The 72,089-nt window shown below is 44.4% G+C and overlaps 1 long non-coding RNA gene across 1 annotated transcript; it reads left to right on the top strand.

Annotated features, from left to right (window-relative positions):
- The first annotated feature begins 27,825 nt into the window (after window positions 1–27,825).
- On the top strand, window positions 27,826–61,312 carry LOC150051343 (uncharacterized). The gene is made up of 4 exons (XR_016538423.1): window positions 27,826–27,996; window positions 30,635–30,792; window positions 58,723–58,877; window positions 60,248–61,312. It is a non-coding gene; the product is annotated as an uncharacterized LOC150051343 (long non-coding RNA).
- The last annotated feature ends 10,777 nt before the right edge of the window (window positions 61,313–72,089 follow it).

Here is a 72,089-nt window from a genome sequence, read left to right as displayed (position 1 = left end):
GAGCTGTGAATCAGAGATATGTGAGACTTTATCCAGTGGACAAAAAAATGAAGTAATCATCTCTGATTGTTAACTAAAATTAATCTATCTCTAGTAGAAAGAGGTGATACAGGAAGGGTGGGCCTATTGTGAATGGAATAGTCTAAGAAGATCAGGTAGCCAGTTCACCTAGAAGTTCTTCTCAGTTACTGGCTAGGTCCAAGCCACTGTCCTGGCTTCCAGACCTTCTACCTGGAGTCACCATGGCTTGAGGGACACGTGGTCTCCTGTCGTCACTCTTAGGAGGGGGCTATATGATAGGACACATACCAAGGAGCACCAGTCCAGCTCTGCCCCCTAGACACTTGGACCTATTTTACTTGGGCCCCATGACTTATTTCCCTGGAGGAAGGGATTAGAGAATAAGAGACGAAATCAGAAGAGTGTAGGTGCAGGTTCTGGCAGGAAACAGGGCTGGGAATGCAAGTGATAAGAACATGAGAGAATGTTCTGGAAGCTCTGGAAGCCCTTGGGAAGCTGCTGGTGCCCTCTCTTCCCTAGCCCATCCCTAGTGCATTCTTCACCACAGCTGTTTCAACTCCTCCTTTCCCTCCCAAGGCTTCCAGATCCACCCCCACCATTCACAGAAGATGACTTCACCTCCAGCTCTCCTGAGAGCACTAGGCCACTGCTCTTTGCTGACTCCAAGTGGCCTAGGAGCCTCTGCCATGGGAAGACGTGGATTTCTATCCTCCATCTACCATTCAGTAGTTGTTTATGGGACATCTGCTTGGCCTCTCTGCAGCCCTGTGGAATGGGATTGTTATGAGGAGTCGTTGAATGCCAAACCAATACCCCCTTGTCAACTTAACCATCTTCTCATGTCAAGAGTTCACTGGGTGACAGCTCATGTCCAGATGCTCTTACAGTCAACTTCTTCATGGTGCTCAATCATGTTCAGAGTCCTCCTCCCCTTTCTTCCCTCCTTTCTTCTCTCTCTTCTTTCCTTTATGCCCAGCTATTTGGTTGAGATTAGAATCTCACATTTTTGTCTGAGCTGGCCTCAATCTGTAATCTCGGAGTAGGTAAGATTACAGAGTTGAGCCCTTAGGGCCTGGCTCCCTTTCTTGACTATTTCTCAAAATCATAGTCTCCTTCTTCTTCACTGGGATTATCCAAAGTCATCTCTGTTTATTGATACCACTTCCTTGCCTCCCATTCACTTCTCAACCCACTGTACTTGCCATGTGTCCCCCACTTCCCTGGTGACATGGAATTTTCCAAGGTCTTTCTAATCTTCTCTTTTGACCTATTCAATCCTTTGGGAGTAAAGGATTCTGACGATCCAACCAGTCATCCTGCAATCTTGTTCTCTTCAGGCAGCCATGATCCTGTTCCCAAGGTGTTTCTGTCCTTTGACCTACAACCTAAGATCATCTGCTCACCGGCCCCAAGTGCCATCTTGTTTTACCTCCTATTGTAGTTTCCCTGTATTCCTCTCCAGCCATGATCCACCTCCAGCTCTCATCTCTGCTCTCTGTCAGTCTATGGTTCCCAGCTCTGTGGCCTTCTACATAAGAATATTCTCGTGTCCCATCAAACCCCACATATCCAGAACTAAAGGACCAGGCCTCTGTAGGCCTGTTTATTTCCTACTCCTTCCTTCACCCATCAATCGATACTTACTGAATCTACCTTCAAAGTGACTCTTTGATGTATGTTTTTTTTTCCCTTTCAATTTCCATTAGTTCTTTGCTTTTGAAGTCTCTTTGTTTCTACTTGGGTAGTTGGTACTGTTTTTGAACAAGTGTGTTTTTTTGTCTCCATTTCCCCTCCCCCCACAGTTTCTGTTTCTCATGGGACAGTAAGATGATCTAACATTAGAATGGTCTAACTTATCATTTAAATGGAAATACTTCTGTGAGTGAAAAGGGGTCTGTGGGTAATTATGATCTATCCTATGCATTCATCCCATTAACAAGATGTGATGGTGTCATTTCTGTCTGGGAATCTCTTGGTTCTCCTAGCAATAAGTAATCTCCAAGCGATATCCATGTCATGATGGTGATGTGACCTCTGTCTGTTTGTTTCATCTCCCTCTACACTCTGAGCTATCTGTGCATCTGACTACCTGGCCATCTTGAATGCATCTTCATCTACTGAAACTGTCCCTTCCTGTCTGCAGTATACTCTCTAGATGTTCTTCTGTACTTGGATGGGATTTGATTTGCTTCCCAAGGGTCTAAGTGTTGGAGGCCTGGTTGTTAGTGTCATGATGGGAGAGCTCAGGGAACCTTTAGGAGGTGGTGCTTAGTGGGAGATCTTCAGGTCACTGGGGGTGTGGCCTCAGAAGGGAATGATGGCCATTTGCAGTGAAAGCTCAGGAGAGTGAGTTGTTATAAAATCTCGACCCTGACCTCTGAGTCACTCTGCTTTCCTGCCTGGTTTTGTGATGTGATGCTTCCTCCCATGTAGTCCAAACCATGATGTGATGCCATTCCTTACCCTGATCAGGGGCTGAACCAATGTGACTGTCCCGTTTTGAACTTTGAATCTCCAGAATGTTTTCTCCACGAGTGCCTGCCTTGGGGATTTCACTATGGTGATTAAAAAAAAAAAGACTATACCTGGCCTAGAAGCTCTTTCTGTCCATTTCTACATCTGTCCTTCAAGGCTCTGCTGGAATGCCCCACAACCACAGTTCCCTGATGCTCATTGTTAGAATGATTTTTCTCCCTCTTCTGTGTTCTGATAGGCCATTGCAGGGCCCTCCTCGGCGCACCCAGCATTCTGAACTGTCTGGGTGTACATATGCTTTCCTGATGTCAGAGCACTTGCTAACATGTTGTTCCTCATCCTTCAGAGGTATCACCTGCTTCCTTGCTTGAAGAATAAGGAGAGGATATGTGTTTTTGAGACCTCACAGATAGGGCTATCACCCATGCCCACTAAACAACTCAGCTTGGTAGAGATCCATCTTCTGCTCCTTTTTTCCCTGCCCTGGAAGAAAGCCAAACCTGGAAGGATGAAGTTATTCATATAGTAGAGGAAGTAAGGAACTGCATTTCACATGGAGGTCAGTTTTCTCCAGAGACAGCACCTTTAAAAAGTGCATGGAATGGATGACTTCGGATCATATATTCTTTTCATGCAACACAATTGTCTTCCCCCATCTTGTCGATCAAGGTTTAATATGAGAGTACACCGGACAGCATACTTCTCAGAGGAGCCCCAGCTACCCTTCCACCAGTAAGGCAATAGCTAAACTTTTCTATCCAAGGGGAAATCAGAGTCAGACATGGATTAAGATCAGTCTTGAATAGCAAAAAAAAAAATCACAGATAGGCAGCTGGATGACGATTGTGGATGGAGGTGAGGGTTGGATAGAAACATTTTCTGTCTTGGTTAGGTGTGAGAGTGAGAGGGTTATTTTTGAGCAATGAAAACTATAGGAGCTTAGGAGCTTTTAAAGTTTTTTTTTCAACACAAAATCTTCTTTTCTACCTTTTTTCCCCCCTTATACTTGGGATTAAAGTCAAGGCTCATACTGCCACTTGGCTTTTTTTTCTTATTCAAGATTTGAGCTTTACCACTTGAACCACAGCTCTACTTCCAGCATGTTGGTGGTTAATTGGAGATAAGTCTCCTGCCCAAGCTGGCTTTAACCCTTGATCCTCCGACCACTTGAATAATTTGGGTTATAGGTGTGAGCCACTGGTACCCAGCCACATGATTTTTATAAAACAACTTTCTAATATAGGCCTTATATACTTTGACTTCTAGAGGCAATTTTTAGATATTCACAACTCAAAATATTACATGTTATACCTCACCATCTATTTGATAATCATTGACTCTTTGATTATTCCCCTGAGATAGATTCCCAGAATGATTGGGTTAAAGGGTGAGGACAATTTTCAGGTTCTTGATAACATATTGCCAAATTGCCTTCCAGAAAGATTGAACCAATTTCTGCCCCCACCAGCAATGTATGAAATTGCCACCTTGCCCAGCTCCCACCAGCCTCAGCCCTATCATTTAAAAAAAGTCACCAAATTGATAGGCAAAAATTGCATTTTGTTGTTTTGATTTGCAGTTCTTTGATTACTGGTGAGTTTAAACTTTTTTTTTCATATGTTAAACACTTCTTCATATGTTTATGGCCAGAGGGAATCTTAATAATGGTCTTCAAGTGTTGCAAAGGGGTTATTTAGTAGATTGAGACCAGCTGTTCTCCAAAAGAAAATGGAAATGTTTAAATTCACAAGAGAGTAATTGGCTGAAGGACCTTCCACACAGGATGACTCTAAGTTAGACCTGGTGCTGCCCAGGATCTTTTTACTGTGAGACAAGAATACTACAGAACAGCTGCAAATTGCTGGGTGCTTGGAAGTGCTAAAAACTCATGAGGTTTACAGATGTTTGCATTTAAATGCTCGCAAAGCCCTATGAGAAACATGGGATTCACACACATAAAGTCTTATTAATTTTCCCAAGTAAGCTTGAAATACTCACTGGAAAAAAAAACTGGGCCTCATAACCATTCTGCTATACTGCCTCTAAGATAAGGCATTCAGTGAACTGATCTGGCTTGAAAGCATTGCAGGGCTTTCTTACAGAGACCCAAGTAAGTGTGGACCTAATAATCTTCCTAAATCCCTCTTGGAGACATCTTTTCTCATCCCAAACCGCAGCACATTTGTGTGCTAGGACAAATTTCCAACAACTGCCCTTTTTCTAAGGAGAAGAGCAACATTTTCAAGTCGACCAACCCCAACCATCAAAGGCTTTGCTCATTCCCGATTGTTGCTTCCCAGTAGACTGTCCACTTCTAGCTCCTCAAATGTACTGGATTCCTCTGCCTTAGGAAAATTTCCATGAATTGTTGGAGGGAAAAAGGAAGGAAGGAAGGAAGGAAGGAAGGAAGGAAGGAAGGAAGGAAGGAAGGCAGGCAAAGAACAAATGAATGAACATGTGATGGTTTGATAAATGGCTTTGTCATGAGCTTCATGATGTAAGATATCTCACTATATTATCTTCATATCTTCATTGAGTAGGACAAGAAGTTAGGAGTAAGTATGTTCAGATTGTCTGAGTAAATGTACCCATGAGTGAATGAATGAATGAATGGAAGCTCCCTGTAGCTATGCCTGGGCCCTGAGTGCTAAGCAGTGCGTTTTACTCTATCCTAGACTTGCCCTTTTCAACTCCCTCTATGTCCCAGAACTAGCATTCCCAATCTCTTGAACAAGACCAACTAGATGGTCAATGGTAAGACCCCAGCCAGAACCCAGATCTTCTCTCTCTGGCTAGCCATCAAGCAAAGCCTCTGCTCCAATGAAAGGCGATGATTTTTTTTTTTTACAAATATCTGGGAGATAATACATTTATGGCTTCCTAGAGAAGATCTATGTTTTTCTACTGATGAAGCTGGGAAAATTTGCAAGACCAAAAGTTACTTTTAGCCTGGGCATATTTGCCTTCCATGAACCATTTTGCCTTTATAATGGCCAAAAGACAGGCCCCAGAACATCTTAGAACATTGAAGCATGGGCCTGTTGCAGCTCTCTTTGGCAAGTTGGAAGGGCAAAGGCCTAGAGTGGATAGAACTTAGATGAAAAAGGGTGGGGGGGAATGGGAGGCAGTTGGGGAGTGAGGAGTATCCGTGTTCCTGTCAACCGGGATTTGTTCAATGACAAGTGAGATAAAAGCCACATGTGAACTAGTCTTGAAAAGCAAAATCCATTGGCTCATGTAAGAATTTCCAGTATTCCTTCAGGCACCTCTTGATCCAGAGATGTAAATCACGGCACCTTATTGAAATGACTCTCTTTCCTTTCATGTGGGGTGAAGAACTTTAGTGTCCATGCACGGGTCTCCTCAACTTCCCAGCCTTGTAGAAGGACTACATTTCCTACCCACTTTGGGTTTAGTTGGCATCTTGCAACAACTTTTGGACAGTAAAGCCCAAGAGGAAGCTACACATATCATGTCTTTTTTTCCTCCTATTAGAAGCTATGAAAACTCCGAGCTTTGAAAAGGGCCTGGGACCCTCTGTGTTATGGATCATTGTCCTGAAGAGTCCACCCATCCACACCAGGTGTCATGGGGTGGAGAAACACATCTTTACTATATTTGAGCTGATGGGATGCCTCAGGTTAGCCTGGCTTGGGTAACTGACGTATCACCTCTCTGTGTATTTGGCTTTTCTCAGAGCTGGCTCACTTTTTGGGCAGGCCCTCCTTCCAGGATCTTGGACTCACAGCCCCAAGTCCAATGGGCTATGTCATCTCTCCCTTGGGTTGTCCAAGCCACCGTCATGTGCCCCTATGCAACCCACTCCTCACAGCCTAGGGAATCATTGATGGATCCTGGTGTGAAGTCCTCTGAGAAGGATGGGTGCCCTGGTATCTGAAGATGGTAGATACCAAACCAAGATGCCCTCCCAGGACTAGTCTCCATCTTGCTGACCGTCCCACTGAGCCACCAGGGGGAAGATGGGATGAACCAATACATGGATGCTCTGGAGTCCCGGGGTCACACCTGTTCCCCCCTACTGACTGTGAGTATCAGGTATCATCTAAGACTCACTGGTACATGGGAGTAAAAATGGCATCTATGTTGTCACATTGAAGAAGGACCCAATGGGCTGGATGGCTGGCTGCAGAGACTGGCCATGCCCCAGGCACCATTGTGTGAATGACCTCAGGAAATGTGGGCTGGCTCTTAGGGACGCTTGTGGTTGACTTGAATTCCAGGAAAGTTCTGCTGTGATTTCCTCCGAGCTCCAGGATGGGTGTCTCTCATTACTGCTGCTACTTTCCTCTTCAAGCAGGGAGATATTTTCAAATATATCTTTCTGGATGTGGTAGCTCAAGACTATACTCTCTGCATTTGGTAGGCTAAGGCGGGAGATTAGGAGTTCAAGGTTAGCCTGCTACCTAGGAAAGCCTTGTTTTCAAACAAATCAATTGTAACCAACATATAAGTAAAAGGAGCAATAGAAGGCGAGTGGTAGAGCATTTACCTATCATTCACAAGGCCTTGGGTGTGAGCCCCAGCAAAACAAAACAAGAACAAATAAACAAAACAAAACAAATAAATATAGGTCATTCCTTGGCAAACCTTCAAGTCCAGGGAGCACAGGAATTTGCAGGATTCTTGGCTCTTACTATTCTCTTCTCCCAGCCTGTCATTGGCTCATAAGGTAACTACAAATCAAGATAATGTAACTCAAGTGATTACTCTTTGCAGGGTATCATTTATGGGCAGGAAATGAGATGAGGATCATTTTCCTGTCTCAGGGGAGCTCAAGACCTCTATGTAAAAAATGTAGAGCTGGGGAAGGCTAGAGGGTGGGGAAAGGGGATGATGCTATGCAGGCAAGGCTAGGAAGTGCCAATATCAGTTGGCTACTCCCAGGCTCTCTGTCATTCAATATGGGAAAATGCGAACTTGTGTACATTTCAGGTGTCTCTCTGCCAACATCCTGCCTACATATTAATAACTGGGCTCCTTCCATCATTGCCTTCCCACTTTTGCACCCATGTTTCCCATAGCATTCCTTTTCTCCACATTGTCCCACTGGAATTATAGGATATTTCTTTCCAGAACAGCAATTAGAGAGATTGCATCACTGGACCAATGGTAAGGATGGCGCTTCTTCCCAGAATTCTGTGGGAAGGGGTGGTTATGATGAACCAGGCACTGTGCTAAGAACAGGTTTTATCTGATTTAATCCTTGTAAAGTTTTCATTACACACACACACACACACACACACACACACACACACACACCGAGAGAGAGAGAGAGAGAGAGAGAGAGAGAGAGAGAGAGAGAGAGAGAGAGAGAGAGAGAGAGAGGATTTAGGCAGAGGATCCTAAAGCTATCAACGAGACTGTTCTGCTAGGTGCCAGTGGAATAATTCTAACCACTGAGGAGGCTGAGATCTGAGGGTCGTGGTTCAAAGCCAGCCTGGGTAGGAAAGTCCATGGGACTCTTATCTCCAATTAACTAGCAAAAATAGATTCCTAAGTAAATCTGTGGCTCCAGTGGTAGAGTGCCAGCCTTTTGAGATAAAGCTAAGGGACAGTGGTCAGACTCTGAATTTCAGCCCTAGTATCAGTACAGAATTAATAGGGAAAGAGATCAATAGGCAGATTAAGAGAGAACACTGAAGTTCAGTACCTCGGTTTGCAATCTGTGGGTCCTGTCTCTCACATCTCCTCATAGTGGCTCAATACCACTCTTTTACAGAGAGAAGGATCGAATTCAGGAGATCCTGAAGGGAAGGTCTTCCCAAAGGTTGCTGGGAACCCAGGCACAGCATCCCCTCCTCCCTCTGATTCTATGCTGAGTGGCCAGGCCAGGGCTGAACTTACTCTGCTCATTCTTGTCCTCAGTCAGTGGCTCAAACTTCATGTCTCAGACCCCCTCTGAAAGTCTTATACAAGTGCAGAGTCTTGTCCTTGCTCCAGAAAGGAGCTTAGATCTACATGTCCAATATTTTTGGATGCCTTTGGTTCATTGGACATAGGCGGGGTGCCCTAGGTCAGTCTCTCCCATCCCGCCTGATGCATCATCTCAGGAAAGATTTTAGAGCAGCTCCGTAGCAATCCCAGTGTTCGGACACACTCTTGGTCCAACAGGCCATTCTCAAGGATATTCTAAATATGTTTACAGTGACATCAGAGGCAGGAATCCCCGAGTTCCAATCAGCCGATAATTCTGACAGCATTGTTCTAGATCACTAGAGCACAAAATCATCCAGTGATGATCCCAGAGCTACTGGGCCAGACAGACCACAGATGCACATAGCCATCTCTGCTTAGCGACACCCCTTGGCTCTACGGTCCCTTGAGTATGAGAAGTACTCCTTGGGCAATTCTTTAGTACAGTAGGTTTTGATTCTGGTGGTATGGGGTTTACCTTTAAACTGTAGATCAGGGATCCCGGCATCTCAAGAGGGTGGAATTTGGGTATTCAAGTTAAAAATACCGTGTTATGGTCCGCAGGTGTTTGTCCTATGCAACCTGGTGTTGGAGCCACCAGTTCCATTTCTCTGCTACTATTTGGGCCATGCCTAAATGTGTTAACTAAGGCTGCCGCCTGCAGCAAGCAGTGAGTTGCAGGGGCTAATGGGTGAGAAGCTGCTGCAGGGTTGATGGCCAGTGCGGAAGGGCTCTGGTGAAGAGGCACCACCTGGCTATGACAAGGACAATGACAGAGAAATGAAGGAGAGGAGCAGGATCTGGGTTCCAAAGGACCTCTCCCCCACGCCCCCAACTCTTCTGTCTTCAGTGTTGGCCTGAAGAAAGTGGATGTCATTACCTCCCTCCATGTCTAGGATTATAGGAGTGAACCACTGCGCCCAGCTACCTAGTTTAGGTTTTTAATCTATAAAGCTCCTTGGCTGTGGGGGAAAGAAAAAAAACAAACCTTGTGTCATGGTTATACGGCATCTCGGAATAAACAGCAAATGATTAGATCACCTTTCTGGCCCTGGACCACCTACCAAGAACTTATTTTCTCTGCTGTGTGATATTGTTGCTTTTTGTTTTGCTTTGGTTTGTTTTTGCGGAATGCATGAGCTTGCAGGGAGGTGGCCTTAGGATGATTCTCTTCTTTCGTGATCCGTGTGAAACACCTGCATCTGTGGTGAAGCACCACCGTCACCAGGTGTGTGCTTCATCCAGGCTCTCCTCATTAGCAGTGCGCAGGCCAGCTCTGGTTCGGCTTTCTTCTTTCTCTGTCCTTTCCCTTGCCATGGGGAGGATGATCCGAGTAATAAAACCCCTGTAGGACTCTCCCTCCTTCTCCCCAGATCTCTCTGCCACTCAATGAGAGCTTTGTCTGCGGGAAGCACACACCTGAAACCCATCCGGCCCCACCATTGTTGTCTGCTGGCTCCCATGCCATTTGGGTTCTGCCTCTGTTAGAGATCTTGTAATTTAAACTTTCAACCTGCTTATTAGAAATGCAAGAAAATCATCTAATAATATTTAAAATCTAAAGGAAAGCAGACAAAGCCTCTGCTCTTCTATTCTCCTGCCTTAGCTGGCCTCTTCTCTCTGAGAATTGAACTCCCAAAACTCTTTACTGTGAAGTGATTTGATTCTAAGCAGGCTAAGGGATTGTTCACTTGTTCCTATGACTGTTAGGTCTCTGTGGGGCTGCTTGGAGTTCTTTAATTTGGGGGAGGGAACTGAAGGTATCCGTTCTGGTCTTACTGCCCTCTCCCATCTGGCTGAGAATCTCTGTAGCCTCATCTTTGAAATGCTCAGAGTGTTTGTGCTATGTGATCAAAAGTGAATGATTTCCCTGACTCAGGTTGCTTAAAAACAATGAGCTTTCACCCCCCATCTCCCTGCCTGTTTGTTCTTCCTGTCTCCTTGGAGGTTCTGATGATCCCCTAGATACGTGTGTGTGTGTGTGTGTGTGTGTGTGTGTGTGTGTGTGTGTTTGTGTAAGCAACAGCTATTCGGTGCCATTTCCACCTGAGATGACATTTCAAACATGTATCATTTTGATCAAAAGCTTCATTTCCTCCTCCTCGCTTCTGAGCTGGCTGAGCAGGAGTGCTGCTAGCTGAACAAGGAAGGGTAGCCTTGCTATTGTGAGAATAGCTGGAAGGTCTAGGTCACTGTGATTCTACCCTACTTGCCTGTGTGGACTTAGGACAGTTGCTACCACCGTCTGGACATTGCTTTTTCGCCCCTTTGACAATGAAGGATGTTTGACCAAGGTTGTTCCTACCATCCCTAAAATCCTATATTTCTGCATGAGAGAGCCATATTCAGAATGGTGGATGCTGAGCTGTGAACAGCATGAAGGTGTCTGGACTCATGCGGATATCTAATCTTCTCGAGCCCTCCCATTCAGCTCTGAGCATCCTGACCTGACAACCACTAGGCTTGGTTGGATGAAGGAAAGGTTCTAGGTTCTTGGGGGTTCTCTAAGGAGGATCTAAGTCCAGCAATATCTGCATCTCTGTGAACCTTCTAGAAAGGCATAAGTCCCACCCTAGGTCACTGGATAAGACACTTTGAGAAGAACCCTTGGGAACTCGAGTTTTTAACAAACTATAAACATACACAGCTTGAGTCTCCCCTGGTCCACTACACGAGGGAGAAGAGGGCTTGAGTCCTATGTTCTTCTGTGGATAGAATGGAGCAAGATCTTAGAGGTCTGACATAGCCTTGGTGAACCTAGGATTTTAAGAACAGTTTGTTTTATTTGTTCATTAGGTTCGTTTCCTGGAAGAGTAGAGACAATGTGGTTTCTAGCTGGGTCACACATTCAGCCATCAGCAGTAGTCATCAGTCCTTTAGGGTGTCATCTCAGAAGTCAAGAAGGATGACCGGGCAGGGTGGGATGCAGTTGCAGGAGGTGATGTGACACAGGACCCCCCAGTCAGTGTTGATGTCACACATCTTCATGCTCCCTTCTTGGCAAGGAAATTACATGTGCTGGGGACTTTTCCTTCTTCCTCCTTCAGTGAAACCTGCTCTCTTAGAACTGAGCTTCTAGACAGCTGACTGTTAGGCCCTTAATCAATTAAAAAAAAAACACCCTATGTATCAAACATCTACCTGAAGATATTTCAGTGGTGACCATGGCTAAAAACAAGCACATAAATTAAAATGTCTTACAAAGTTAATCAGAAACTTCCTGAGAAATCCAGCAGTTGTTACCTTACGCTGCCTTTGTGAACTGGTGCTTCTAGAAAATCTCGCATCCAACTTTGTTCTAATCATCAAAACCCATCCTCCAAAAAAGATGAACAGATCAAGAAACTTTGATGTATGTATCTGGTGGAATATTATTCAGTCATGAAAAGAAATGAGCTACCAAGTCATTTAGCCATGGTTGAACTTTAAAATACATACTGCTCAGGAAAAGGACTAAATTTGAGAAGGCATGCAGTGTGTGATTTCATTCCTAGGATGTGCTCATAAAGACAAAAATGCCAATAGCCAAAAGTCAGCAGTGTTTGAATGGGTGGAACCGAGGAGGAGTTTTTAGGGCAATGAACTCATTCTACTTGATTCTGTAATGTGAAGTGCAGAATGTTGCATTGATCAAAACCCATCATAGCAAGCCGCAGTAGGGACACAAAATAACAACAACAACAACAAAAATGGAAAGAGGGAAAAAGGTATCTGAGAGGGAAAAGTGGTGGACACTGAGCTGAGTACTCTGGAAATAAGAGTTTATTCATCCAAGAGCCAGAAAATTAGGCTTCCCTGGCTAGGTAAAAAGATGGTGGCTCAGATGGACTCTAATATGGTGGGAGAGGGAGGGATGACTCAATTAAGACCCATATGCCTCTCTCAATGATGGTAAGATAACTCAGCAAAATGCATGTGGAGGAGAGGTACCAATCATAGGCCTTCTCACTGCACGTGTCCACCACTCAACCGACCAGAAAGGAACACATGCTGAGGGGGAGGAGATAAGATTCCCTGTATATTACAGGTCCTTAGGAGAGACTGTAGACATTTGGCTTCAGGAGCCTATCCTAGCATATAGAATCCATTTTTGTGGTTTCTTTTTCTGTCAAAGAAACATTCTCTGTCTGCTGTCAACACTTTCCTATCTTTCGATTCTTTAACCAGCTGGGGGAAGAATGAACCTGAACCCTAGATGACATCATAAGGATGTTGTATTGTGTGGGGGTAATGGTGATCACTGCAGAAACCAGCAAAGGGGAAAGACAACCGCGTTGGGATTAGAGATGTTAAATGAGTCCTGGAGTGGCTCTCACTTGGCCTGGAGGAAGAATGTAGCAGAAGAAAGACTGTGATGAAAGATGAGAGAAAAGCTGCTGCTGGGGAGGAAGAGGAGGTAATAGGGGATCTGAAAGTCAGATAAGGTGAACTTGGCTTGCCCAATATAAAAAAAATGGTGCTTGGGGAGTATTGCACTAACCAGAAAGGTAGCAGATGAAGAAGGAAGATGGTGGGAGAAGCTCTGTCTAGGAAATGCTGGATAGGAGATGAAAGGCATGCTACCTTGAAGCTTGGAAGTAAGAATGGAGAGGAAACAGCACGTAGGGGAATTCACGGATGGATTGATGGCAGGGAGATGGGTGATCTAGGGGGGAGAGGACAGAGAAGGGGACAGAGTCAAGGCCAAGGATTCTTATTAGACACTAGTAGAAAAAACAGTCAGATTTTGGCATCAACGAGGCTGTTTGGCAGTCTACGGGTCCTTTATTTCACTGACGACTTGAACTGGTGGTTGTTTTTGGGTAAAAGGGCCAGGAGGCTGGTAGATGGATGTGCAGCTAGAACCCCATCAGTCTCTGCTTTGAACCTTTCCCCATTCATTCTGTCATCAGTGGGTCTCAACTATAGCCAAGTGCTTGTATATGTTGGTAGGGGGTGCTCCTGGCATCTAGCAGGTAGAAGATAAAGGGTATCATTTGCATCATTTGTTACACAGGGACTTCCCGTGATCAAGCTCCATTGAAACCCTAGTGGTTGATGGTGCCAAAGTGGAGACCCTTCCCCACTCTCTTCACAGAGGCACCCTCAACACCTTAGTTTGTGGAAGGGTGAAGCTAAATGGTGTTCCCAGCTGAGTGGAACACCAACCTCAGGTAATAGGATGATGGGCCAGTGTGTAGGATGACCTTGAATTCACCTTGTGAGGGAGGCATTGGGAGGCTCTGCTTGTGGTGGTATGGGCACCAGGGCTGTGTGATTTCTGGTCATGTAAGGATGCTCTCAACGATGGTCCTCAGAGCCCTTCTCCTGGGGATTCACTTGTGTCTCCTCTTCGGCTAAGATGCTCCAGATAGTTCAGTGGTCCTGTGTGGAGACAGAGTAACGAATGCCTTATTCACTCCCCTATAAGTGGTGGGGTGGGGAACAACAGGGCTCATTATGGAGCAGTTGAAGTAGCTACTCAGGGCAGCGTCTGTTTGTTGCTTACCCCAAAGTGAACAGTGAAAACCTAGGAAGCTGTGAGCACAGCTCTGGTTAAGAACAGTCCAAAACCTTCCAGGGCCACGTGGATGTCTTTCTTGCATTCAGCTCTGTGGATAGCCTATCAGGATATCAGAGAGGGGGCAGAAAACACTATTTGCTTCAGGCCTACCTACGAATGTAACTAGTTATTGGTGGTTGTGTTTGATTCTAGGACACTGTGTTTAACAGGAACGTTAGTATTCAGTTGTGAGGTCTGAAGCCCCAAACCAGAGTGTCAGGAGGGCCACTTTTCCTTCCTTCCTTCCTTCCTTCCTTCCTTCCTTCCTTCCTTCCTTCCTTCCTTCCTTCCTTCCTTCCTTCTTTCCTCCCTTCCTCCCTGCCTTCCTCCCTCCCTCCTTCCATCCTTCCTTCCTTCCTTCCTTCCTTCCTTCCTTCCTTCCTTCCTTCCTTCCTTCCCTCTTTCTCTCTATTAATGATGAACTGAGGGCCTTGCAAGGCAAGTGCCTAAGCCATACCCTCAGTCCTTTTGTTTTTTTAGTTTGCTTTTCAAAGCAAGAGTCTTGAACATTTGCCTAGGTTGGCCTTGAACCATGATTCTCCTGATCTCTGCTTTCTGAATAACTAGGACTACAGATGTACACCACCATGCCTGGCTAGGCTGCTTCCTTCTGAGGCTATTGTCGGGGAGGGAACTTGTTCCTCGGTTGCTTCCTGGCTGAAGGTACACTCAGGTGACTTTGCTTGTGAATGACTTACTCCTGGCTCTGTGTAGGTTGGTGGGTGTTCATATTTCTCTAGTTTATGAAGATGCCATGTATGATGAATTGAGTCCCACCCAAGTGACTTCATTTTAGTTTGGTTATCTCTGCAAAGGCCTTATTTCTAAACACATTGTGAGGTATGAGGAACTTTATCTGTGCTGTGTGTGTGTGTGTGTGTGTGTGTGTGTGTGTGTGTGTATCCTGGTACTGGAGCTTGAATGCTGGGTCTGGGTGCTGTCCCATTTCTGGGTTTGGGGTGGTTCATTGGAGATAAAAGTCCCTAGATCTCAGTCTCCTGAGAAGCTAGGGTTATAGGTGTGAGCCATTGGCACATTGGGATGTTGCACCCTTGAACCTATACCATGAGAAAGTTTCAGCAAAGCTGAATTAACCATGCCTGACTGGGCTACCAGTGGAGCCCCAGGCCTTTTGGTAGGTGACTTTTACCTCTCTTAGGACTGTAATAACTCCATGCTTTCTTCTTCTTCTTCTTTTTTTTTTTTGAAGGAACAAAATAAAACACTCTCTTCTAGGCTAGAAAGTAGAAGGGAATCTTTATCTTTGTGCTACACACACACACACACACACACACACACACAGCACAGATAAAGCCCCTCATACCTCACAATGTGTTTAGAAATAAGGCCTTTTCAGAGATAACCAAACTAAAATGAAGTCACTTGGGTGGGGCTCAATTCATTATACATCTACCCATCTACCATCTGGGACCCTCCATAGTCCAACAGTGAGAGTCTTGCACAGTTCAATTCTTTCTTGGCCAATCACAAAGCAGCCCAACAAACCTCACCTGGGGTGACTCGCACTTGTTACCAGAGGCACTTTACCTTTGAAGAATTCTGGGCCTCTCTGTAGCACTGGAGGATGACACCTGTCACCACAACAGGCAAATAGTTTTGCATTGGGTGTTGCTCGGCAGGAATGTGGAAAATCACATTTGCTTAGGTGGAATCTGCACAGGGGATTAATCTTTGCTTCCTTTTTGCCCACACATCTTATCTCTAGCTGGAGTGCTTCTTGCTGTGTGATGCCCTGACTTTGACTGGGAGAGGTTTCTGTGCTGAGGCCTTGGGCAAACTGCTTACTTGCTTATCTCATGCAAATAAGCCAAGGGAGGGGAGAAGCAGATGCCCTGGAAAGGGGCTGCAGCTCCATGTACTTCCCGGTTCCCTGATCCCTTGGCTTAGCAGTGGATGGGAAGACTTAAGAATGAATAAGTAACAGGGGGCCAAAAAAGAATCCCTATGTGGTTTGGGTATGTTGTTTCTGCTGCATTCACTACCAAAGCCAGTTGCTCTTAGGGGATGCTCCTTCCAAAGCAATAATGCTGTTGACTTGCTCAGCCAGAGCCATTTCCCTCCAGAGTTACCCATGGAGGCCACTTTAGTCCATGGCACAATTCTATCACAAAACTCTCAAGGCAAGGTTAACAAAATGTGTCTTTGGCTGGGCACCAATGGCTCATGCCTGTAATCCTAGCTACTCAAGAGGCTGAGGTCTGAGGATCCTGGTTTGAAGCCAGCCTAGGCAGGAAAGTCCATGAGACTCATATCTCCAATTAACCACCATAAAAACAGAAGTGGAGCAATGGCTCAAAGTGGTAGAGCATTAGCCTTGAGCAAAAGAGCTCAGGGAAAGTGCCCAGGCCCTGGGTTCAATCCCATGACTGAGCCCCTTTCCTCCCTGCCCCTAAAAAGTTTCTTTAGTTCAAGGTTGTGCAGGTTAAGGGCCCTGTGGTCAGTTCAGCTTTGGCATTAGCTTCATGCTGAGTATGCAGCTGTGAGCAGGAGATGACAAGAACCAGAGAGTAAAGGTGTACCCCCCAATAGACCTGGGGACCTAGTATCAAGCTCCATCTCCCAAGGTCCAAAGTATCTCCCAACACAGCCCGTCTCAGGATGAAATCTCAACTCAGGAACCCTGGGGGACACAGTGCAACCACAGCAAGGCTCTGACCTTGCTTCCCTTCTCACCAGACAGAGCCTGAAAATTCTCCCATGATGGAGAGTTGCCTCTCCTTCTCCAGATTCACTGTCCATCCAATTCCTGCAATCTCTCTATCCTCTGCCTGGGTATGGGCTCAGCCTTTAACATTTACTGTCCCCATTTTCTGGAATGTTCTTCTCCTGGAAGACATCCTGGCGTTCATGGAGGGATCTGCTTGACTGTTCTTTCCCCAGAGAGGATTTCTCTAACCAAGGCTGCTCTTCACTGTCCGCGAGCCCCCGCCTTTCTCATGGCCTCCTAACACCGCCCATCTGCTTTTATCTGTCTGTCTGTTTCTTAGATTATTTATATTTATGGTGGGTATCTGCCAGGTCACTTCATTGACTCAAAACACAGAGCAAAATCAGGCTCAGAGCAGGCCTATCGGACGTATTTGAAGAACAGTGCCCATAAGAACCTGTTTACTAACTTATTAAGAGTTTCCACCCTGAATCTGTCATTTGTCCTTTATTGTGACCCTCATGAGCTGTGCCACACAAGGCAAGTGGATTCACCACAAAGGCAGGTAGACAGGCTCTGGTTTAAGGATGGGATGTCTTACATGCCAAAGTTCCACAACCTTAGAGCCAATGTGTAGTACTAGTTTGGCTTTGTTTTTATACATTGCAGTTTGGTGCATAGAGCCTGGCATGATGGCTCATGTGTATAGTCCCAGCATCTGGAAGGTGGAGGCATGAAAATCAGTTTGAGCTACATCATAGTGCTTTGTGGTAGTGTATGTAGTCTGTGAGAAGACCTGGATTCTACCTCCAAAGCCACACACACACACACAAAAGGAACAAAGGAAAAAGAGAAGTCAGATTAGTGGAGATCTTCAATGAGAAATGCACAGTGCCTTATCAACCTGTCATGTAGCATGTCAGCTACACCCCCCTGGCCACCATTCCTAAGATCTGGGCTTTCTTGGCCCAGGTGTCTCTGTTCCTTGCAGAACTGTGATGGATGAGGAGGGCTTCTCAGAGGGCTTCAGTCATGTGTGGGCAACTTTGATTTCAGAGCCAGCAGGGAGTTTCTAAGGCCAGCACAACACACAGGGACTCATGCGTGATCTGAGCTATGGCGTAGTTCTGTCACAGTATGCATAGTTCTGTCTTTTTCCATTTATCCCCCCCGCCCCGCAACTTCCCCGAGAATCTATACTTGCTATTTGCTCATTCATTCATCCATTCATTCATTTTTATTACTGGTACTAGGGCTTGTAAATACAAATACCCACTGAGTGCCCTCAGCTCCTTGCTTGCTCTAGACTGTGTGAATGGGGGGATTTGGAGGAAATCATTTTGCTACCTTCATAAGGAACAATAGCTCCCTGTGCCTGTCTAGTGGCTTTTGTTTTTGGGAGGTCCTTGGGTTTGAACTCAGGGCCTAGTATGGAGCCTCATATGGAGCCAGTCTGTCATCTTCTTTGTTTGTATTGATTATTATCATGATATGGTTTCCTTTTATGCCTGAGATGGCCTGGACTGTGATTTTTCTATTTGTGTTCCCCCCAAATGCTGGAATGACAGGCGCATGCCATGGCATGCAGCAATTGAGCCAGAGAGAGAGCCTGGTGTTTTGTTTTGTTTTGTTTTGCTAGTCTTGGGCCTTGAACTCAGGGCCTGAGCACTGTTCTTGGGCTTTCTCAAGGCTAGAGCTCTACCACTTGAGCCACAACACCACTTTCAGCTTTTTCTGTGTACGTGGTACCACGGACTCAAACCCAGGGCTTCATGTTCATGCTAGGTGAACACTCTACCACTAGGCTATATGCCCATTCCTGATTCATTTTTTAGACTGGCCTTGAACAAAGATCCTGTAGTCACTACTGCCCAAGTAGTTAGGATTATAGGAGTGAACTACAGTGTTCTATTTTCCAGCAGTTGTGTGTTTTCACATTGTGGCTTATAGCTGTGCAGAAGGTCTCACTGTGTATACACATGTATATTAAAATCACTACCCCAATACTCTCCTATGCCTTCTGTGTTTCCTAAAACAATTTCGACAGGTTTCATTGCTCTATTCCCCTGTACAGATATATAGTAACTCTAGCAAATTCACACTTGTGAATATTCTTAATTGGTCCTCCTTCATTACTTATTTTACTTTCCTTTCATTTTTTCTTATGTGTTGTATACAGAGGTTTCACACTGATATTTTACACATTCTGTACCTTATATTTTAGTCCTATTAACACCTTCTGTTGTTTTCTTTCTCTGTCTTCCCTAACTCCATGGCTATTATTATTATTGTTGTTATAATTTTGTTGCCAGTATTGGTCTTTGAGGTCATTCTGCTTGTTTATTTCCCCCATTGCTTATACTGTACTGCTTGAGTCACATCGCTAGTCTGATTTTTTGCTAGGGAGGGAGACTCAGAATTTTCTGCTTTAGGCTGGCTTAAAATCACTATCCTCAGCTCTTAGCTGCTTGAGTAGCTACGATTACAAGTGTGAGCCACTAGAGCTTGGTTAATGTACAGTTGTTAAAAGATTCTACAGACATTATCTAATTTGATCCCGGTCGTGTGTGTGTGTGTGTGTGTGTGTGTGTGTGTGTGTGTGTGTGTGTGTTAGTAAGGGATTGTGTTTAACTGAATAAAGAACCAAAACTTGCATAAGTTTTGTTTGCAGCAAATAGCCCAGCGATCTCAAGATTGCTGAGAAAATGTCTTGGTATAAGCCATTGTGCCTGTTGATGATCTGAAGCCCTTTGACAGCGGGTGGATGGAGCTTGGAAATGGTCAGCTCCCTGGTGGCATTGGGTGGAGATGGGACGGCATAGGGGAGCTGTGGTGGATTTCTCTCCTGAGTGAATCCAAGAGCCAGTGAGTCTCAGCCTTGGACCAGAAAACGAGATTTATTTCTCACTGGCTGGAACAGTGAGTGATTTCAAAATCTTCTTCCTTCATTACAAAATTTCCCCTGGGAATGTGGCTGGCTGTAAGGAGTGCAAGCTGTAATCCTGGTGTGTCTGTCTTTTATGAGTCTAGAGTTATATCCTCAAAATAAGTGTCTCAGCTGTTTTGAGTGCAGCAAAAGCTGCCTCTGAAAATGGGGTCCCTCTACTGTTCCTTCTGGCCTACTTTCTGGTACATGTTTATGGGGTAGAGAAGCAGACAGACAAGTTAAGGCATGGGATCTGTGTGTGTGTGTGTGTGTGTGTGTGTGTGTGTGTGTGTGTGTGTGTGTGAATGTGTATGTTGTTCCAGTCCTAGGGCTTGAACTCAGAGCCTATGCACTGTCCCTTAGCTTTTTTTGCACTCTACCATATGAGCCACAGATCCACTTCCAGGTTTTTGGTGGTTGATAGAAGATAAGGCTTCTATCCTGCCTGGGCTAATTTTGAACTGAGGTCTGGATAGCTAGGATTTTAGGTCTCTTTGCATAGCTTTCTTGGTAGACTGCTCAATATTTCATCACATATGACACTATTTTAGTCCCAAGACACATGGGGGGGTGGTCTTGTAGCAGAAATACAGAGCTAGCCATGTGGGAAAGATTATGTTTTGAATACATTCCCCATAACAACGTGTATTTTTGAACACTTGATCACCAACTGGATTTAGGAAGGAGGAGGTTCTGGATATGGAGGGGAGTGAGACTCCAGTGGAGGAGGTCAGTTGCAGGGATGTGGCCTCGGGCTGTGTCTTGCCAGGGTTTCTTCCTGTTCCTGCTCTCTTCCACTTCCTGTCCTCCATGAGATGCAAAAGCTCCTCCACCTCATATTCCTGACACTAAGATGTCTTGCCCACATGCATGGAATCAAGCCGTTGTGGTCTGAATCCTCTGAAACCATGAATTGAAATGTCATTTCTTTCTTAAGTTATCTCTCACAGGGATGAGAAAAGCTGACACAATTGGTTGCAGGAGTGGTGGTTACTGATATCTATGACCAGACTTGACCATGTGGTTGTCAAGCCTTTGTAACTGGTCTGTTGGAGGAATCTGGAAGAGCTTGGAGAAGTGGGCTGGAAAAATCCCTAGAATGCTATAGACACCACTTACTGGGAAATTCTATGGGAATTCAATAGGTCAGAATGCCAGCAGAAATGCAGACAGTGAAAACATGACACTTTTAAATTAGACCAGAGTCTGTAAATGAGTTGGACTAGAGGTGATTCCTATTATATTCTTTTAATGACATCGTCCAGGTTTTGTCTGTGTCCTGAGACTTTGAGGCTGAAATGAAAAACAATGGGCTTTGTTAGTGGGCAGAAGAAATCTGAGGATAGCTTGGTGTTTAGGACTGTGGCATAGATAACTGGTTGGCTGCCTTATGCTGTTTGCAGTGAGTATTAAGAGCCAGGAGCAGAACAGATTTAGGGAGAAATAAAATTGGGGGAAGGAGAATTTGGCCAGAAAAGAAGCTTGATTTGGACAAAGAAGGTGCAGTTGTTAAAGAGATTAACAAGATTAAAAAGAAATCAGCTACTTGTACCAGGAACCCAGGGACAGTTCTTGCAGCATCTCAGGAATTGGTCAGTCCTTCACTTAATGGGAGGATCCAGGATGTGAGTATTTTATCTGGCTTGAATTTTTTTTTTGAGGAGAAAGCTCCATGAGGCCCTTCAGAGCTACCTAGGGAAGTGTTTTCTTAGATTCAACCACCCAAACACTCAGAGGCCACAACAGTCTTGGTCTGACAGGACCCATCTTCTATTCAAGCTGACATTGTACAAATGATGTCGTCTTCTTATAGGCATGCAGAATGCAGGAGTTACAAAGTCATGGAAGCTCCCACCTTGAACTCAAAGAAAAGCATGGGAGGCCAGGCAATGTGTGGCAGGGTCAAGGAAACCTCTGAGATGGCAATGTGTGAAGATACCAGGGTGAAGGCTGAGCTACCATGGTGGCCTCAGGATGCTACAGGTTCTAGGAGCGTGGAATATGTGCTATAAGTAACTGAGCAATCGTCAGCCAGGAGAGAGACTCTGTCAGCCATACCCAAGGCCATAGGAGTGACACTGTTCAAGACCACTGGATGGAGCTCACATCAGGACACCATGGAGCCCTGGAGGCTAGATGTGGAGTTACAGGATATCGTGTTTGCACTTCTGGATTTTGCTCTTGTTTTAGTCTGTTCCTGGCTATTGTCAGATTCCTCCCTTTGGGAACTGGGAGTGTTTGCTCTGTGCTCTTGTATCTTGGAAGTACATAACTTTCTTCTTGATTTGATAGGGACTTACAGCTATGCAATTGCCTTGAGTCTCAGCTGAGACTGACATTTGGACTTTGACCAGTGTTGGAACTGCTTATACTTTGGGGACTCTTGGAGATGGGCTAAAAGTCTTTTGCATTATGAGATGGCCATGAGCCTTTGGAGGTTACGAGAGGGATGTGATGATTGGAATATAAAATGTCCTCGAAGGCTTTTTTTTTTTTTGCTGTTGTTTGAATGCTTGGTTCTCAGCTGGCAGTGCTCTCTTGGGAAGTTCTGAAAACTTTAGAGGGTGGAGCCTAGCTATAAGAAGTAGATTGCTAGGGATGTGGCTTTGAGGAATTTGTCTTGTCCAGCCCCTTCCTGTTGCTGCTTCTCTCTGCTTCCTGTTCATTGTGAACCACCCACTTCTACCACCATGATATTCTTCCCAAGCTTGTGGGACCAAACCCATAAGGCTCAAGCCAACTGAAACTGTCATACAACAGAAATCCTCCCTCCTTTAAGTTATCTCCCTTAGGCACTTTAGTCAGGGTGAGAAGAAAGACTCATACTAGGAGTGTCCGCGAGGAGGATATCCCTTTTTTGAATGGTGACCAGCGTTTAGTTTGTGTCGGCATGGCACGGGTGGGCCTGCATAATCCCTTATATAGCCCTCACTACCATCTGAAGGTACTGCCCACTTACTTACATGCTGTTATGGGCGTTAGTTTTTTGTCTCTGTCTCTGTGCTGTCAACACCTACATTCCCTGAGTTTCAGGGATTCAGAGAGGGCTGATTCCATGAGGTTGGGGGGAAAAAATCATGGTGGTGGTGAAAGCATTGTATCAGAGGAGGTTTATCATCTCACAGTGGACTGGAAGCAGAGAGGAGCCACAACAGGAAGGGGTGGGACAAGACCCAGACCCAAGGCCACACCCCCAGTAACTGAGCTCTTCCAGCAAAGCCTCTTATCTATGGGTCCCCCAAATAATACCATCAGCTGAGGACCAAGGTTTCACACATACGAGCTGGTTTCTATGGGTGGGGACCATTTGTATGATACTTTCCTTCGAGCAGCAAGACTAGAACTTGTCAAGAGCAGGTTCTCACTGTGTATTTGGTAAAAACACCCGCTAGTGAGAAGTTGTCAGTAGTCATGCGCTCTCCTTAGCTTGTAAAGGTCACACACACACATGTGCACACATATACAAACATTCACGTACACACAGACACACGTACACTTATTTACACACTCAAACACATTTGCCTTTATATAGATTCACATAATTACATGTGCACATATGTTTACATGCACTCACTCTCCCTTACATACATGCTTATACCCCCAGGTTCACATGCATGTACCCATCCATCCTAATGTGTCTGCTCACATGTGCACTTGCACAAGCCCGCTAATGTACATGCATAAACATTCACACGCAAGAACACACCTAGGCCAGCTTTAACAGCGATTGTGTCAACTGTGCATGATTTCTCCCGATCGGGAACTAAGAGGTGGCATTCGAGCAGTTCTATTGCAAATTTGTATTACAAGCGGTCTCTAAGATGACTTTTCTGGAAAACCTTCATCATTTTTGAAATGAGGTGTTTCTCTACTCCTGGTCAGGCTTAGTGAGGCCTCAATCCTAGAAAGTAAACCAGAGTCCTGGTGTTGGGATGGCTCTGGGAGTGTGGGTTTCTAGTAGGTTCTCTGTGGCTGTGAGCCAGCTTCTGTGGGTAAACCACTGATACAAGTAGGATGAGGGCTTCCTCAGGCGAGAGCAGGGCTCTGGAGTGTGAGGGACACAGTTACCAGCGGTACCAGCTGGAACAGGGATGGCTGGGTGATCTTGCAGAAGTAGGTCTTAGTCTGTGCATCCCTTTTCCAACTGGGAAGAAGTCAGCAGGACATTTGGAATCATTTCCAAACGCTGTGTAGGCCTTATCCAAGCCTTATCCCCCTCCCCCCATTCCAACTTAGAATTCTGAGTTTGAGTGGGCGCACCTCAGCAATTGTTACCTCTCCCAGGAGGTGATAAGTTAGCATTAAGTGGGGAAAAAACACTTTTATTCACTAAGGCCTAGCAGATATTTTCTGTAAAGGGCCAAGAGCGAGGGTCACACCAGCTCTGTTGCAATTATCCTATGTCACTACTGTATTGCAAAAGCTGCCACCCACCATACACAAACAGACAGGAGGGTGTGGCTGTGTCTAAATGGGTGAGGCAGAACTTCATTTACAAAATCAATTGGTGGGCTGTATTTAGCCCACTAGCAGGCAATCCTTGTGCTAGACAAATGTGTGTGGGAAAGTACCCCAAAAGTTTCTCACAGTGCTGGACTCCTAGACAATCCTTTCCTAAGTCTACCCAGAAGAAGCATCCTAGAATTTGGGGCTCTTTGGATGGGGGGGGGGGCTGTGTGCCAAACATTTAGAAATATCAGACAAGAATGTGGCCAGTCAATAAAGACTCTAATGTTGCTTTTGTCAGAAGTCCTAACCAACCACCTTCTCTTTTTCCTCTATTTCTCCTTTTTCCTCCCACCTCTCTCTCTCTCTCTCTCTCTCTCTCTCTCTCTCTCTCTCTCTCTCTCTCTCTCTCTCTCTCGCTCGCTCTCTCTCTCTCTCGCTCGCTCTCTCGCTCGCTCTCTCGCTCGCTCTCTCGCTCTCGCTTTCTCGCTCTCTCTCCCCCCCACTCCTTCCCTCCCTCTCCTCTTGAATATGGTTATCACTGGGACTGCTCATCTCTGCCCACCTCTGCATCCTCCTCAAACCCAATTTGGTCTCCAGCTGAGCCCCAACTCTTCATGTGTCTCTCTGGTGGCTATTTGATGGCAGCGCTTCCATCCTACAGCTTCATGGAGAGGTGTGTGTCTCCTTTGGGCCATGGCTAAGCTCTAGGATGATGGTCTTGTTCTGGGTTGTTCTCAAATAACTTGAAATCAGCTTGAACAAGAAGGCTTTGGGGAGCCTGATGGGCTGTGAGCCAAGGGCTGGAGCAACTGCCACAGACTAGCACTACCTCCCACCACCCTGATCCCGGAGGCATGTGTACAGATTACAGAGAAATCCCTGCTCAGTGAGGTTAACTCTTAACCTGGGTGCTGAGTTTCAAAAGCAGCTACAGACCAAGGACCTGAAGGCTCAGCTTTCCTTGCTAAATATATAGAGCTAGGATTTAATCAGGTCAATGGAGATTAGGAATTCCCAGAACTTTCAGGATAATAATTAGAATCCTCTGGTTCTGAGGCCCCCCTCTAGCAGGGCCATCTCTCTTTTCTTTATGAATTAGAGGAGATTCCCTTCAAGTCACAGAAGAGCCAAGGTATCCTTGTAGGTCACCTGGAGTATAGATGGAGAATCCAGAGTCCACAGACAGTGCAGAGTTCAGCTTGTATAGAAAGGGGCAAGCAAGATGGCACTGACTTAAGTCACCCCTGCTTGGTTGCAACTTCCTGGGTGAGCATTTATGAGCATCTCCATGTGCAAGATATAACAATAGCGTGCTATCTCCTGTACATACAATCCCACAGTAGGAGTTAGGTGTTTGTAAAGTGATAGATAAGAGCCACCTTTTATTAAACATGCCATGTTTTACATAGGCTTTCTTATTTTAATCACTGCAATAACATGGTGTGTTATCCTTCTCTCCACCGGTAAAGGAGGAGACTTGAGGCACAGAGAGAAGTGATTTTGCTCCCAGCCTTACAGGTGGCAAGTGACAGAACAGGTATGAGATTCCAGGTCAGACAGACACCAGAATCACTTCAATTGTATTCATTAAAGGTAGCAGGCCTCTCGTGTCATCAAAGGTACCTGCTGGGTTGCATGGGAATTAAATCAGGCAGTAGATTATTGGCAATGCGGGAGGGCTAAGGACTCTGAGGGAGTTGAGTTCAGGAGCATTCTTCCCAGCTCTGCAAAGCTCTTTTCTGTGGTGCAGAGAACAAGCTTGTCCATCTCACCAGAGGGGTGAGAGGATAGGATATGGGGGATAGCAGTGGGTGTCCCCACATGCAATGGAGAAAAGAAGATAAGTCAGGGACCACCATCTTTAGGGTCCAGCCCGATCTCAAAAGTCTGTGCATCCATGCCAGATGCTGGCAGCTCATGTCTAGAATCCTAGCTATTGTGGAGGTAGAGTTGGGGAGGATTATGGTTCTGGGCCAACTCAGGATAAATAACGAAGCCCATAAGACCCCCATCTCAATAGGAAAAATGGAATGTGGTGACGTATATCTTCTCAGCTAGGTGGCAAACATTAATAGGAAGATCATAATCCAGGCTGGCCTAGGTCAAAAAAGCATGCTCCTATGCCCGAAATGGTTGATAAGGACAAGGCCCAAATGTTCGAATGTGGCTGAATGGGATGCATAAAGTTCTGAGTGCAAACCTCAGTGCCACTAAAAATGTCTGTGCATCCCACACTCCCCAGGGCTGTAGATCATTTCTGTTATTTTGCTTTCGGACACTCAGGGTTTCTTTCTACTCTAGCTCCTCTGTGTCTTCTGTCTCAAAGGAAGGAGACAGAGTGTTGGGGTTGAATCCTGTCCCCTTACAGTTCACATACTAGAGTTTTAGCTCTCAGAATCTGTGACTGTGACCTTCTCTAGAGATGGGGTTTTAAATACTACTTTGTTCTCAGAGGCTCCCTGGACTTGACCACTGTGTCTTTGAGTATGTTTCTGAAATCTATAAGTAGGTTAGAAAGAAAGCAGTTTGAGACAGTGATAGATTTTCCTTAGAGAATCTTCCTTCTCCCTTGGCCCCATCCAGCTGCTGGCACGCCGGGCCAGGAACTGGAGCCAACACGCCTCCTACTTCTGACTCATCTCTTTCATCATGTCTCAAGAGAGGGGCATCCATCACTCCCTTCTCCTGGTGAATGAGGGCCTTGGGCCGAAGCTCAACCACAGCTGAGTACAACCTGGACCAACATGGCCTCATGGGATTTACAAAACTGAAGGCCAACTGCTTGTGATTGCCCTGTACATTCTTGAGCCATGTTAAGGTTCCCTTTGGAGACTTACACAAGGGAAGAGCATCCTTCTCCTCTTGGATCCCCTCTGTTCTCATTGAGTAGCAGTGCTGAAGGACACTAAAGATGGTTTGGTGTGGGAAGAGTGGAGGAGTCTTCATTTTCATTGGCTGCAAAATTGGATACCTTGGGAGAGTGAGTGGAAGTGGGGAGGGGAGGCTGGTCCTAGCCATAGAACCACCACGGTCTTACCTGCTTTCATAACTCTCATCCTCATTCTGTGAGATTTTCAGAGATGATTTTCCTTGAAAATCCAACCAAAGTCCCTGCCAGTGCATCAGGGAAAGAAAAACTCATGCTCACATGGGCTTTCCAGTACATTCCTGTAATTACAGCTTGATTCTACAGGGTTATTATCAAGAAACCAATGTAATCAGTGTCAGGGAGATAAGAATGACTTGCATAAGCTACACAAAGTTTTAAAGCAAAGGCTTCCAGTGGTTGACAGGAATTGTTAGTCACCAGTGTAGACAAATGCCCAGGTGTTCGGGGTGAGAGAAAAAGAAGGAAATGAGAATGGAGAAAGAAGGAGAAAAGAGAAATCAAATGGCAGAGAGAGCAGTGACTTTGAAAGCAGAGCCCAAATATCAAGTGTTTGTAAGGATGGTAGAATATATAGACTGCTGGGATGTTGAAATGTATGTTTTCCCCCAAATTCCTACTCATTTCCAAGTGTTTGCATAGCTCACCCACCGTGTGCCAGGCGTTGTCTCAAGCACACTGCATATATTAACTCATTTAATTAAATTTCCATTGAGCTGCAGTTTCCAGATTTATAGGATTTTTCACCTGGAGACTTTTAGTTAAAAAAATTCGGTGTGATCACTCCTTACCCAAAGAAGCCCTTGGAACAGTGACAGAACCTTCTAGATTCCAACCCACACTCTCCCTGTTAGCACCTGTATCTGTGTAGCCTGCCCTCCCTTGTCCTGGAAAATGTAACCCTTTGTTTGCTTGAGGAACTGGGAATGAAAGAGGTTTAGTTCAGGACACCCTGGAACATGTGGGAAGCAAGAGACTTAGGTATGTTGGATGAAGGACCAGCAAGCTTAGGGAGAAGCTGCCAGCAAGTCAGTGGAAGCCATGTTTCCTAAGATCTACCATCAAAGCCAAAGGAGAGGCATCTGTCCAAACTGGTGAGATGGTCTGGCCTGCACTCTGACTCAGCCACACCTTCCACTTAACTCATCCCAAGGAAACACAGCTTGTGACAGAGGGCAAGAAACTTCAGATGAGCTCATGTGCTCAGGAGCTCTGGGTGGGAGGCAATCATCTCCTTTGACAGAGTATGTTAGATTAGCTTGGAAGAAAGACTCAATCTTCTGTGAATGCTACATAAACAAGCAACATGGTAGCTTTATTTGGACATGGTAGTCTGACTTATCCATCTTGAAGTTTCCTTTTGTTCACGTTTTCCCATTTGGTACCATTCCTGTATTGGGCGGTGCCAACCATGTACTGAGATGTGACAGTGACATTCCTGAAAGGTTGACATTCTTCCTTTTGTTATAGTGGTGAAAATGGATCCATGTGCTTGCATAGGGGTTATTCTAGGGAGGCCTGAAGCTGCAGGAAGAATTTCCAGGCAAAAATAAATCAGAAGCTTATTAGGAGAGAAGGATCAAAGTTTAGTTTGGGAGAACACATTCAGAGAGCCAGGGGTGGAATATGAACTGGAAATATTTCAGACTAATGACTTCAGAACCAGGAAATCAAGAACCCCATGTCACCCCAGGCAGTTCCTTGGAGAAGTGCTAGGAAGCCCTGCTCCTTCACTGAGCATGTTTGAATATTGTTCAAGGCTCAAAAGGCAGGACAGGTGAGGCTGCTTTTCTACCTTAGTATCCTTCTAAGAAGGGGTAAAGCATCAATGACAAAGTCCTGTGTTGTACCCACTGTGGTACAACTAGAGGATAGCGTTTTCCTAAACAAGTCTCCCAGGTGTGTGATAGTTTGTGGACCATGTGGACCACTTCTCAACAGCAGAGGGGGGGGGGTGGGGAAGAGGGAGAGGATGGTAAGAATACCAGCCCTACCGCTGTTGCAATCAACCAAGTGAGAAACAGGCCCTAACTGCCTACTTCCGTGGAATAGTCAGAGTTATGGCTTGAAGTTTCCGCTGCACAACCATGGCTTGAACATCGGGTTTCCAGTTAATGGCCCTTTTTTGAGAAGTGCTAAGAATTCCAGGAGGTGGAGCCTAGTAGGAGAAAGTAGGCTACTAGAGGCTTGTCTTTGGAATTATTCCTTTTTTTTTTTCTTTTAAATCTTTCCTCAGTTTCCTGGCTGTCATGATGTGAGCTGCTCTGTCAGTGCTTCCCACCATGGTGGAAACCTCTGAAACAGGGGTCAAATCAAATCTTTTCTCCCCGATGCTGCTTTAACAACAACACAACATAATCCAAACAGCAAGATATCAGAGACAGAGAAAGATGGCAGAGGGGCTGAAAAGTTTTGGCTCTGTGGCAGAGGAAAACGAGGGATGGCATTGAACAGATACTGTAGGAGGATCCCTAAGAGCTTTGACAGCCCTGGGTTGTTGGCATCCCACAGCTCTATCTTTGGATATTGAGGGCCATTTCTCAGTGGTCCACAGCGACACGGATATGGAGTGAGGCTGCTCTAAGTGGGAAGACAAGTAGCATCATTTTGAGTTATTGGCATGAAGTAGCCCTGACCAAATGGGCTTAGTTAGGGGAGAAAATGATATTGAGAGAGAACTCACACACGCTAAGGAAAGGTAGGAGTCCGGAGTGTCCAGAGATTGTGATGCGGTAAGAGAATGGGTGGAGAGAAAGACCTGAAAAGACAGGAGAACGTATCAGACACCTTGAGCTTCCAAATATCAGAGGTGGGATGATTTTGAATGATGACAGTGTCAGATGTGAGCAGAGGAGCACGTTACTGAGGAGCACAGGTCGTTAAAAAAACAACATTCAAATCGTGATCAAAGACTTGGAAAGCTTTAGTGCCTGCTGGACACTGGCCACCCCTGAAATGGTTGTAGGGGTTTAAGTGTGGAAAGATGCCACAAGATAGTCTGAGAACAAAGAAGCCAAGAACTAGAAGAGATGGCCCTTGAGTTAGAGAGGAAGGAAGATCCACCCAACTCCAAAGGTAGACATCTTGATATACACCATCTAATCCAAAGGCACAAACAGTAAAGGAGGACTATAGGATTCCTTGCCTGCTTTGTCCAGACCAGAACCTATGAAACTCTGCTTGTGAACAGCACAGGAGGGGGACAACCAAGTCATTTTCAGAGAGAAATGGAAACATCAACAAGAGCATCCATGACTTGCCCAAAATGACACCAACAAAGGGCTGACCTCAGTCTGTCACTTCATCTGGCTCTACCTTCCCCTCCATGGCTGCTTCTCTTGTAGTTAGCCTATTGAGTTGAAGCCCGGCCCCCATGGCCACCTTGCTGGGTACCCTCTTGGGATTTGGCATTTCAATTTGATACAGGGATGCAGAGGGGAATTTTCCTACTTGGCAGAGTGGTGTGAAACCAGGAGGCAATGTTTTTCCTGCATAGCAACAAGAGCTATCGGATCATGACTTCTTCCTTCTCACGTCCAGCTCTGTTGCTATTTGCAGCACTTCACAGTTCATTGTAATACCTTTTGCCTGGAGAGGGCCTTCTCAATGCAACAAGTCTAAAAAGTCTCTCAGGTTTTCATTTCTAAGGTAGATGTACCTGCTTCACTTTTCACTTCGACTTTGTTTTATAGTGAGCTATAAAACACCAACCGAATCTTTCTTCCATTCAAGGTCCTGGAAAACTCCATCCATTCCGAAAGGATGCGTGTTGAGGCTTCCATGACTGTGACAAGAATTCATTGGGCCCTTGTCTCTTACCAATATTTCCCTGAAATGCAGGCAACACAAATGGTTTAATCTTGGCTTTGCCACTGGCTGTGAAGTCTTAGGTAAGTCTGTAAACCTATCCAAATTCCTTATATGCAAATCAAGGGAAACAATGCTTTGATTGAGACAGAGGTTAAGTGTGCTTGCATGTAACTGGAATATAAGAGCTGATTAATTATGGAAAGGTTCTTGATCCATATTCCTGCCTATTTGGACAACTAACTATCCAGGGCCCAGGGCATGTATCTCTGAGAGGTTGTACCAATTACCAAGTGTCTCCTGAGCAGCTGGGATTTAATCACCAGAACCTCATAGATGGCTTGGGTATCGGTGTCAATAAATTGAAGCTGAGAAACTGTAAGACAGGGACCATGACTTCTGTCCCTATGCAGCAGGTTGGTTAAGAATTTGACAAGAAGTAGGATAGGAACATGATGGCAAGACATGAGCCTTTATCACGAAGAATTTTTGTTGTTAACATTCACATGTTATATTTCAAGTACTGGGCTTGTTGTGTTCAACTTGTACTAGCCCATTATATTTAGTAATAGTCCTGCCTCAAGGTTCTGAGGTATTTAGGATCCAGAAGAAAAGAAATTCTGGATAAAACAGCTGAAAAAGTTCTTCTTGGAGATGGGCACAGCTCTGTGAGAGGCAGACAACAGGAGGACTGAAGTTTGAGGCTAGCTCTCGAAACATAAGCTTATAAGACCTCTTTTCCACTCAACACTGAGTACACAGGTGCACGCCTGCCATCTTGGCCTGCAAAGAAGTTTACAAGACTCTGTCTCCACAGAGGACAGCAGGCTGAGGTGGTGTATGCCTATGATTTCAGCAATGAGGAGAAGCCTCATAATCAATGGATTATTGGTGCAGGTGTACAACTTGGCAGGAAGGAAGACCCTATCGTAAAAACTAGCCCCAAACAGGAACTTAGTATAGGATTTTGATGGTTTAAGTCATAGTGGCTGTTTTTTGACATTGAGAAAAATTGGAAAGAATTTCAGAGAAAGTCACCCAGAGTCTTCTGACCCATTTCAGCTGCTAAATCAATCCATCTTAATCAGGGACCATCTAATTTCAGACTCTTGCTTCATGCCATTATTAAATTAAATTGTTTTATTTTAAAATTTCATAGATATCATTTCTCCAACTTCTTTTGATTTGTTTTTTTTGTTTGTTTGTTTTTGTGTTTTTTTACAGGTAGCTGGCAGCAGCATCATGGGCCAATCTCAAAGTGTGAATGTGGGGTTTGTTTCTGTGTTTCCATTATATCATTGCCATTGTGCTCTTTTATGTTTTAAATTTGATTTGTATTTTTTTGTTTATGTGGGATCGAGGAATTGAACCTAAGGCCTCATGCATGCTAGTCAAGCACGCTACCACGAAGCCACATTCCCAGCCCCACAGTGCTCTTTGATATAGCAATGCCTTAGGACATGGAAGCAGGTAGACCTATTTCTTAAGGTTTATCTATAAAATTTGCTGGAGTGCTTGGTCTGGTCTTTCCCCCCCCCAACCACCCCCTCTTTTAAGTAAACTCAAGCATTCCACAAGATTGTTGTGTTCCTGGCAATGTGGGAGGCAGAAAATGAGCCTGGTAGTTTCGTGTTTGATTGTCCAGATTCAACGTGGAGTTAGGTCCCAGGGCCAACGTAACAACATGATCTGAGCCACTGCACTAGTCCCCACCTGGCACTGTGCTTGTGGGTCCTCTGGCGTTTGCAATGCACAGCTTACATTGTTCCCTCTCTGGGTGACTTTGATGGAGAAAGTTACTGAGACAGCTTTCATGATGGCTGCCTCTCTTCCTTTCTCTGGTGGATCTATTGCCTGTCCAGCCTCACCTAGGGGAAAGGGGATTGTGGTGTGTATAGTGAAAACTATTTATCTAGCCAGTCGTGCATATTGGATGGATAGAAGTTTGTATGAGATATTCAGGAGTTTTTGTGACTTTGTGTGTGTGTGTGTGTGTGTGTGTGTGTGTGTGTGTGTGTGTGTGTGTGTATACATGTGCACACACCTGTGTTCCATATAGATGCAGCAGTTCAACTTGTGGTCTTCAAGTTCATGTGTTGACATATTTTACCACACATTTTTCACACACTGCCTACCCGAGGAGAGCCAGTCCATCCAGTAGCCACTGGCCTCCTTCTTTTCTTTCCCCAGCAGTGACCCTATAAAGAGTAAATGTAGTGATCAGACAGCAAGACCTTGAGTGCCTCTGGTAACCCTCTTAGAAAAAGTAGTTTGTCTGTAATTTGGAAAAACTGGGTCTCTCCAAAGGGAACTCTTCCTGTGAAGTCACTGTTACTTCTGTCCAGTGGGCTGACAGGACAGACTGGGCAGGTGGGAGAGACTGAGAGCCACTTTGCTTGTGTGGACAGGGTGGTTTGAGCAAGGCAACCTGGAGGGAAGATAGAAGCAAAGTCTTGGCTAGAATCAGCTGGCAAAGGGAAGGGTCGATCGGTGCCTGGAGCACAAGTATCTCTACATAAAGCTTTCACCAAGACAATCCTCTTGGTGGACTTCCATTGAGTCCAAGCTCTGCAGGAAAAGAGGTGCTAGGTGTCTCTTGCACCCCCCCTCTCACTGATGTAGTTTCACAGTTGAATATGGAGTTTCCAGTTCAATCATAACCTGCCTCCAAGCCTTGAGAGAATCTGAGTATCCAGCTCCCTCTTGGCTGCTATGATGCCATTTTGATGTGTCTATATCATCTGTATCATGTTGCCTTACCAAGTCTTCTTTTTTTAATGTTGGGTTTTTGTTTTCAACACCTTGGCATTCTGTAAAAATTGCAAATATCATGCAAAGACTATTTTTGCATGAGACATTTGAAACTAAGTTGACAACATGACAGACCATTGCTATGAAAACATTTGTGTGGAGTTTCTGCCAGTGGCCTAGCTTCCATTCTACCCAAACTTGGCATTGGCAATGGCAACCTAGAGGTCTGCACAGACATTTTAGGGACATTCTGCTCTCTAAGAAGATCACGTCTTTTCAATTTTTACAGTAGTGCTTTTTTTTTAAAATAGAGGTGGAACTCATTCTCTCTTACACTGTGTCCTACCCATCTCCCATGATACTGAGAATTGAACTCTGGGCCTTGAACTTAGTAGGCAAGCACTGAATCACTTGAATCATGCCCTCAATCCTTTTGCTTTTAGAATATTTTTCAGATAGGCGGTCACACTAGCTTTTGGCTAAGCTGGCCTCAAATCACAATCATCCTATCTCATATGTTTTTCATGTCTTTTCACATCCCCTGAAGCATGAAAAGTCTCTGTCTCCCCTTGACTTTCATGACATCAGCAATTTCAGAAACTTGCAACCTAGCTCTTCGTAGACCATCTCTTAGGTTTTCTTTGTCTGACAATCCTTAAAGAGTAGATGTAGATGGTTCATCTTTGGTGGAGAGGGTGATAGACATCATACGACGTTCCTCTGTCCTGATGTGCGGTTATAGCTCCGAGTCTGTGGAAAGTTGTCTCTGGTCACATTTCTCATGGAGGGTCAATCCTTTACTCTGTGTAATGAATAAGAACTTTTGGGGGTTGGGTTTTGACGTTGCTTTGGGGCTATGACTATTCTGTTCCTCATTAAGTTTCTAGCATATTTATATCAGTAGATGGATCCATGGATGGCTGTTGTACTTACTTGTCATAAACAATCAGTGTGTTGTATGTTTTATTGCTCAAATTACCCCAGATTGGAAAGGGGAGCACTTTTGAGCATACTGACTTATCCTTTACAGAGATCTTTGAGTATCTCCTTGATTTGTGAAGCAATACAATAGTTCAAGCTCATTTCTTATTCTCTGTGGTCCAATTCTGAAATCGGCCATTCCTCTAAGGAGTGTCAGCTCTGGATTTTTCCTATAGCAGATCTGGGAACTAAGTGTGTTCACCGGCTACAGAGGTGTTACTCTCAATAGAACTGTGTACATAGATTTACTTGGACTGACACACAACATGCACACCTGCTGATATAGTGTGTCTTCCACTCTATCCACAGAGGAGGGGCCCTTGGTCACCACTGGACAGTGTGTGATTGGCCTGCTAAAGCAAAGGATCACCTCAGTCCACCTGCAGACCAAGTTCTACTCTGTACCCCATGAAAGTCTCCCCTTCATGCTCAGGCATTACCTGATAGACATTCAGGCAAGGCCTACTGTCTGTGCTGTTATCTGGGGCATTTGGAGAGGGAGAAAGAGAAGGTATATCTAGGGGGTGTCATACAGGCTGGGGAGAAATCTAGCCGTTTCATCCCTCACATGACAAATGACAGCTGTGAACATTAGGTTTGTATATAAGTCCCTCTATGGGCCACTTCCTCTCCTTCCTCTTCCTCCTCCTCCTCCTCCTCCTCCTCCTCCTCCTCCTCCTCCTCCTCTTCCTCCTCCTCCTCCTCCTTCTTCTGGCATGAATTTGGCTTGGGAGGATGGGGAAGGCTTACTTTCTTCTATGAGTCACAGGAGAAAAAGAACACGGGTCTCTGGGGGCTTCTAAATGTCAGAGCCAGAGGACTCAGCAATGTCCACAGGACAGGGGTTTCCACCTCTACCCTGCTCAGTCCTTTTGCTGCTCCAAGATTCTTGGGCCATGTAAACCCTTCCCCAGGGAACACAAGAGGCTGGTCATAACTAGTTACAATGAAAATTAATTAATTAGCTTTGTGGTAATGTCAACACTGCCGCCGCTGCTGCTTCTTCCTCTTCTTCTTCTACTTCCTCCTCCTTCTCTCCCTCCTCCTCCTCCTCCTCCTTCTCTTCCTCCTCCTCCTCCTCCTCCTCCTCCTCCTCCTCCTCCTCCTCCTCTTCTTCTTCTTCTTTTTCTTCTTCTTCTTCTTCTTCTTCTTCTTCTTCTTCTTCTTCTTCTTCTTCTTCTTCTTCTTCTTCTTCTTCTTCTTCCTTTCTGAAATGGTGTGTCAGCATCTTGTTAATTAAATTTGCAATTGCAACAGAACTGCCATGAGTGGATTTCTGGGGACTCTTCTTCCTGGGGTGATGGGAGGGGGTTGGCAGAAAGGTGATTCAGCAAGCAGATGGGCTCTCATCTTGTCTGGTGCCAACGCCTCTCTTACTGGAAGAAAGTTGAGAAGGGCTGCATTCCTTAAAAGCCTATACCTTAGTATATCTAGCCACCCCCCCCATTTTTTAACATAAAGAATGTTTGGTTAAATTTAAATTTCTGAGAAATAACCAGTAATTTCTCATTTTAGCATAAGTATGTCCCCCAAATTGCAAAAGGCATACTTTTACCAAGCCCTGGTCATTTCCCCACAATTTCCTACTAAGCAGTGTGGCTTGTATTTTCTCTGTAGCCCCACATGTATTTGTAACTTTTGACTCACAGCTCCAGGAAAGAGAGCTTTCTCCTCTCAAATCAGATGGTTCTGTAATTAGTGACTTAGCTTTGGGGATTATCTTTATTATTTTGGTCAACTCTCCTTATTTCCACACTCTCTAAAGACTTCACAGTTGAATCTTAGTAACCCAGAATGACTATTGTGTATGCATGGATGTCTTCATCCTTTAAGTGTAGGGTCCACCATGCATCAGGGGTTGTGTGGGAAGTTAGAGACATGAAAAGAAATATAACACAGGCCTTGACCTCAAGGAACTTATTGCTAGGGACGGCGGGGGTCTAATGGCCTACCATCTGGTTTTGTAAATAAAACTTTATTGGAACGTAGCCACACCTATTTGTTGACACAGTGGTTATGGCTGCTTTTAGCCACAGTGGTTGAGCTGAGTGCTTGTGACAGAAACCGTGTGGCCTGATGCCTAAAATATTTACTTTCTGTCCCTTGACATCTAACTTCACTGACCTCTGACACAGAAGAGGGACTAGTCAACAACGTGAATAATAGACTGAGAAAGACGAGGTGGAAACACAGAGAGGGGGGGCCCGAGTCGTCATCCTTTGGCTCAGTCTATCTGAGTTGATGCTGGCCCTGAGTTTGTAAAGACTGGACACAAGGTGGACATGAGAGAGGGGCTTGTGTTCAGAGCAGAAGCTACCGAAAAGAGCACTCTCCTACCTACACATTTGGAGGGGCTCAACGTTCCCATTTCACTCAATCAACACCCCGTCCCTTCTATCATATACACACAAGGACTTGAAATTGGGATGCGTCTTTTATTCAGGAATCATTGAAGGAGGAGCTTAATTCAACAGCCCAAGACTGGGAGAAGGAAGTTAGAAGGGCCAAGACTACAAATGAGAGTGAGCCCCTGTCCTTCCTCAGAGGCAGTCCCCATTCTCAGGGTCCTCCATGCTTCCTGCATGAGACACTTGTCTATGAAACTAATGGCACTCAGGCTCCTGGCATAGCTCACAGTAAGGTGTGACTGTTTCCTCTGAGGGCCACCTGACAATGCCTGAGGAATTATTTAGTTCTTTCAACCCCGCCCCCCTCCCAAGAGGCTGTACACATACTTCTATTTGGATACCATTCTAGAAATGACACAGCTGTGGTGACAGCAGCTCAGTGGCTGCTGGAGGGGTAGGGTGGGATGAGGGCTGCAGATAGACTGTACAAGGACGCAGGAACTTACTAGAGTAAGAGTTTCATACCACAAATGTAGGGCCAGTCATCCAATCCACGTGTAAAAACTCATTGAATTGTATGCGTAAGGTGATGTTGTATGTAAATTGTATCTCAACAAAGCCATTTTGAAAAATCCACCTGAGACCAGCCTCCCTCAGTACGCGATTTCTGTCCCTTCCTGATCCAAAACTCTGCAGCACTCTTTTCCCACCTCTATTGTTACAACTCAATCACAACCACGACTAGCTATATTTACATGTTATTCTTCATTTTGCGTGTATGTGCCGGTACTTGGTCTTGAACTCATGGCCTGGATGATGTCCCTTAGCTTTTGAAACAGACTTTGAAGGTAAATTCATATTCATGGTTATATATTTTTCCTGAACGGTGTGTGGGTAAGCATGCCATCCTGTGTATTCTGCCTAGGCAGGGAGAAGGCTAACCAGATCTGTCCTGGGCCACCATCATTTTGAGGATCTTTTGGAGATGTTTGACTTTGATCTCGGTTGAATCATTTGAAGGAAGGTGACAGCCATTGATTCAAGCCCCTTCGAGTTCTGACTGGCTTGCTTCTGTGTCTGGAGCCACAGAACCTGCCCATCCTGCCCATCAGGTCCACTTCTACCCCAGCCCATGTCCACTCCTCATAGCACTTGGCTTCCCCCCCTCCCTTCCTTCCCGGCCATCCTTGTGCTCTCCAGATGGCACGCCTATTTTTCCCCTCTATTCTTTCAAGGCGGCAGTAACACCTGCCTTTTTGCTGGCACTTAAAGGAGACATGATTTCCTGGGAAATCAAACCAGGAAGCACTTAACGTTTGCTCTGCCCATGGCCAGGCAGTGTTCCTAAAACTAGCTCTGTCTCTGCCTTCTCCTCAGCTCCTCAGAAGTGGAAGGATCCAGTCTGGGAGCCAAGCCCTGTGGAATGGCTGGACTTCTATCTTCATGGCCTATACTGTCTGTTGAAGCCAGAAGGCTCTCCTCTAAGCCTGCAGGCTCCTTGCTGTCTGACCCCAGCCATGTATTCTTGCTTTGAATTACAAATCAAACTGGAAGCCAAGCGCTAGCCCGATGCATCACAGCCCTCACTGAGGAATAAACTGAGCTGCCAGCCAGCAGAACTTGGCGATGAAAACCCGTGGATGTCTGAGAAGCAGTACTTTTGTACCAAGGCAATTGTGCATGTTCGCATGCACATGTGCATGCAAACAGCTTCTTTTTGTATGGAAGCCGTGCATGTCTCTGCACGCTTTCCTCCTTCGGGATGAGGAGGTCTGGTTGGTGACGGCGTTGGGATGCATGGCTGTGTGGTGTGGCACAGAACTGGTGATTGAGCCAGCTTCCTTTAAGGGCAGATTGCTGTCATTGGTCCAGCCCCCTTTGAATTCTGACTCTCCTGGTTCTGTGTCTAGAGCTACAGAATGTGCTATACACACACCCTACAGTTTGGCATTTCCTGGAAAACATTCCTCTTGGGATATCTCAGGGCCTTCTCCTTGCCTCAGGACTGGGGATGTGGAATGTGAGTGCAATGTTCCAGTTTGGTGATTTTGGAGTTGCAGGTCTTGGAAACCCAGAAGCAGGAAACGAAAGAGATGCTCATTCTTTGATTGCATTCATCTACTCATTCATTCATGGTTCCCTCAAAATGCCTTCTGTGAGACACATTGCTTCTTTTTTTTCCCCGTTCTCCATAGTCCTGAGAGATTGTGGTTGGTAGAAAAGTCCTGGGGTAGTCATGAGGAGATTAGGCCTGAGCAGACACTTGCTAACTCTTCAGGTGACTTCACCCATGGTGTTTCCTCTCCCAGGGCTGCCTTGTGTCTCCCCTGAGCGTCCTTCCACTCCAGGAAAGTCTGAGTGGGTAGAGTCAGCATCTACATTGTACTCCTTTTGGGCTCATCCTCAAGTTCACCCTCTTCTTTATCTTCTCATCCCCTTAAGCTGAGGGATAGATGAACAGATGAGGGAGACAGAGAGAAAACCGAGCCAGCAAAATCCCTCCAACTCTGAAGATTTCCTACCTCAAGTGGGAAATAAATCATCAGGTTTCAACTTGACCAGAGCAGAGCAGAACAGAATGCTAATGCTACTTCTTTGCCTTTTGAACCCGACTGGGTGTTCTCTGTCTAGTCAGAGATGTGTCTCAGGACAGAGACTGTCTTAGGTATACATCACCATGGCAACATTTAGGCAAACTGGTTTGGAGGCCCTGTGGTGGATATTATGGGGTAGTTGCCTTTCTTCTTTTCTTTCCTCTCCTAACACCAGTCTAAGTTAAAGGACAGCTGAGCTGGTTGAATGTCCCCTATGGTTTTGATTTCAATAAAGTGATTCTTTACTTTTGGATATGTTCAACTGAGCAATAGTAAGCTAAAGGTAAACTGAGTAAGTTAAAGGTAAACTGAGGTTCTTGAGTTTTCATGGATAGCCAGAGCACGTGACTCATGAGTCCTGTTGAACAGTAATGTTGTTGGTAGATGGAAGACAGGGATACACACATGTGTGTGACCGTGTGTGTGACCAGCATATGTGTGTGGGGGGGGTAGGGATGACTCCAATCAGAATATCCATGTTCTCCTGTCAGATGCTTCTGTGTGCCCTACACAGTCTTATGCAATGTCTGTCCCCCGCCCATAGTCATATCCGATGCAAATCAAGTTTTCTTCATCTGCTTAGACTTTGTGTCGCTGTCTCTTGAATTCCTGAATTCTTGAATTCACATGCCAGTAGTATCTGGGAAAACCAAAATGAGCTTCCTCCAGAGGGGCCCAGTGCAGAGCCTGAGACACCCTTAGCTCTTACCCCTTCTGGATGTTTGTGTGAGTGACCGTGACCATCAAAAGCCAATATGTAAAACAATGAGGTGTCAGGTGGGGGACTCTTGTTTCCTTGGCTCTTGTATTTTTTGCCAGTCCTGTGCCTGAGCTCAGGGCCTGAGCACTGTTAATGGGTTTTGATCAAGGCTAGAACTCTACCACCTGAACCACAGCACCACTTCTGACTTTATCTGTGTATGTGGTACCAAGGAATTGAACCTGGGTCTTCATGCATGCTAGGCAAGCATTCTACCACTAGGCCCATTTTTTTTTTTATTGCTTTCCTGACTGGGGCTTTTTGGTTGTGTCCTTGAAACATCAAGGTCACCTCTATGCAGACTGACTCCTTAAACGTTGGTGCAAGAGTTTCAGGGTTTCTTCTTTTTACAGAGGGGTCACAATGTTGCAATTCTAACTGCTAGGGTTCTGTGAGCTGCACAAAAGTGGGGGTATTGGGATCTGGGTCCCAAAATGATGACCAGTGGAAGCTGATGGAGCCAGTCCTTATTGTACTTCCTCCTATCATTCCTTTGAGGGTAAGCTTGTGAGCTAGAAATGCTAGTCCTTTTATTGAATAGAATCAAAATAGGATTTTCACCTCTAAGCTACAGCTTCTATAGCTGTGTATCTTAGCTTTGCAATGGAAGGTGCATCTAGAAATACCACGTGTTTATGGAAAAATTGAAGTTGGGGGTTTTAAAAAATACATTTGTAGAATTCACCTCCAGAAACCTCTGGTGATTCTCCATTCTTCAGCTATTCAGATTTTTCTACCTTTGGCTGGCTTGGGAAACATCGTCTTGAGTTTGGAAAATATCAGAGTTCAAAAAAAAAAGAATGTTGGCATCTTCCAAGGTCTCTCTTTTTGAGATCTGCTTAGCAAGTTTGGCCCGAGTGGCCATCCTTTCTCTCAGTCTCTCCTTTTGTTACTGAGGTCACATTTCTTGTTTAGAAATGAAATATCCTGGCCAGAGATCCTTCTCTATTCATTTATGCATTTCTGTTTTAGAAGTTTCTATGGCACAGCAACCTATAAGAAACCAAGACACCTCCAAAGCAGTATTTTGACCCCCTACTTCTGAAAACTCACTTGCTATTCAGCTACAGTGTCAGCAGCTTCCACAAGAGGCTGTGTGAACCTAATGTGAAAACAGCTGCATGTACATATGTGTGGACCCATACATCCAACTGCATGCATGCATGGTTCATTCCAGAGGTGGAATGAATCCATTCTACCCCAGAGCACCTTGTGACTCCAGTTTTGAGTCCATGTGGAGATCAAAGGACTCTTTGTGGAAGGAGCCAGTGACTTTTCCTATCTGGTCTTTTCTCAGACTCTCACCACTCTTGGTCAGACTGCAGTGCAGTCTTGGAAGCCTAAAGTCGGCTCTTGTCTACTTCAGTTCTTAGGGATAGCAGAGTAAATCAAATGGCAGAGAGAGAGAGAGAGAGAGAGAGAGAGAGAGAGAGAGAGAGAGAGAGAGAGAGAGAGAGAGAAGCCCAGGGTGAGGGTCCCCAGGGGTGTGTTGTGAGGATTGTACTGAAAGAGGGAAGATATGGATCCAAGCACACACTGTGGTGTAGTCTTCCAGCTGGACTGAGTTCCTGCTAGTTTCTCTGGGCAGAGGGCAGACCCACGGTCAGATAAAAAGTCACTCATCACCCTGTGAGCAGCCGCTGGGCAAGTAGCCAGCCTGGGAGAACAATAACTTCCTCGCTTTTAAATTTGATTATTAGTTCATAGTTATTGGAAGCCTGTGATGCATTTAGCCTTGTAGCCAGTGTGTAAGAGAAGGGGTCTGATGGGAATAATTTTTTCCTATTAGCCTTTCCCATTTTTCATCAAGCAAGTCAGCGTGTCACTAGTTAAGGGATGTTGAGCCAAACCTCATCCCGTAGCTACTAAATGATGCTTTCTGTCCTCTCAGCCTCTCGTCTTGGCTCCCAGACCCAACTGGCCTTTTGCACAATGCCCTCCCCTAGTCTCATCTTTCAATGAGGTGAAATGTCCTAGTTGACTTAAACAAACCACTCAAATTTACAAATTTTTTTTGTATGTATGCAGTGGGACTGGGACTTTAACTCAGGGCCTAGTCATTATTTCCTAGCTTTTTTTTTTCTTGGTCCAAGGTTGGTCTGTATGCATTTGAGCCACTACTCCACTTGTAGCTTTTTTTTCTGGTTAATTGAGCTAAGAGTCTCATGGACTTCTCTGCTTGAGCTGGCTTTGAACTGTGATCCTTAGATCTCCTATCTCAGGTCTCAGCTTCTTGAGTAGCTAGGATTGCAGGAGTGAGCCACTGGTTCCCAGATCAATGTGTTATTTCATCCAGTTTTAGGGATAAAGTAATAGGAGAATGTTAGAATTGGGTATTTGTTCTTAGTGTTTACTGAGTGATAGCTGCTCACTGGACTCAGTGCTTTGTAAGTTTCTTCTCCTAGTTCTCATATCCCCCTTAAGATATAGGCTGTTATGGGTTCCATTTACAAACTTGGAAACTGAGGCTGAAACCATTACAGGAAATGCCAAGGCCTGAGGCGTCAGGATCTAGGTCTTCCCATGAGGGTTGTGGGAGGAGGGAGTCTGCAAGCTGTGTCTGTGGCTTTGAACCCCGGTCAGAGCTCTACGCTCTCAGAAGTCCAGAGCCAGGAGACAATGACTCAGGGACATCTCTGTTGTCTTTCCAGAGGAGGACTGGGAACTGAAGACAAAGCTCAGGTTGGGAGAAATGTTCCTAATTAGAGGTCTCATACATAGAGATTCTTGAAGCTTCAAGTATCCATTTAAGAATACATGCTTATGCTTGACTTGGCTCCTGACACCAACCTATAGTTGTCTTATTTTCAAACTGCACTTTTGAACAGTGCCTTTAAAAACCAAGTTGCTATGGGTAAGATCAGCTTAGATGCTCCTAAGAGTGTAATAGCTTGACCGTCTGCCTCAACAACATGGTGGTCTGTCTACAAGGATGACAACGTCAGCCCAAAGGGAGCCCAGGTTGGGGCCCTCTTCGAGGAGTATGGGTTTGGTGCTACCTCTAAGGGGGTATTGTTTCAGCTCTTCTATTTTGCCTATTAGATAAGAGTTGGATGAAATGATTTGGACATGAGTAAGTGTTCTGAGGGGCAGGGGGAAGGGAGATTACACATGAAGCCAAGATTTTTGCAATGCATTGCTGTTTTTCCTCCTGGGGATACAGTGGGCTGTGGTTAAGAGCCAGGTGCAGAGAAGTTTATAGACTGCCAGTAGCAGGAAGCCAAGAGCAGAGGGAGTTGATGGCAACGGGTAATATCATCTTGGGGGTATTTTATGGGTAGCTCAAGGTCTTCCCTGAGAATGTCAAAGTCAAACATAATTAAGTCAAGTTTGCAAATAAATCACCCTGGCTCCCGAATATACCTATCATACAAAGAGATTAAACAAACACGTTGCTAGGGGCCGGGAGTGTGGTCTAGTGACAGAGTGCTTGGCTAGGATGTATAAAGCCCTGGATTCAATTCCTTGGCATCACATACACAGAAAAAGCTGGTAGTGGTGCTGTGGCTCAAGTGGTAGAGCACTAATTAGCCTTGAAAAAGTTCAAGGACAGTGCCCAGGCCATAAGTTCGAGCCACAGAACTGACAAAATAGCAACAGCAGCAGCAGCAACAACAACAACAAAACATGCTGCTAGGTCCTGGGTTAGTACTAGACATTCAGTGGGGTCATTTTAGAAGAGGAAGTTAGATCATAGTACAGACATTTCTCCTTCTTTTATTTTTTATTTTTGGTCAGTTTTGGGGCTTGAACTCAGGGTGTGGGTGCTATCCCTGAGCTCTTTTTTATTTTTTTTTGCCCAAGGCTAGCACTCTACCACTTGGAGCCACAGTGAGCCACTTCTGGTTTTCTGGTGGTTAATTGAAGATAAGAGTCTCACAGATTTTCCTGCCCCGGGTGGCTTCTAACCATGATCCTCATATCACAGTCTACTGAGTAGCTAGGATTACAGGTGTGAGCTACTAGTGCCAAGCTAAATTTTCTTATTTTTCTTTCAGAAGGAGGAATGAATACTGAATTAAGATAGTCATGATATGATCCAGAGGGAATAATGAGTGCCCAAAAGGATATTTCTAAGTGATCCCATCCAAAAACTTTCGGGTAAGATACAAATATCATCAGACGGAATCCAGAACATAAACAAAGCTAGGCCCTAGATGTTCTGAGTCTGTGGTATGCTAGCCAAGAAGTCCTTTCTCCTCCAGTAGGGAGTTTTAGCCATATGCAGAATTGACCCAGATGGAGTAGTTTGTACCAATAGCCATCAACCCAGCCAAGACCACTCTGGAAGACATTTTTGGCCATGCATCTAGGACTACCATTGCTAGACTTCTGGACATCTAGGTGTATTGGCTCTGATGGACTAAGCTCTAAATTGGCTGAAGCTGTGACAAGACAGGCCTGCCTTTTGCAAACATTTCATTAGGTGGGTCCTTAGTGAACCCTGGACCTAGTGTCTGAATCCCTTCTCCATGACATAATAGTGGTTTAGCTTATCATGCTTCCTATGGATTCCTTCCACCATACCTAAGAGGAACTGCTACAAAGAATAAATATGTGGCCACCAATATGCAAAGTCTGAGCCTTTTCTCCCAGATACACTGTCTCTCTAAGTCATACCTTGGGGTGGGAGGCATTCCCGATGTCTTGGGCTGGTCAGCAGTGTCCAATGTAAGAAAAGTTACAGAACTCTTGGGACATTATTTTTCTCATTGATAAGAGTGTGGCTGTTATAGTTAATGTTCCTCACGTGTACACTTGCAAGCTCTTTCTATGTTTTCCTTTAAGTGGTCTGACCAAACTGAGAGACTGCTGGGTAGTTTCTGGTTATCTTACAGACTGCCAGTCGTAGAAGCCAAGAGCCAAGGGCATTAATATCAACAGTTTCTTCTAGGAGGTTTCTCTTTTTTGTTTTTATTTTCTCCTTCCTTCCTTCCTTCCTTCCTTCCTTCCTTTCTTCCTTCCTTCCTTCCTTCCTTCCTTCTTTCCTTCCTTCCTTCCTTCCTTCCTTCTTTCCCTCCTTCCTTCAATGTGTATGTTGGTACTGGAGCTTGACCTTAGGGCCTAGATAATCTTTTTTAGCTTTTTCATTCCAGGCTAGCACTCTATTGCTTGAGCCACAGTTGTATTTCTGGCTCTTTTTTATTTTTAATGAATTGGAGATAAGAGTTCCATAGACTGTCTTGCGAAGTCTGGCTATGAATTGTGATCCTTAGATCTCAGCCTCCTGACAAGCTAGGACTGCAGGTGTGAGGCACCCATGTCTGATTTCTTGTAGGATATTTCGTAGATGACTCATGGATTCTTGTGAGCATGTCAAGGTCAAATGTAATTAAGTCAGATTTGCAAATACATCACCCTGGATCCAGAAAAGAGAGTCAAATAAACCCATTGCTAGGTCCATTTTTTTTGGCCCTTTTTAAACCCCAGGTTGGACAGTATCAATTAGCTCAGTTACCCTTGGCCTTCTTGTTGGGTTAAGCAGTGAGGGTGTGGGGAAGGAAGTGAGCAGAGGGTAATTCTCTTGCATGACCTTAGGCTTGCTGCATCCCTCACTGAGCTCACAGGTGCTGTTGAGATGCATCTCACTTCTGTTTCTTCTGATGGAAGGGTAATGATGGATCTTACTGTTTCTAGTTCTGCTGTGCTGTGTGTCTCTGCCAGAATTCTGATCTACACATTTAGTTAATCGACAGGCTATTTATTTTACAGACAATGTTAGGGAGGTGAGATTCCACATTTAATATGAGGTAGAATAGGAATTCCAACCCAGTTTTGTCTGATCTCAGAGCTTCACGATGGGTACCTGCATTTTGTCACATCAGCAAGGCTTCTTATTAGACTGGATATCTCTGGAGTCCTTCCCCATCACTTTCTGTCCCTCTAGGAAGTGACAATGCATAAATCTGTCTGTCTCCTATCCTCTCGTTGTTGGGTGTGAGTTTATACTATGTGGATCAGGCAAACCACATGGAAGTGTGATCTCAAGGGGACACTTTTGTCCTGGCTTCGGGATCCCTATTCCCTTCATCTGAGGGACACAGCAAGTGGGGTTTTCGCATAAGACAGAAAGGTTGTACAGGAGGTGAAGATGGTCGGGTCACATACCATTCTAGACTTCTTCAGAGCAGAGTCCTAAATGATGAAGGTGCATGTGATCTAAAGACGGTCAAGTGCTTACCTGGCTTCTTGCATTTTCTCCATGTTCTCTTCCACCGATGCCAAACTTGCTTGGCTAAGATACCTGACGTGCAGTTGGTGGGCCACGTTGTGTAGGACCACGGATGGTCATTTGATTGAAATCACTAAGTGAACAGCGGACCATGTTTATAAAAACCAGTTGATCGTCTCTTGACTTTCATCTTTCAGAACAGAGTAAGGTCAAGGCTGAGAGAAGAAAAGACTGGGAAAGGAATAATGCTGGGGGAAAATCATAGCTAGTAATAGTACCATTATGAATGGACAGTAGATACTACACATCTCTCAAATAAGATATGTATATTTGCCAATACTGTGGTTTGAATTCACGGCCTCTTGGTCTTGTTTGGCTCTTTCAAAGTTCAAGCTTTGTTCTACATTTGAGCCACCCCTCCACATCTAGCCTTTTGCTGCTTAATTGGAGATTTAACTAGCAAACATCTCACGGATTTTTCTGTCCTTCAAACCACGATCCTCAGATCTCACTCTCTTCTGATTAGCGAGGATTACAAGCATGAATCACCAGTGCCCGGCAGTCATTTCATCATCACCACTCTGAAGCTGAAAGATGATCCCTGATTTACAGGAGAGGATATCAAGGCTCAAAGAGATAATGCTGTCACACCCAAATTTACCTTTCTGGTAAAGTGTCGCGGATCTCAACACTCTGGTGATTTATCTCAAACTCTAGGATGGATGCTCAGCATGTATAGGCTGTGAACCCTATCTTGTGGGCATGATCTTGATGGTACCCCAATATCCTGCCACACCCATAACCTCACCACCCAAGGAATTTTTTCTTTCTCCCAGTGTTCCCTTCTTGCCTGGTTCCCCCCTTCTCAGACGTTGCTCGCTTGCCAGCTTCCTCTTCTCATTGTGAAATGGTTTTCTTTGTTGCTGCCTGCCCCAGCCCTTAGGCGGGAGGTAGTGAGGAAGATTCACTAGTGTTTGCCCTGACCTGTCTGTCACTTCTCACACTGTACTGGGAGGACGCTGTGTCTCTGCTTTATTCATCTTTCCGATTTGACATTGTGTATGTTTTATGGCCTTTACTTCCGACCCATTTTGCCTCAATGATGTTTACCTCCTAAAGCAACCCTAGAAGTGGGGGAAACCTATTTTTCTTGCCAGATGTTGAAAGAACAGAAAAGAAAATGTTACTGCCTGTGTGTATTCCACATCATGCACAGAAAGTAGGAGAGATGCCCAGATGCCAGCTGTTTAACAGAGGTGATGCTGACCTTGGGGGAGAAAAGTCTCTAAAGCAACCCATCTAGTATTTTAACGTGCATGAGAGCCACTGGGGGTGAGAGGAAGACAGATTATGAGTCAGTAGATACTGCTTGGAACCTAAGATTCAGCATTTCATGCCAGGCAATTGTCAGGTGACTTTGTAAACAGGGGTCATTCTCATAGTCTGCTTTCTCATATCCCTGTCGCTAAGATTCTGCTCATTCCCAAAAGCTGTTCTGGACTTCACCTCCCACAAAATCTGGGGCTCCCTCAGTGTGCTCACCTTTTAGGGGTTTGGACCTTTTGTGGTTTATGTTGGAATCTGTCTGCTGAGCCCTTCAGAGGATAACAGTTAGTTGTCACTGGCTGAGAGACAAAAGAAATGAATATTTTGGAGCCAGTTCCCCCCCCCACCCGAAACACTAATGGTACCTTTATCTCTGGGTAATTAAAGCTCTGACTGATGAATGCGTAATTATGCCTAAGCTGGACTAAAATGATTGTCTTGGTCTTTCATCTTCAGCTGACTTCATTTAGAGAGGTAATCGTCTCTGTGTGCTTTGCAGAAGAGTTGTTCCAAGGTGTCTGCATTGGGTAGAGTCACAGGAAGGGTGGGGGTTCTGGTCACCTCCACAACCACTAAGGTGTATAAAACTGGTAGCTCTAGGCCTTGAAATACCCAAGCAAAGAGTGACCTATGAGTAAGGCTTTGAGACACCAGTGGGCTTCAAATGCCTCATCTTCCCCGCACATGCTCTGAAGCAAAGGACAATGTTGAAATCTCTGAGGATCAGACTTCTTTCATGTGCTAAGTCCTCTGGCCCTCATAAAATGTATTGTATTGGTCCAGTATGTGGGCTGGCTGTTGCTTTTGGAGTTCCCATTACAGCAGAGGACCACTGAACATTCTTTAGGTGCTGGAGACCAGCAGAAACTTCTTGGCTTGCTGTTTCTGAGAGTTCTCTTCTCCCTGACAGATCCCAACAGGGATTTAACAGTTCCTTAAATGGTTGAGATGGGCCTACCAAGCACTCTCCCCTGTTCTCTTTGAATATAGTGATGGTCATTTGAGGGGGATTTTGGTAAGTAGAAAAATGCAACCTATGATGGGAGAGACATCCGTAGGTAATGAGGAAGAAATGGAGGTTGGTTGGGTCACTTCCACTTGTGTTTTGTGCTGTCCATTTTCATGTTAATGATTCTGTCTTTGCAGTGAGTAGTGTTACTATGTTTAATAATTAGAAGAGTGATCACCCTATCCTTTTCTTTGTTTATGTCACTGCTAACTGATCTAGGGTTCCCCAGTCCCAGTAAAAATCTGACATTACAGTTCTCTGGCAATCTGGGTTGCCTTGGGGGCTGTTTGTTTGTGGGGTGGTTCAGTTGGTTTGTCCTTTGCAATTCACCTATAAATTGCTTGAATGCATCTTCCCTCCCTTATAAGATGCTCATATTTCAATCCCCTGAAACTAGAGATTTCTACTCTGAAGCCTCTACTGACACTATCTCTCAAAGGTTGGGCATGACCTTGCCCTTCATCTCCAAGGTTAATCTTTTCTGATTTCTTTTTCTCATTCTTGTGTGACATGTGTGCTACTAAGGGGAGGAAAGACACCCATGGGTCTTCTCCTTCTCTACTTACCACTTGCCTACTTCATTTCCCTTCTCACACTTAAAAAATGGAGTGCTTTATGTTTTTATTGGAGAGATTCATCTACTTGTCACACTTGCAGCTCTGTCTTCCATGCTCTTCACTGTCTACACCCGAGTCTCTACACTTTGCATCTCACAAGCTACAGACAGGTGTAGCCTTGATGGTATTTATCTAGCTATTTGGTCATAATCTCCAATTCCCTAGGTCTCAGGTTGTTTGTGTCCCTCTTTGACATCTCATTCCCTTTTTTGGTTGTTTTTTTCTAGGGTACAGTCACTCTTCGAGGAGAAATGGTAATCACCGCTGCTTCCTCTGTAATCCAACTCCACAGTGACTTAGTACCCATATCCTACATCTTTAGGTACTGGCCATATGGACCTCTCTGCTCCTTCTCTCCTGCCCCCCTCCAAGGCTCAGAACATCTCACACGAGGTTTCTTAGAGAAAACATTTTGAATGCTTTCACTTCCAGTATACACTCCCCAGGCCAAGCTGTTCTAGAGAGCGAGCACAGCTAGAGTTTTCTTCTCGACATGCCTTGCTTCATTACATTTGCATCAGGACACATGCTTTAACTCGACTTAAAATTCTCCATGACTTCCATATCCTTCCAACCTGTTTTCCCACTGATCACCTGCATCTCTTGGCTGAAGTCAACATAGACTATGTGTTAATTAGGATTAGATTCAGTTGCCGGTAAAAGTATCAGTCAAAATAACAGTGACTTACACTACACAGAAACTTACCTCCCCTTTCATTTCACAGACCAAGTGTAGGCACCCCACAGCAGTTACGATGGCTTTATTTCACAAGAAGGTCCAAGACCCAGGTTCCTTCTCTTGTTGCTCTACTTTGTGAGACCTCCATCACAAAATTCACTTATAATACCAATTGACCATTTCAAACTAGCACTGACATGCACAATTTAGCCAGTCAGAAGGGGGAAAGGAGTGAAGAAGAACACAACTTTTTTCTTCTAAGGGTTTATTTTTTTGAAATCACATATGGTTTCCACTTAGGTCTCATTGGCCACATTATAATCCCATGATCACATTTAAACATAAAGGATGCTGGGAATTTTGTACACTGTAGGTGGCCATATTTGTATATTTGTGCCTGATTAAGACTCAAGGTTTTGTTGCTGAAGTAAGTAAAGATATTAGGAACAATGAATACTCCCCAGTATAGCCAACGGTTTCTTTTTCTTTGTAGTCCAGGGACATTTTTGGTTACCGTGCTGTGTCATGCTTGCCGCCATCGTCTGTCTGTCATACCTAAACCCTGCTTGTCAGACAAATGGCAACAGCATCGACTAAATGCAATCCTTGGAGTCTCACAGAATAAAGTTCAAATCCTGGGTTTGCTATCCAATATTTGCTGTGAGATTTTTGAACTCAACTATCTTTGAGACCTAGTTTTCTGCTCTGTAAAATATACAGGGAGAAGAGACCTCATGCGGCAGAGTGCTACTGAGGCTCTGACTGGGAAGGGAAGTGTGAAGTATACTCACAATAGTCCTGGCATTTTTTTTGGTCTTGGGACATGGAATCATGACAATCACCGTATTTTCTCAAAAGGCTCAACCTCCAATTCTTGTCCTTTCAGAGAATTTCCTATCCATTTTAGTTTAAGACAACCTACGTTGAATTCTTCTAAGTATACCCAGACTATTTGAGACACTGATAAGAAAGTTCACACAGGCGGCTTATGACATTTAAAATGTTTTTTTGAGCCTTCAGAAAAATGCAAAGAATAGTGACTCTTCCTGAGCTGTTACCTTAAGTGATTTTCTCTTCGTGTACACATGCCCACTTTCCTAAACTTGAAATAGATCTTGAAGATAACAGCCAGGGGTTAAACAGGAAGTTTTTGTTTTCTATCTTTTACTTTTTTATCCTCTTACAATCCCGGGAGCTGCCTAAGATAAAGGTTCATTTCATTTCTGTCTTCGCCTGTCTTTGATGATTTCTGCGGATGTCCAAATAGCTGAAGGCAATAATGACTGTGTAGGATAGGTGTTTTTTTTTTTTTTTAAAAAAAAACACTTGTCAAACTTGTCCATTTCATGTTAAGGGTGAGCTCCAAGTAGACATGCTTTTCTCTCCCTTCTTTGTGTGTATCATAACTTCCAGGGGCATTTTTGGAACAAAATAGCAGTTGCTAAGAAAGTGAGTGCATGCATGAAGGTATGAATGAATAGGACAGAGACTCTGATTGTAATGACCAAGAACTGACTCTGTCAACCACTGAGAGAGGGTATAGACTCAGCTGTAGGTGAACTCAAGGCCCTAAACTTTGGTTTGTAAATAACAGCCTCACCCAGAGATGATGAATGGCTCTGAGTTTGCTTTGGACATGAATCCCCCCCTTTTTTTCAAGGAAGTAAAAATTATGATGATTCTGCTGCCATTCACTAAATCCCCATCATGTAAGATGACATGATTACAATATTAGCTGTTCTCTGGAGCTTTGCAGCACTCTGGGCTGAAGTTGGCCTCCTGAAGGCAGTCCGGGAGGACTGGTTTCCTCCAGCCATCTGTCCCTCTAGCCTCTAGTTATGGCACTACCTGTTTTGTAATAGAGAGGAAGTCATGTCTTCAAGGACAGGATACAATCATTCCACAACTGCAGACTTGGCAGTAAAGCTACTCTGCTAATACTTGCCATGTGTTGAGTGGCTGGGTACAAAACCCAATGTCACTCATCTCAAAAATAAGATGTTCTTCCATGTTACAAGGGAATCAACTGAATTTCAGAAAGTACCATACGACTGAAGTGCAGAAGCAAGATCTGAACCCAGGTTTATCTAACACAACACCGTATTATTTTCCAGTGGTAGCTTCTCCCTGAACCATTCATTAAGAAAGGATGTGTTTCATTTTTTTTGTACTTTTTTTTGCCAGTCATGGGACTTGAACTCAGGGCCTGAGCACTGTCCTTGGATTTTCTCAAGGCTAGAGCTCTACCAGTTGAGCTACAACAGCACTTCCACCTTTTTTCTATATATGTGGTACTGAGGAATTGAACCTGGGCCTTCGTGCATGCTAGGCAAGCACTCTACCACTAGGCCAAACTCCCGGCCCTGAAAGGATGTGTTTCATACAATATTAACATCCCAACTTTGCAGGATTACAAACTAGAAGTCAACATGCCTACAGTCATGCTACACTTCAGTCATATTCTGGGTATTGTCTTTCCTGCCTCCTCCTTCTTCCCTGTATGTCTAGGAAATGAACACGATGCTTCATGTCCAGAAAGATCAGATTGCTGACCTGTATCTAGGGTCTTGAACATAGGATTTAGCTCAGCCATTTATGTTCATCGGAAAAAAAAATTATTTCTCTCTAGGTGCAGGTGGGTCATGCCTGTAATCCTAGCTACTCAGGAGGCTGAGCTCTGAGGATCATGGTTTGAAGCCACCCCAGGCAAGAAAATCCACAAGACTCTTATCCCCAATTAACTATCAGAAAAGGCAGAAATAGAGCTGTGAGTTAAGTAGTAGAGCACTATTCTTGAGAAAAATAAAAGCTCAAGGATAATGCCCAAGCCCTGAGTTCAACCCCAGGACCAGCATGTGTACACATGTGCACACACGCACACACACACATATTCACACACACACACACACTAACACACTCACACACACACACACACACACACACACACACACACATACACAAGTTTTTTCTTCTCTGAAATGGTCTCTTCATACACCAAAAAAAAAATACTGCCTGGCTTAGATGATAATTATAATCTGAGCTGCAGAAGACCAGCAAAAAAGACAAAGCAAAGTCTCATTGACTCAGAAACACTTACATTCTCCTGTCTCTCTTTCTGGCGCATATTATGTGTATTTTATAGTTGGTAATATACACGTAGACCTATGACACATACACACACAATAAACTGAACAGATAAAGTACATTATTATGCCTGGTCTAGATCACCAAATAACCTGCCGGCTGAACAAAGGCTTTCCCCCCGACACACACCTTTTCTTTTTGTAGAAAGATTGCAGAGTGTGTGTCCCTTTTGTCTTGCTTTCTACTTCTCCTTCCCTTTTCTTTCCCTACCACCCTCCACCTGCCCCTCCTTCCCATCAGGGCTGTGAAGCACTGCATTCTGCAGAAGGCTGAATCTTTGCAACATTTCTACGTTCGAGTGGTTAGGAGGTAATTGTGGAAAACCCTGGGGGACGACTGGATGGAGATTTTTTTTCCTGGATAAGAGGTCCTTGCCTAGGATTATGTGCACTTCACTTGCCCTAATCTCACCTTCCCCTTTAGCTGGGTTTGTTGTTCTTGGGGCCCAAGCAGGGTGGAAGCAGGTGCAAGGAGAGTCATTAGTGAAGGCTCAACCGACTGAGGGGAAGGTGGCAGCCCCTCTGGGGTAACCTGGAGAGGGGTCCAGGAACTCTGCTGCTTGGATAGAAGGTAGTGTTTGAACAAGTCCCTGTGGAAACAGTCTGGCTTAAGGGAGGATCTCTAATACCTTTCTGAATTCCCAAATTTAAAATGAGGCCAAACCAGTTGCTTGACTTTGAGCATGATATTAACAGTTCACATTACATGGAAGAGCTGTGCCCAAGTCCAGTAGGTGTCCATCTTATCCTCCTTTCCTTTTTCTAACTCTTTTTGTATTTCTCTCCTCTCATTCCCTCCAATTCTAATTCATTTCTTAGGCTCTTTTTCCCAATGTGATGATTCATACTGAAGTTCAAATAAATGTAGGTAACTATGGATAAGAAAACTTAGTTTTGAAATCACTTAATCTGTTATTTGTCAGTTTCACTCATGGAAAAGAGAGAAGCTAAAAGGATAGGATTTTGCTGTGTAATCCAGGCTGGCTTCAAACTTAGGATCTACCTACTTCTACTTCCTCGGTGCCAGGATTACAAATATGCGCTACCATGCCACTGGAAATCACTTTGGGATAAGGATGAGAGCCTTTCTCTCCCATCTAGCACTAACTGCTTAACAGCATTGGTGCCAAGGATGACACTAGCATGTAATAAGCAGACAGCAGAGGCATCCTGTCATCAGGATGTGACCCAGAATATTCCATGCCTGGAGAACTCACCTTGCTTCAACTAGCTGCTAAGAGTAAATGAAATAATAGTTTCTAACCATGGCTGAGCACCAGGATTACATGAGGAGCTTAGCAGAAATACAGTGTTCTGAGCACTTGCATTTGTTCTGTTTTTAACAAGATCTCCTTGCACAGCCTGGCATAAGAGTCACATGCATGGATCAGCGAGAGAGAATAGCAAGGAGCTGGGAATTAGAAGGCTAATAATCCAACCACAAGATATAAGTTCCCTCCTATATTGGTAGCAAATATCAAGGCAAGTAAAAGGATAGGTCATTTCTTTTTTCAAAAAAAAAGCCCCACAGATTAGATATTGTTGTCTATGGGAAGAGGAAAGGAAAGGGGCAAAATGGATGCTTTCAGATCTCAGAGCCTGAGAAAGTGAGAATCTGAGGGAGGGAGGATCATGGAAATGATCTTCCAGACTGAAATAGTGATGTTGGGAGTGGAAGTTGGTTTGCGAGAAGATAACATGGATATATGAGAATTTCAAAGAATGATTAGAAATGAGTGAAAACCCACCAGGCACCAGGAACATACTGGAGAAAGTGTGGGATAAGTGTTTACAACTTGAGCTACAGATATGAGAATATGACTATTTCTTAGACTGTGCTGTGTCCTGTGTCTTCACATCTGACTGGTCTCTGTACCTCCTGTTTCATTATTCCCATGGAAGACTAATTTTTTTTTTGGTAATAAATTAGAGTACAGCAACCAGAGTAAGGTGGATCCATTTCCTGCTGAATGCCAATTGTGCTTCTTTCTCTTTTGGATTAGAGTTTCTCAAAATGTGTTCGGTGGGACCAACATATCACTTTTAATTTAGAAAGTAGTAGAATGTGGGAATGAAGGTATAGCTCAGTGATAGAGTGCTTACCTATTATGTATGAAGCTCTGGGTTTTATCTCCAGCAAAAAAAAGAAAAAGTGTGTGTGGAGGGAGTGGTCTACAATTTCTTCAGAGAAATCTGCCTTCTATTCTCTTTGAGAAAAATCTGTCTTGTAAGAGTGGTGATAAGAGGGCCCTCGAGTAAGATTCCTGAGAACTTTTATTATAGAAATTTGTAATATACATTGCTAATATCAGTATCAAATAGGCAGCTTTTCCTAACTTCATTTGACTGAAGAATCAATAGAGAATATTTTGAGCGGTCAAATTTCTGCAAATTCCCCTTTGGCTATCACTTACTAATTACTATAAAATAAAATTGCTATCATATATGCATACACACATATATGCCACTTAGTGTGTGTGTGTGTGTTGGACTTAAAGCCCTTTAGGATCCCAATTTTAAGATGGGTTTTCCTCCCAAAAAGGGACTTTGAGAGAAGAAACTAAGGGAAAGAAGAAGCCCTTTTAATATGTGGGCCTGAGGAAAGGATTATTTCAATAACTGTGTGAACTTTCAAAGCACATTTCATTCACTTGAAAATAGTGTTTGTACTGCAAGTTTGTGGCTCCTGTAAAGAAAAGTTAAATCAAACTGCGGCACACCCAGAGCGCTATAAAATTACTCATGAGAAACTTGTTGTCAATTACCAGAGTAAAATAATAGGGCATATTTTTCCTCTCTCTTTATCTCTGTCTCTGTGCCTCTCTTGTATTTAAAATACCACTTCTCAGCCAAGTTGTCCTGAGATTGCCACCCAGGACCGGATGTGTCATTTCCCAGCAGAGTTCCGCAGGTCCCTGGGACTCCCCCAGTGGGTAGATTTATGGCTCAGCTGCTATCCTGCATGACAGTAGCAGAGAGGAGCTCAGGAGGAGAACTCCTGCATCTGACTTCTCCTAGTCCCTTTCTTAAGATGCTGCTGGAGCCCTGGGGCCCACAGTGGTTGTCTGCACCCCCGTAGACATCTGGCTGACCTGGTATCCATGATGATGTGCTGTTAGGGCACATGCTGCTGCTATATCTTCAAATATTCATGTGGTCTCAACATCGTTTTAGCTGATTAGTTGCACTGGATGCCTGAGGTCTATCTCTATGCTTTCTCTCCATCAAGCTGTTAATCTTATGTGTTGCCTCTATCACTTTCCCTCCTCCTTATCAATCCCACTCAGCTAACATGCTGAGAAGAAAGGTCTGATGACACTAACTTGTCTACCCCTTTCCTTGGTAGAGTAGAGGCTGAATAACTACACCACAGAGCAATACCACAGGACATAGAAGGAGAGGGAAAGAAAGGGCCATCCTAGCCTTCTCATGCATTCTGGGAAATGCTTTCAAAATTTTACAAGAATGTCTTTCTTGCTGATGGAGCCAAAGCAGTTCCAGATTGTTTTGTGTAGTGTGGGTTGAGAAGGTCACTGATTCTCACTGCAAAAGGAGTGGTCAAGGTGGCCAGAACGATTCAAAGCTTATGTTTTGAGAGGTGAGGAGAAACTCCAGTTTCAGTGACATAGACTGGATCTACCTTTGATTATGGACTACTGAAGAGACACTCAACGTTGCCACTCAGTTGACTGCTTAAAAATCGTGAAGCTTAGCCACCTCTTTTTCTCTGAGATTCCCCAGTTGTTAAATAGAAAGGAAGGGATGTGTGAGGATTCACAATAATAAACATATTGCATGTATCATATGAGGAATGGGATAATTACTTATGCAAACTTCACTTTCACTGCTAGAGTTCTCCGGTAAGAGTAGTGTCTCTCTCTCTCTCTCTCTCTCTCTCTCTCTCTCTCTCTCTCTCTCTCTCTCTCTCTCTCTCTCTCTCTCTCTCTCTCTCTCTCTCTCTCTCTCTCTCTTTCCCTCCCACCCCCATCCCTTTTGGGCAAGATTTCTGTTTAAATAATTGAAAAAGTGCAATAATTTTGATTTAGATCTATTTTGTGTAACCTGCTCATATCTGTTTATGGATGTGTAAATAATCTGTGACCTACTAATCACAGGGTTATTTGCATGATAGGTCTGATTAATCTCCTTATTTCTTAAAAATACACATCTTTAATTTGGTGGCGGTAACTCACAACTATTATTCTAGCCACTTAGGAGACTGAGATCTGAAGATCATGGTTTGAGGCCAACCCAGGCAAGAAAATCCTTGAGACTCATATCTCTGATTATTCACCCAAAAAGCTGGAAGCAATGGTTCAAATGGTACAGTGCCAACCTTGAATGTAAAAGCTAAGGGAAAATGCCTTGATCCCAAGCTGTCACACAATGTGTATGTGCATGCATGTGCACGCACACATGCACACACACACACACACAAACACACACACACACACACACACAGCATTCACAAACTTAACTGGGAAGCACATTTGTTTTCTACAGAGAATGACAACTTTGCAATGAGTTCCGAGGAGAGCCGAGTTAAAACACTACTTCTTGCTTGCCATTTGGTTATTATTATTATTATTATTATTTTGGTTGGTTGTGGAGCTTGAACTATGATCCTGGGTGCTGTCCCTGAGCTCTTTAATTCAAGGCTAGCGCTCTACCACTTGAGTCACAGCGCCACTTCCTTGTTTGCCATTTGGCAATAGTATGATGTATATCACACAATAAAAGAAGCATCCAGGGATCCTAATTCACTTAAATTTCTTGTCATCGTGAGAAGTTCAAGGCAAGTTATGTTCCTACAACAAAGACCCTATAAAGCCACATTTCAATCATCAGTTTATTCGTGAGATAAAAAATGAAGAATGATTAGATCATCAGCATTATCTAATTGTAACTGTCACCACCCACCCCTGATGGATACGTTTGAACTTCTCATAACATTATATAAGACAGTCTCTGGGAGAAATCAAGTACATGTTAGTACAACAATTCCAATGCCATTTTTTTCTCAAAGGCACAAAGTCTAAGCCATGTTAACAGGAGGAAGGTGTGTCCAGTCCTGTAAGGACAGAAGAGAAAGCTCTAAGAAAACAGCAGTGATACTTGCTTTGATTTGGGTTTTCTTGGGGGTAACTTGTAAGTAAAACAGCAGCAGCTTTCTGTCAAAGGTCAGTTTCTACCATCTTTCCTGCTCTTTTCCTTCAGGCTGTCCAGGAGATGCATATATTTAGCAGAAGACTAAATTGGTAAGATACAAGTAGGGGAAGAAGAGGATGCATGGCTTTCTTGAGAAAAGAGAATGGGGAAAGGCTGTATCGGTCCATTTTCTATTTCCTCTCCTCATTGGTGAGCCAGGGCTCTGAGAGCACCAAAGGCAATAGCTTCAGCAGGTTTTGAAATTGCCCCTGCTGTATCCTTTACATTGAAACCAAGATCTTTTTGGATGGTTTCGTTTTTCCATCCCCTACTACTATGTGATTGAGAAAGAGAGATGCCAGCCAAATCCACTTGTGTAACTAAGAGAAACAATGGTAAGAGGAAGCCTATTTAGTTCCTCTACAAATAAAGTTTTCGGACCTCCTTTATATACCTACCTTGTTTCGGTGTAATTTTTTTTTCAGAGGGTAATAGAGAAAATGCCTTCAATCACCACCTTGGGAAAAAAGGCCTTTCTACATGATTCTGCCATGATTTGCTAAGAAGTCAGAGACAGCTCCAGCAAGGCCCTCTCCAGTTTCCATGGGTTTCGGCCCTCTGTTGGAGTCATTAGTTGGATGTAAGTGGCTTACCCAAAAGTTTCCTTTCTTCATCTTCAAGCCTGGGACAGGTTGAGCTGGTTGTTGCCAGCTTCTTGAAAACATTTCCAGAGAGGAGTGGATGTCCCTGCCAGGTGGTTGGAACAGGGTGGATTTCTAGACAGGAGTTCCTGTTGGGTCTAGTTCTCATGGCTAATTAAAATCTCTAGGTCATTGGTTACTAATTTGTTGGGTTTTTTTTAATTATTATGATCACATTAGGGCCTTATGAAGACCCGGGAGCCAGGGAGGGGGCGAGGCTGTGTTATTGTTCCTCTTATCTGATTGGGGTATGGAGCTCTAGAAACTGTCTTCTAAGTCATCACCCCCTGTTTCTCATTTTGAGGTGTAGAAATCTTGGGAACAGAGTCCAGAAAGACAATCCTAGGTCCCCAAGCCATCCCTAGCAGAACCTAGGCTTCTCCACATGTAACTAACAAGGGGCATGCCAGGAACTGGACAAAACTCTTCACAGAAGGGAAACTCCTAATTCATTACTGTCTACCTACTTACCAGTCGGCTTTGCATGAAGAGGGACCAGGTGGGGAGGAAAACGCTGACTCTTATTATTTTTCTCTCTTCTTCAGAACATGTTAGGGTGGAAAATCTGAGCACTGGGCTTGGCATTAGGAGATTTGAGTGTGAGCCTGGGTGCTGCTTGCATGAATGTGGGAAAGTCATTTGAATTTTCCGAACCTCATTGATTCGTTTATCTGTAAACGTAAAGTAATACTACTTTGCTCACTGTCTTCTTCAGAGGATTGAGGTGGAGGAGGCGAGGTTTAAAAGGACAATGTAAAATTGAAACTTATTTGTGTGATTACTTAAAGATAGTCTTTAATTAAAAAAACAATGTAAAAAGGACAATATAAACTGAAAATTTGTAGAAATACAGCAGGCTGTTACAATGACTTATGACATGACAAACCAAAGGGGCTATAATTTAACAACGTGATCCCAAAGAAAGACTCTCTTTTCCTCTTCTCTTCTCTTCTCCTCTCTCTCTCTTCTCCTCTCTCTCTCTCTCTCTCTCTCTCTCTCTCTCTCTCTCTCTCTCTCTCTCTCTCTCTCTCTCTCTCTCTCTCTCTTTCTCTGTGTCCTCTCACCTTCTGTCTTGGAGACTTATGCTGGACATGATGATTTACTGAACAGGAGAATCATAGATTGCCTGTTTCATGGATAATCTCCTGGTGAGTTGTTGGATAACTTTATCCAGGCTATAGAAATTTCTAGAGCGTGTAAATAAAGCTCACTCCTTAATTTTTCTTTTCTGTAAAGGAGAAGACTGGTGTCCCAGCCAAGAGTTGCTTCCGGTGCTCTATTTTTATCTATTTCTTTCTTTCTTTTCTAGAAGCCTGTGGCCCCCAGCAGGGGCTGCCATGGGAATGGAGACAAATCTGAACACGCTGATGAGCGGCAGGACCAGCACCAACCACAAGAAGAACCTCAGGCTAGCTGCCAAGTTTCAGCCAGGAGAGAACATCTCTCCTAGAGTTTATAACCCTGCAAGGGAGGAGTCAACAATGGAAAGCTCTCCACACCCTCCACACCACCACATTACTCATGAACAGCGTGCTGTTAATTAACAGCGGGAAATACCACAGTTATTGCATTTTACCCACCACTCTCTTAGGAAGAGACTCCCAGACACCAGGCAGCGGGTTGGAGATGCATGGAAAACTTATCTTTGCAATGTTCTGGAGGTTCTCTGGAGAGCTCTGCTCTCTGGCAAGCCTCATAGGTTGGTCGCTCCTCAGGGGACAGGCAGACGGAAGCCTGCTTTGACGGTCCATCCTCTTGCAACAAATGGAGGTATTTGGCCATGACTTTTCTGGAGGTTCAAGTTGGAACCTGCTGATCTTTGAACACACTGGAGCAAGTGCCTATTTGATATAAACAAGTCTCCAATCGTCTGTGAGCCTCCCTGCTTCCTGAGAAGGCCTCTTGAATGATGGGGTAGATTCATTTTCTGATGACACGTGAGCCTTCCCTGGCCCCATTGCTTGGAAGGTGTGACTCAGGGAGTGTTTTTCAGTTCTTCACAACATCTGGGTCTTCCCTAATCTATAACAGAAAGGTCCCCGGCAGGCATTCCCGTTTGAAATGACAAGCCACGGGACTTTTCATTTGTAATCATTTTCATACCCAACATTGGGAGAGGAAGATGGGTCAGTCACGATCTTGACCTTCAAGAAATCACATTCCTGTGTGGTAGATGGATGGGTAAAAGTTCAACCACAACATTTAACCAGGAAGCGAGGGTGGTGGAAGGTCTGAGGTGCCGAGGGAAACCAAGAAGGAAAGCAAGCATTTTCCGAAGTAAGAGATGTTGAAACAGAAATCAAGTTTTAAAGGCTGAATAGGAGTTTTCAGGGAGAGATGTTCATGCAAAAATTTTAAGGTGTCGGAGAATAAACCATGCCCCATGCATTGAGAATAAGTAAGTACTAATTGCTACTGCCAGGTGGGATTTTTCAGGGTTTCGGATTCTTGATTCCCTGTAGAATTATATTCTTTTGTTCAGCCTATGATCGCTATACATGGGAAGGTGTTTATAAGACATAACATAATCCCATATTCGTGCGCATCTCACACACTATTCTATCTTCATAGTTGTTCTTTGTCCCTCCAAGTACAGGTCTTTCTTAGCCTCCACTCAGATCTCTTGGCTTTGAAGGTAAGGAGTTGAAATCCTGCTCTTAGCAAATTCATCCCAAATCTCAATCTACTCTCTTTCATGATTGTATCTGGTTGGAGTTGGAGGCAGAAAGGATGCTTAGAACGGTTTCTCTGCTCATGGCCCACTATCATCCTACATCTCTCATAGGACATGTATCTCCATCTCCTAGTGACAGGTTCTCCTATTCTACAGATTTCTACTTCACTTCCCAACTCCTTAATCCTCCACTACACGTGTTCTCTGCATTCTCCACAGGCAGCACACTGAGATCTACATAGGTGAGATCAACATAGGCCAGTGAGATTTCTTGGCAAGAGAGCTGTAGGATTTCCTGGTTTTGTGAAAGGTTCCTGATTCACTCATTCATTTTTTTTTCGTCAGTAACAGGACTTGAACTCTGGGCCTGGGCATTGTCCCTGAGCTCTTTAGCTCCAGGCTTGTGTTCTACCTCTTGAACTACAGTACCATTTCCAGTTTTCTGGTGGTTCATTGGAGATAAGAATCTCATGGACTTTTGTGCCCAGGCTGGCTTTGAACCACAGTCCTCAGATCTCAGCTTCCTGAGTAGCTAGGATTGCAGGCGTAAGCCACCAAGCCCAGCTCCATTCATTCATTCACTTGCGCATTGGTACCAAGGGTTGTGCTCTGAGTTAGGTTTGCTACACTATTTGAGACAAATGATACCTGTCATTTGGGATTATGCAGTCACAGAACCCAAGCTGTGGATCACACTCACATTTGGGGATTTGGGTTTTCTAGTATCTTAAAACTACCTTTCCACCAAAGGAGGCGTATCACCCCAAATCACATGGTCCTTTGAGAGGGTTGCAGAGTCCATTACTCTGGAGCAAGCCCGGGTTCCAGCAAGGATCAAGGCAGCCTCTGGATAGACACATGGATTCTAAAGAGCAGGGTTATTGAGAAGAAGGCGCCCTGGAGGATTTTTCCATCTTTTGATTCCAGTTGGCTTTACAGTGAAGATTTTATGAGCAAGAGACCTGCAAATCCATTCAACATCTGGAACATCCCTGGAGACAATGCATTTTATGTTTCTGAACTCAGATCCCTTCACCCACATGCCTTGAAATTACAGGTGTCTGGTCTCAGTGGTATTTTTTTGGAACGAGATCTACAAAATAGACCAATGGAGTAGCCAACTCAGTAACTGGACTGGGGCTCTGCTGTCTAGATGTCAGCCACCCATGGCTTCTCAGAACTCCCCACTCCACCCCTCCTCTGGAGCAGAGGTTTCTGTCTGTTTCGGCCCTTGCTCATGACAGAATAAGCGCTCAAGACATTTTTGTGGGATGAGTGGTTGAATGTTCATTTTGACCCAGACACTACCACCCAACTGCCAACACCTTGTGAAAAGGAAGGCGAGGTGCTTGTCCTTCCTTAGCTTAATAACAGTCTGCAGGTACTGTTGTCTTTTATATGGCTGCTTAGCTCATTGTGAAGGCCCCATAAATATTAATTGACGGACAAGAAACTCTGGGGTTTGGCTCCAGTTGCATCCAAGTATTACTTTTTGAGGGAGTTTATAAGAGCAAGAGAATGTAGGATATTATGTTGGGGATCCTGAGAGTCTCGGAGACCCCCCCCCTTTCTCCTCCCAAAGACAAAGCCTGGGAGAAGTAGGTGGGGAGAAATGGGAAGGAAAAGCACCTAATTATATTCGTGGGTTATGTAATTGTATCTTCAAGTTCTCACTGCTCGTGGATCTGAAAGGAGCTCTGAGTGCTTTCAATTTGGAGATGCTTTGTGTCCCCACCCCCTGGGCTTGTGTTTCATTTCCGTTTTTTCATCATCCGGGTACCTCCCCAGTACCTTCTAGGGATACTTGTCTGAGGACCTGGTGTTATGGACTAGCTGCCTATTCCTGACCAAACAGTTCTTGCCAGTATTTGACATTAGGACCCACATCCCTTGAATCCAGTCGAAGCTCTTTAGCCTGTTGAAATGTCTTCGTGGTAGGTGTATTAAAACAGTGTTTCTCATTATCTTGCTGCTGCAAGATCAGCAACCTCAGCATCACCTGGGAACTTACTGGAAAGGTCAAGTCTTGAGTCCCAACCCAGAGCTCCCAGAAACTCTTGGGTGGAGCCCAGCAATCAGGGTTTTAACAAGCCCTCTGAGGGGTTCTGATGCACGTTCAAAGTTAGACATGACTACTTTGGATTCTAGAGTCTAGAATAGTTCTCAGCCACGTCATGATGATGGTACATAATGATCCTCTGCTAGATCCCACCCTAGACCTACTATGTTAGCAGTCGTTCAGCAAGGCAGGAGACGAACATCAGATGAGCGTTAGTTCTTTTCAGGTTCACACAGATTCTAATGACGTACCATCATGGCAGACCATCACACTACCAGAGAAGGACTTTTCACTTGACATCTGTCAAGGGTTGGTCCCAAGAACAAAAACCCTTGCAAGGGCATGGGTTTCCAGGTCCTGCTTGAGAAAGTCATCAATTCCTGCACCTTGACTTTATATCCCATCCATGTCACCTCTGTCCAGGGCCAGCAATGCTGCCTCTGCATATGCTGAGGCTGCAAGTCGGTCATCCCATGTGGAAGAGATTCATCCCACAGTTCCAATAGCAAACGGCTCTGGAATGGTTCTTGTGTCATCTCAACTTGTCATTTTAAGGAGAGAAACCTGTTTGAATCTGGAGCTCCAAGAGGAGAGATTGGCAGCAGGAGAAAGAAGAGGTCATCTATCAGATTTAGTCTTGCGTGCTATTTCTCATGGTCTTCCTTAGTGGTCAGATCAGTGGATTTCTGTGCTTGGTGTATAGCAGATCCACCAGGAGAACCAATAAGGCTTGGGCTCATGGGAATAGGAGAGAGCCTGGACCTTTGCATTTTGGCCAAGTTACTCAGTGGTACTGATATCATCATCACTTCTTTTAGAAGCACTGGTATAAGCTGGGGTCTGGCACATAGCTTCTGTAAATAACTAGATGGCAATTGAGACTTTGTTGTGACCACTCAGTTTTATCTACTGGGCAAGCAAACTGCCATAGATAATACCAAAGTGTATGACTGAAGGTCAGGTTCAATAAAACCTTACTTATAAAAAGCAGATGGTAGGCCATATAGCCCATGGCTTATACTCACAGCAATCAATCTTAACCCTGACTATATGTTAGGGTCACTGGGAGAGATGGTTTGTTTTATTTTAAACCCATGTCTGGGCCTTACTTCCCAAAGCTTGAATTCAGTGTCGTGTAGTACAAGTCCAAGATTCTTCTTTTCCTTTCTTCTCTAACTCTCCTCTGAACTCAACGTGTATGCCAGGGTGGAAAGCCACTACGGTAGGTCTTCATTCAGCAAGTAGCTACTCATTCATCATGTTCTCAGAACTTTAAAACATGAGTCAGATTGTATTTTTTCATACAACGCTCCTTGGTGATCTTATCCATTATAGAATTAGTGTCCTGGCTGGGGCTGTAGCTCAGTAGTAGAAAGCTGGCCTACTACTGTGAAGCTTTGAGTTCCACCCCCAGTGTGACAGAAATAAACAAAACTAACCCTCCTCCAACTCCCCCCTCCACCAGTAGAACTGATATCTTTCTCCTGCCTTGTAGTATCCTTCAAGATCTTGATACTAGAGACCTCTTTGGCTTTGACTCTATCTCTTCCTGTTGTGACATGTATAGCCTCTGTCCCATTGTTTTGGGAGTATGACAAGCATTCCCCTGTAGTCTTTCTTTCATCAGAGAGATCTCTATTGTCAAGCTTGTCTCTGTGGGGCTCTGTGTCTTAGAACAGCAACAGGCATTTTTGTTTTCATGAATTTGTGAATTATCCAGGAATCAGCAGGGATGTCTGAGCCTGCTCTTCAGGACACGAAGTGCTCTGTGAGGGATTCACTGGGCTGGCTCAGCAGGACAAGTGGCAAGCTGTTGCAGGATACTAGTTGGAAGTATACCTGGGCTCTACCCAGGGCCTGCTTCTCTCCATCTGGGTCTCTTCCACAGGCTCATTGAGCTTCCTTGTAACACGGAAGCTGGGTACCAGGAATAAGCATCACAATGGAAGAAAAGTGAAGTTAGCTAGTCTCTTAAAGTCAAGTCCAGAAATGCACAAAACAGCATTTCCTTCACATATTCAAACAGTCATGGATTCGTGAGAAGAGGAGGTAAACTTCATTTCTCTGAGACAAAGTGTCCAAAACAGCCAACTTTCTTCTCCCACTGCAGTCTTCTCACAGACATTTCTGCCTGTCTGCAAAGACCCCTGGCCTGCATCTCATGATGATAAAGCCCATATGTGCAACATCCTGGCCTTAGACATAGATTTCTACCTCACTGGCTGCCAGAGTGTCTTCTTGGGATCACATAAACCCCTCAAAATCAGACCAACTAGAGCAGACCCCAGTTCCTTCCTCTGGACCATCTTGTTATCCAAATCACCCAGCTGCCAAGTGAGAAGCATAGAACTTCGCCTCCTCCCTTTTGCATACTGGATCAGCCAATAAGCCCTCCTGGCTCTACTTTCTTAATGTTCAATCTTGAATTTATCTCCTCCCCCCACCCACTCCTCTACCATTGTTTCAAGACCCTCTTTATTCCGTCCTGGACTTTGCTTCTCCCTGTCTGTTCTCCTCTTCCAATATCATCCTCTAAGCAGCTAGTGCATTGCTTAGAGGCAAATGTCCTGCTGACTCTGTCTCTTAAGTATGCCTTAAAGTGACAGAAGCCTGGAGAACATGAACATGAGAAGGTGGATGTGAATCTGGAGACCCTGCCAGATTCCTGACCCATGGAAACCACAATGTTGGCTTTATGGTGTCAGATTTTGAAGTTATTTGTAGATTAGCTATAGATAGCTGACACCTTTGTGTGCCACTGGATCTGACCTTGCCATTTTCCCTGAGAGTGTCATCTGAATTACCAGGCACCTAAAGACGACTCCCTCATCAGTTTTTACCTCTCCCTGCTTTCTTACCCCCAGCTTTGTCAATTTTAATCCAGTTTCTAGATGGGGAAACTGAGTTTTGGAGTGTCTGTTGCATCTGGATTGCCATAGAGTTACTCAGGTCTACCCTGGGGCTATTCCTATGTTGAAAGTAGGACTACCCTTCCATCAAGGCCTTTCTGCACAGAGGAAACATCAGATTCCACGTTGGAGTAGAGACTTATTGAATTTGAGGAAGGAATTCCTTCAGCAGGCCCTCTCAGTGGGCAGTCCATCTTTGCTAATAAATGTCTCTCACTTACCAGACAGCCTCAATAAGGTGAACTGCCAAGTGGAGGTCACAGCTGTCAGCTCAGTTTTACCAAGACACAGAAGTCCTACTGGAGGAGGCTCTGGAATTTAATGTTGTCCTCAAGAAATGACAGCCTGACTGCTTCTTCCAAAGACTCAGCCACTCTTTCCCAGACTTCCCTCTTTCTCAATTCAAACTTTTCATTCATTTTTTTTACGTTTTCTTTTATTTTCCTTAAGTAGTTGTATAAATCAACATATCTGTCTGTGAACACAATGTAGCTTGGTTGATGTCATCCCTTTCCTCCTTCTCCCTATCTCCTCCAACTCCATCCATCTCCTCAGTTTACTTAGTTCCATTTTCACATATGCATGAGCAGGAGTGATATTATGTCTACTGAAACTCTTCAAGTATTAGAGGGATAGAGGTATACTGCCTCACGAGCACATGTGTATGCAAGCATGTCACATAGGTGTTTTATTAAGTAAAAAAAGAAAAGAGCTTTTCCCTCCTGTAAGCCTAGAGCTACTAATCTCCCCCCTCACCGCTGCCTCATCTATCAGTCAGTTCCCAATACTTCACCTGTCCTGTGAGGTCTTCCTCCCCTACCCCTCGAACTTCATCTTCCTTGTTCATACCTCTGTCTGGGCTAGGAGTCATGGAGCCTGTCCTTCCAGGGGAGCCAAGATTGATGACAGAGAAACGAGCCAGGCCTGAGGGCTCTGCTGCTCCCGCCTCTGGCAGGAGATCTTCTCATTCCTGTGGATTTATGAAGTGGTCATTTCTTCCTCTCAGATGAGGCCTGGCTCAGACTGGCCTGGCCAATGTTGCCTTTCCCCACGGCAGTGAAGCAGAGAGAGGTGGTTCTACAAGGTGGGTGGGCAACTGGGGTGTCTGGCAGGAGTGTTGGCTCCTTTTCAAACCTCCAGGAATCCAGGCAACGCCTGACTCTTTCCCACCTTTCCTGGTCTCCCTGCTTGAATTCGGAGTGCACTTTATGGTGTGCCCTCTTCTAGTTGAACAACTGGCCTTGGCTTCTGCTCCTAGGAAATGGGTTGTTTCTGAACTATGAAAACAGTTGTTTTTTTGGACATTTCCCTGTGTGCTGGTTTCTGCGTAAAAATAGTGTTGACTGATGAGACACATGATGCCCAGGTTGATTTGACATTTGGATAAATAATATATATATACATATATGTACATATGTATATATATGCATGAATGTATTTGGTGCAAGTGTATACATAAATATGTATGTATAGATATGCATACATGTATGCATGCTTTTATTTGATGCAAGCATATCACAAATACAACATGGGATCTACTACTTACACTATCCTTGGCTTTCTGGCTCAATCATGCAGTCCTGTTTGAAGAGCTATCTTGTTGATTCTTTAGTCTCTGGTCTTCTATGAGTGAGTTTAGAAGCACTGTAGGGGAATAAACCCCTGCAGGTCAAGGGTTTCTCTGCTTCCTTCTTCCTCTGCTTCTCTCTATGGGAAACCCTGAGCCAAGATGGTAGCGACTTGGGGTAGTGAAAGGCAGACTAGCAGGGAACTGGTTCTCAGTGGAGGACATTTGATAATTCTAATGGGTAGTTCTGCTTGTCAAGATGTGTGAGGCATAGTATGGCATCCAGGGTTTAAAGGTCAGGGGTATTGCTAAATATCTCACTGCTCAACATTTTACCATATACAAATACACCTACAAAATTTCTGTCTGTCTGTCTCTCTGTCTGTCTCTCTCTCATACAGGCACATAAGGATATACTTAAGAATCTATGGAATGACCTTTGAATATGAGCTTATACTTTAACAAACTGAAAACCTGGAAGCTAGAACCTGTGTTGACAGTGAGGGGATAAGAAAGAGCAGATTAATGGAGTGGGGGAAAGGGCAGGCAAATGCAATTATTTGTTTTTGCCAGTCCTGGGCTTGAGCTCAAGGCCTGAGCACTGTCCTTGGACTTTCTCAAGGCTAGAGCTCTACCACGTGAGCCTCAGCACCACTTCCGGCTTTTTTTTTTCTATTTATGTGGTACCAAGGAATCGAACCTGGGTCTTTGTGCATGCTAGGCAAGCACTCTACCACTAGGCCAAACTCCCAGCCCACAAATGCAATTATTATAATAATCAATGCACGTATGTAAAAATGGAACCAGGCCATTTGAGGGGATGGAGAGGGTTGGGAGAGATGGGGGAGAAAGATGAAAAGGGAGATATTGATCATGATGTCCTGCTTGTTAATGGACATGTTGGTTTCAAATCCCTCTATGAGAAGACTGAAGAATATGAACAATAGAAAGAACTCCTGGAGTGAGATGGGTGTGGCGCTGCATACCTGTGGTCTCAGCTGCTTGGGAGGTGGAGGTAGGAAGATCACAGTGCTCAAGGCCAATGAGGGCCCCATCAGGGCAAAACTCTTATCCAAGCCGTTTTCTGGTTTCTTGCCCTTCACTGGCAGTCAAAGCTGCGCAGTGACTACAGGCAAGACTTTTCCATAGTGCCGGGATGAGAAGGAGAACAACAGTTCTCCTGCAGAAACAGCAATGTGGCTCTGCTTGCTGCCCGGTGGGAATTTGATAACACTGTAGAGGGAACTGCACCAGATCCTTCCCTATACCTTCAGCCTGTCCCTACCTTGATACCGCCTCCTGGAGCACACAGATGGTGTGCAGGGCAGAGGTGGCCCTGTAAGGCTTCCTACCTCATTCTGACACCTGGAGAAATGGCCAGGGGGAACTTTCTCCTTCTGCAAATTGCCTTCGATTTCAAGGCTTTGAGTCCAGGGAAGGTGGCTTTCTTTCTTTTTCTTTCTTTCTTTCTCTCTTCTTTCTTTCTCTCTTCTTTCTTTCTTTCTTTCTTTCTTTCTTTCTTTCTCTCTCTCTTTCTTTTCTTTCTTTCTTTCTTTCTTTCTTTCTTTCTTTCTTTCTTTCTTTCTTTCTTTCTTTCTTTCTTTCTTTCTTTCTTTCTTTCTTTTCTTTCTTTCTGAGCTCCTAGCAGCCCCTGGGCTTTCCTAATAACCCCTTGTCCTAGGGATGCACAGGAACAAACCAGCTCTGGGTTCCAACTGTAAAAACAAACACACAACCACTATCAAAACCAATAAAGACAAAGGCAAAAATAAGCAACAAACAAGTGTGTGAGGGGGGATGGGGGGCAGAAGGACAAGATAATTTGGCTTTTTGCGGAAAGTAATAGACAACATTGAATTAGAAGGGTGAAAGGAAAGATTTGGTCTTACCAATTTAGATTTCTGTCTCCCACATTCTTCTGATGTGTCTGTCACCTGGAGAGGCAAAATGGCTAATTTGTTGTGACTTGGGACTTTTCCCTTCACCAAGCCCCAGGAGCTTCATGAGAGAAATATTCCTAGCATGGCTCAACTCTCCCCCTCTCCTGACCCTGTTTCTGTCTGCCCCTTCCTTGCCACCCCTCCTCCTTCCTCATCTCTCCCTTTCCAAAAGATTTATAGAGCAGAGAGGCTTGAGAACAAATGAGCAGACTTTAGGCTGATGTATTCTGCATACTAATGACAAGACACTGCTTCTGTACCTAGGGGCAGAGCCAGGTCAGGCGAGCATGGCCATAAATGTTATTTATGGGCTTATAACTTTGTAGAGCTGCAGTAGCTCTGTGTGTTCTTGGAACTATGGATGATTTCTCTTCATAGATTCATACACACATCCTTAAGGAAACTTGGGAGTGGAGGATGGGAGGAGAAGGCTGACAGTCCTTTGTTCAGAGTCTTATGAGTTCCTTTAGTGCCAAATTTAAGCCAAAGGGAAAATTGAGACAGAAGGAAATCGAAGAGTATCCATAATAATACTTCCTTCTTGGGAATAGTGAAGAAGTAGTAAGAATAAAAATATTCCTTCCGGGGAAGAATTTATCCCATCTGGTACTACTAAGTTTTCCACACATTAGTTGCTTGATTTTTTTTAAAAAAATCAGTACTGAATTGGGAGATGATAGACAGAAAGGCAAATGGAAAGAATGGCCATGTGGCAAGGATCTAGAGTTGGAGATACAATATGAACAGTTTAGCTTACTGTAGGTAGACATGATTATATACAGACATAATCACACAGAAGTAATCATACACCTGCCTCTTTGCTTCTCCAGTGGAGAGAGGCCATAATACTCCAGTAATAGTGTACACACTAGTGCCCAAAACTTGGTTCTTAGCACCATTTACAAATAGAAAGAATAGGAGAAAGGGCAGAAATAGGAAATACTCCAAAGGAGCCTAAAACATCTTATGGATATCAACATGTAAGAGATTGCTCACAATGACCATAACAGAAAGAAATACTCAAATAAAACAAGACCAAGATAGTGTATATACACAATTGTAGATATATATATATATATATATATATATTCAAATGTAGCCAGCCGAGAGTTTCCAATGGTTAAAGTCTACCCAACAATAAAAATAAAGCAATATTTTGTATAACAAATGAGTTCATGTTGATAAAAACAACTGATTGAATAATTAAATTGAGATGGAGCTCTTATTTTTTCTGGAAGAATTCAAATAGTGGTTAACCATCCACTCTCAGGAAAGTATGTGATTTACATGTGGATTGTACATGGTGACTTTCTTCTGAAGAACGAAACTGGAAAATGAATGTCCACTGAACACTGGAGAAGATGATTTGACTCTTCAGTCAGGCGATTTGATAGACATCAACAAGAGTGCTCTTAAAGGAGACTCTGGTAGCAAGTGATAAGAATGGTACTTGGTGTCTGTGCTCTTTCTCCCTGAAACATTTTATCCTAATGAATTTCATAATTGAAGGAAAACACACGAATCCCAAACTAAGGGACAACCAACAAAATGGCCCCAACTATGAATGGTGCCAATCCAGAAGTGGAAGAGACCCAATGGCCACATGGAATGTGGAATCTGTCCCAAATAGGATCCTGGAATTGAAGGAGAATATTCAGGAGCAGGGATAAAAACTACAAAAATATGAATCAAGTTTGGAGCTGAGGTAATAATAATTTTATCATTTAAAAAATTAATTGTGACAAATGGACCACCCAAATGCAATGCAAGCTGGTAATTATAGAGGAAACTGGGTGTGGAGTGTACAGGAAATATCTGCAGTATGTTCTCAGTAACTTAGAAACTCTAAAACTATTCTAAATGTTCTTCAAAGAAATACAGGCAGCAAACTAGACTTGGCTTTCAAGCTACTGTTTCCTTACTCTTCCCTTTAGACCATTATTTTCAAACCTGGCTGCCTCTGAGAATTGCTGGAGGACATTTCTTTAAAGCTCATTTTCAA

The sequence above is a fragment of the Megascapheus bottae genome, chromosome 17 (assembly GCF_031878675.1).
Source record: "Megascapheus bottae isolate mThoBot1 chromosome 17, mThoBot2.hap1, whole genome shotgun sequence".
Classification (NCBI taxonomy): domain Eukaryota; kingdom Metazoa; phylum Chordata; class Mammalia; order Rodentia; family Geomyidae; genus Megascapheus; species Megascapheus bottae.
The sequence above is the reverse complement of the archived record's forward strand: the minus strand, read 5'-3'. Positions and strand labels throughout refer to the sequence as shown.